The sequence below is a fragment of the Crocuta crocuta genome, unplaced genomic scaffold (assembly GCF_008692635.1).
Source record: "Crocuta crocuta isolate KB4526 unplaced genomic scaffold, BGI_CrCroc_1.0 scaffold255, whole genome shotgun sequence".
Classification (NCBI taxonomy): Eukaryota; Metazoa; Chordata; class Mammalia; order Carnivora; family Hyaenidae; genus Crocuta; species Crocuta crocuta.
In genome coordinates, this window is record NW_027530670.1 from 2,167,767 (window position 1) to 2,220,725 (window position 52,959).

Consider the following 52,959-nt stretch of genomic DNA (forward strand, 5'->3'; position numbering starts at 1 on the left):
TGGTGGACACGCCAGGGCGGCCGGGCTGGGCTGCGGGTGGGGTGCGAGGTGGGTGGCAGATCGTCGGACCCGGTGCCCTCCTCCGGCTCTGCCCCGCAGGTGCAGGGACACCCTCGCTCTGCTCCGGCTTCTGACAGCCGCCGCTCCCGGTACCGGAGACGCGGGCGCTCGAGGGTGTGGGCGCAGCCCGGGGGTCTGGGCGCTGACGGCCGCGCTCCCTGGGAGCTCAGCTCCTCCCCACGGGGTGCGCGCAGGGGAGGGCGCCCACGCAGGGCCACGCGGAGGGCCCGGTGAGCCCACCCTGCAGGCTGCCCCTACCTGTCGTAGCTCCAGCGGCTGTAGGACAGGGTCCGGTGGCTGCTGACTCCCTCCNGCCCGCACGGCTTATTTATTTATTTCCGATGTGTGCTCGCGTCGCCATGGCAACCGCTCCATCTTTTCCGGCGTCACTGGAGCACCGCTGCTTTCAAACCTTCCCGGGACCAGGATTGCTAAGAGGCTCCCTCCTCTCCTGCTCACCATACTCAGGCCCCCTCTGCAGAGCCGCCCCCTCCTTCCTGGCGTGGAGTCTCATCCATTCACTCCCCCCAAACTTCCACTTCACTTGCATCCCTTCTTAGGAATGGGAATACCCGTCCCCTGAATTTCGAGGACTCCAGCCATCTCCCAGCTCCTTTTCCCCTAGTCTTTTAATTACCGGAGTCCCCCTCTCCTAAAAGTGGCGAGACTCAGCCCCCTCCTTACCCGAGGGAAAACCCACTTTTTCCTCCCTCTTCCCCCACTGGATTCCCTTGGCCCCGCTATTCAGCGTACACAGTGGCCCTCTTGGGGTCCGAGGACCAGGCTGTGTAAACACCCATTTCTAAGCCATGTCTGTTTATTTTCCTTGTGTTTTCCTTTCATCACTACTAAAAATACTGTGGAACAAATCCAGCTGTGTTGGCTCAACTAGCGGAGTGTCTTCTTCATCTATACCCGGCAGAGAAAAGCCCAGGGAAGGCTATGGGGAGAGGGGCCTAGACATGGACAGGGAAGACTGCCCCCTCCTTCTCTTCCCTTCCCCCATCCTGGACTGCTGGCTGCGGGGATTTACAGGTATAATCTTCTTGCAGAGGTCGTGGAAGCCTAAGAAGGACCTTTCAGTGCAGCTGTTGTGGCGGCAATAACACGCTGAGACCCGGGTCAGGGTGGAGGTCCCAGCAGTGGGGAGGCGGGAGAGCAGGGCAGGAGCCTTTGAGCTACACTAATCCAGGGATCAGGGGCAACTCTGTGAAACCAGACCTTCTGTGAACCCCGTGGGTTACAGGCTTGCAAGTGGCAGCACACCTGTTGCACCCAGCCCACAAATGTGGTTTTGTTTGTTTTCATTGACTAAGTTGACAACAATTAATGGAGAGATTGAATCTTTTGATCTCTCTTGAAAACGAAGAAAATCTGGCAAGCCTTGGGCCTGCCTTCGGCCAAGAAGGGGAAGTGGCTGCTCTCCCTACAGGGAGAATGTGTTCTCCTATGGGCCTCCGGCCCCAGCCAGCCAGCTTCTTCCACTTATATAACTAGTCCCTGTAGCTTTGGTCCCTGTTGCCACCCTGGGCAACAGTCCTCTCTGTAACCAATGGTTTCCCGTGGCCCTCAGAGTTGTGCAAATGCATCATTAAGCAGTATTTATCAAGGATCAGGTCCTCAGCAAAATGCTGTAAATCGCAAGCAGACACTGTCACTCCCTTGTGGGGTTTATAGACTGACATGCATGGACTGACTCCCAAAGAGAACCACTGTTTCGCAACCACAGCTTGATGGTGAGTCTCTTGGCATACCCATGACCGCAGGCGTGGTGGATTGGGACTCCAGAATCCACTTGTTAGAAGTGCAGGAAGCCTTATTTCATTGTTTCACTGGGACCTCCCACAGACACTGTAGAACCAGAAGCCACCAGCTCCTTCCCCATATGTTATCAGACAAGTGTCCAAGGATGTTCTTTACCCTAAACCTGATGGAATGGCAATAGAACCCAAGAAGGGCACTCCCTCAACAAGAGGAGTCCTGCTCCAGCACCATCACCCCACTCTAATGCATGCTCAGAGACACCGGACACTGGCTACCAGGCCCTTGCAACCTGCCTTGCTGAGGTCACTGGGGCCAGTGGTAATAAGCACATCATTCCCTATTCAACATCACCAGGGAACCAGGTAGTTGGTACAAGACAAGAGTTCTATAGCTATAGGAGTCAACAGCAGGTGTACACGACTCCCAGACCCTCATCTCCAAATCCTGACACCCCTGGGTACAAATAAGAAGCCCAGAGCCAGGTCTCCTGAGCCTGGGCTGAGAGCTGTAGAGAAGCTCCAGCCCAGACATGAGCTCTCAGCTAGGCAGATGGAAGAGCCTGCCAAAGCCCCAGAGAATGGACCTTTGACCCTTACTAATGCCAGAAGCCATGTGTCAGCATTCTGTGGGAGGGAGATAGTGGCAGATTTAAAGAATGGTCACCCAACCTTTGACAGTCCTCCCATCTAGCAGTAAGGTTTATGTTACCATACCATGAATCTCTATGCTATGCGATTTCTGAGGTTAAGTAACAGATGGCCTTCCAGTTTACTGAAAAGGCCACCATGTAAGAAGTCCTATGACCATGTAGCCACTATGCTGTGAGGAAGCCTTATGTACAAAGGAAGGTCACATGTAGATGCTTCAGTTGACAGACCCAGCTAAGCCCAGCCTTCAGGTCACCCAAACACCCGGCATGTAAGCAAAGAAGCCTTCAGCAGATTACAGCCCCTAGCCCTTCGAGTCATTTCCAGCTCCTTGAATCTTCCCAGCTGAGGCCCCAAACATTATGGAGGAGAACGAAGTCACCCTTGAGTGCCCTGCCCTGACCCAGAAAATCTCTGGGGACATAGAAATGGTTGTTGTTTTACATCATAGATAACCAGACAGGCAGAATTCATCTCGGAGGAGCTGGTTCTTTTTCCTTGAAAGCTCATGAATGGGTCTTTTGGTTATGGGAGGAAGGGTCCCAGTTAGTTTACACTAGAGTGGCAACAAGGAAACTTGATTGCTCTGCATAGTAAAGCAATAGGAAGGTAGGAGTTGTCCTCTGGTGGCTAAATGATGGGTGGAAAGGAGGTGCCAGCTGCCTAACCCTTGTGTTCGGACTTGATAGTCCATTAGCGCCCGAGGTCCCTGTTAGACAAGAACACTGTGTGGGGTCTATGGAAAGTCTCCCTATGAGCTCTTTCTGGCTTGAGAGCTAAGCCTTGCCTTCCACAGCACAGAATTATTCATATTTGAAAGAACAGCTCATGGTTTGGTACAGGGCTCAAGCAGAGCCTGTGAATACCTGACAAAGGGGATATCAAGACACTATACGACTAGAAATGCCTGCTGCAATCTGGGGCACCAGTCATAAATTGGGTGATTTATATTGACTAGTTCACCAGTCTTAAGTGGGCATGATGATAATAGTACATTTGGGATTGGATCCAGACAGAACAAGAAGTGGGCTGCATGGAAAGATGACTCCATGTCTATAGCCTTGTTGACCAACCTGCTCCCTCAGTTCACATTCATGCTCGTGGAGGTGTTCCTTACAGCCACTGTTATCAGAGGAAAAAATTTGGAGACAGGAGTATGTTTGGGTTGACTTCATACAATGGTACAAAACAAAAATGAATTGCAGCCATACCACATACCCGCTCAGGACAAGTCCTAAAGGTGAGTGGTGAGGGGAATCCTTCCAGTGAGCAGTACACTTGCCCATCAACTTTTGCATGCAGGGAGGCATCACCTGAGGCAAGAATGTACATGAACTTCTGGACAGTGGAGAATAATAACTCAGTGGGATGAAGCAAGATTGGAATACTGGAGAAGGAAGTCCAGGGAAAAGGTGCATGGATGGACTAACAGGAGAGGTGTCAGATTGTGCAGATCTTTGAGTGTCATGTCAATGCTCATCAGAAAGCTTCTGCTGCAGAGGAATATCGATAACCAGGTACACAGAATGACTTGTCTGGTGATTTGTTTCAACCAACCAAGTGCATGGGCCCATGAATGGAGTGGGGGTGTGGCTGAGATGGAGGTGCTGCATAGGCTCACCACCAGGGGCTCCCTCTCACCAAGGCTGATTTATCTACTACAGCTGCTTAGTGCTCAACCTGCAGTCTCAGTCTCCGAGGCTGGATCCTCATTTTGGTGTCATTTCTTCAGTAGACTGCCCCATCCCTTGGTGGTAGTGGGATTACATCAGACTCCTTCCACCCTGGAGAGGGCAGTAATGTGTTCTTACTGGAACTGAGATCTTTTTGGAATATGAATTTATCTTCTGTGACTGTAGTGCTTCTCCAGTGGCTTATTGAATGCTTAATTATCAATCTGGGATTCTGTATAGTGAAGTCTCAGCTGAAAGGGTACATTTTATGGTAAAGGATGTGTGACAATGGTTTTGTAAAAGAAGGGGTATTGCCATGTACTTCAAAAAATATTTTTTATTTTATTTATTTCTAGGAGAGAGAGAGAGACAGCGTGAGCAGGGGAGGGTCAGAGAGAGAGGGAGATACAGACTCTGAAATAGGCTCCAGGCTCTGAGCTGGCAGTCAGCACAGCCTGACGCGGGGATCGAACCCGTGAATCGCGAGATCATGACCTAAGCGAAAGTCAGACGCTTAACCGACTAAGCCACCCAGGCGCCCCAATTGCCATGTACTTCATGCCTGGAAACAAATGGTAAAAAGTGGGAATGGCCTTGTATTACTTTAATTTTGTGTGTGTGTGTGTGTGTGTGTGTGTGTGTAAGAGAGAGAGAGAGAACACATGCAGTTGGGTGAAGGGCAGAGAAAGAGGGAGAGGGAATCCCAAACAGGCTCTGTGAGGTCAGCACAGAGCCCAGCATGGGGCTTGATCTCATGAACTGTGAGATCATGACCTGAGCCAAAATCAAGAGTCGGACACTTAACCAACTGAACCACCCAGGCACTTCAGGAATGGTCTTTTAAATGAAACGCATAGCTAAAGAGCCAGCTTTGGAGTGGCATCCTGTGGAACAGCTGACATGTAGTGCTATGTCCCCAGTAGTTAGAAGACACAGGGCCAAGTAAACAACTGGTGAAAATAGGATCAGTCCCTTTCATCACCACTCTGGTGAAGTCCTTGCAGAAACTATTTCCCATTTCTGTGTCTGGCTCTGTTGGATTTGAGATCCTGATTCTCAGGGGGACGTCTTCTACTGATTAACACAGGATTTTTCCACTTTGGGCCCCTCAAGGCAGTGGACCATCAGGTAAAAAGAACAATCATTCTGAAGGGAGCAATCATCCCTGACTGTCCAGAGGAGCTAAGGATGCTGCTGCATAATGGCATCAGGGGAGATTCATCTGGAACTTGTGTGGAGTGTCTCTTTGGACTTACAGGCAATTGCAGCCAATAAAGCCTGATAAAAGCAGCCAATAAAGCAGGTGAGGGCTCAGCCCGTCAGGATGAGCAATCCAGACCAGCTTTGATGTTAGGGTTGTGGGGGAAAGAGATGATGAATATTAATTGTGGTTTAGAAGCAGCTGCTGGAGGGGAACTATTGTTTATTCCACTAACCCTCGGGTTGAAAGTCCTTTTTTTTCTTTTTTAAAGAGCTTGCAGTTGACCACTCTCTTAAAAAAAGAGTCAGTGACAGAGTGGATTTACTGTGGGGCAGGAGCAGGTCTTAGCAATGCAAGGGGTGTACCTCTGCAGACACTTTCGGTGCCGTGGGCCATAGCCCAGGGCCTCCCGATTTCTGCACAGTCGTAGTGGACAGTTTCATGCACACTGCTCTTACCTCAAGTTCTCCTAATCGGCTAGGAAAAGACACTTAGTCCATCTGTGGATGCAGCTTACAAGGTGGAGGAAGTTAACATTCTTCTAAGACATTCTTCAACCAGTGGGAAAACTGATTAAATGTCCTCCCAGCTTTCAAGTTTTTCAGTCAAGTCTTTCAGAATTCTGAGAGCTATTTTACACAGTTCCTAGAGGCTTCTCCGTGGAATGGAAATAACCAGTTTAATACCTTAGATTGCATAGATTTTCCTCCCTCCCTTGTCTTCATTCACTTCTGCTTCTTGGATCATATTATGGGTTGACTGTATCCCCCCGAAAGATACACTGAAGTCCTAAGCCCTGCTCCTTGTGAATATGGCCTTACATGGAAACAGGGTCTTTCCAGATGTAGTCAAATCAAGCTGGGCATTAGGGTGGGTCGTATCCAATATGATTGGTGCCCTTACAAGAGCAAAATCTGGACACAGGCACACAAGGAGAGTGCCACATGGTGACAGTGGCCAAGACGAAGCGCTGCAGCTCTAAGCCAAGGAACATCTGGGGCTACCAGCACTTGGGAAAGGCAAGGAAGAATCTTCCTCTAGAGGTTTCAGAGGGAGTACAGCCCCACAAACACCTTGATTTCAGACTTCTAGAGTCCATAAATTGTAAGAGAATAAATTTCTATTGTTATAAGGCACCAAGCTTGTGGTATTTTTTCTAATACACCTTCCACATAAATGACCTTCTTCCCCAAGTCCCTGTCACATGCTCTGCTTACAGGGGACCCAAATTAAGTAGGTCTCCCCCCACCCCAGCTGAAACTTGAGGTCTGGATTTGGGGTTTTCACCCCCAGCCAACCTTCAATCCATCTGTTGTCCCTCAATCAGCTGAGTGGTCTTACCTGGCATGATTTGGACATGCTCCCACCTTGTACCTTCTTCCAGCCTCCAGAGTTGTTGAGGGTTCCACACTCAGCTGCCAAAAACTAGTCAATGCAGAAAGGCCATCTTCTTTTATAGGGGTCCCAGGGCTATGCACCTGGTACCATCCCTTCCCTTCATAGAAAGCCCCAGAAACCCCTTCTTGATCGTTAGGGCCTGGGCCAGGGTTTCTCCTGGGAAGTAGCAGCTCCAGGATTTTTGTATAGAAGGGCTTGTATATTATAATCTGATTAGAAAGGGAGTGGTCCCTAGGAGTTTTACTTAAAACTGTTTCTAAACCATGTTTTGAAAACTGTATGTGTTTATAGTGATTTTGTGGTGGGGACAGAGTAAGATACTTTGGTGTCATCACTCTGTGACCACATCAAAGGTCACCAAAGGTGGTTCTGGAGGTGAAACATCTCTAGGAGCTTTGGTCACTCATTTTGCACCAACCTAGCCTCTCCAAGGCAAGAAGTGCTTTTTCTATACCAGGCCCTTTGAAAGCTGCTCAGGAACTGCCTGGGTGGCTTAGTCAGTTAAGCGTCCGACTTTCGCTTAGGTCATGATCTCGCGGTTCGTGGGTTCGAGCCCCGCGTCGGGCTCTGTGCTGACTGCCAGCTCAGAGCCTGGAGCCAATTTCAGAGTCTGTATCTCCCTCTGTCTCTGACCCTACCCTGCTCATGCTGTCTCTCTCTCTCCTAGAAATAAATAAAAAATATTAAAAAAAAAAAATCACCTTCCTCCTGAAGTGGGAGGTGGTCTGTGAAAAATACCCTGAAGCTTAAAAAAAAAAAAGAAAGCTGCTCAGGAACAAGGAATGCAAGCTGGCAACCAATGGCCTTTAAGTGGTGCAAAGGAGCCCTCTAGTGGCCATGACTCAGAAGGCTTCAGGCATAGAGCTGGGCTCCTTATGGGACTATTGGCCCATCTATGATCATAGACAGAAGGACCAACATGGTAGGAGAGACCATTATAAAACTGATGACCACCAACATGGGACAGAAACATAAGCATGGGACTGGCAACCCCAATGAGGTAGAAGATAGACCTGGACAGATCAGACAGTTCAGTAAACAAATAGACCTAATTACAGACTAGATCATCACCCAACACAATTATCTTCCCATCTGGGAGACACACTGGGGTAGCCAGGGACAACTGGAACTTTGTTACCCCTGTAAAGGGCTGATCATGCACGGATTCCTAGACATTGCAATGAGAAGCAATGCAGTTCCAGGAATTTGGCACTATTTGAACATTCCTGGAAATGCTGACCATGGCTAGCATGAGAGAAATGCTGTTTTTCATCAGATATGCTAGAACCTGATATCATAGTAGTAAGTTGTGAAGTAAACTGGAGTATGAATGGATCCCTTGATTCCTCAAGGAGGACTGAGTGAAGCTTGTTGGGGTTAAGTCTGGCTGTTGTTAGCAATTCTGTGGGTGTTGGAAGGTGAAGTGGTCTCTCCAACCAGGATAAGCCAGGTGGAACCAAGCAAGACACCAATTCTCTGCTGAAGGCCTTGTCTCATACTCCCTGCCTCAGGGAAACAGGAAGACAGTTTACCTTTTCAGCCCTTCTTGGCCAGATCAAGATTCCAGTAAGGGCCCACAACTGCTTTCCTCAAGGGTCCACAGATCACTGGGCCATGTTCTCCACAGGAGCCAGATCCTTGCTAGAGACCCCCCTGTACCAGCCTCCCAGAACTTCCCTGGCTCACCATGGTCAAAGTCCTAAAGCAATCCTCTTGCTCAGGCCTCCAGCAGAGCCCAGGGCCTCTTTTACACCCAAGCAGCCAATAGGCTCAGGAAAACAGATAGGCTGAGGATGATAAAAGCGACTCACATTCAGGTTTCAACATCCCTAGAATCCTTTGCTCTCCAAAGCTACTTTTTCACAAGGGCTCTAGTTGAGGCTGATGGAGGTGGACAGATCTGTGGCACTTACAGACCCACAGAAGGCAGAAGAATCAGGCTTTCTTTGGTTCCCTCTGAGCTTCCGACCCCTCTCCCTCCATGGTAGAAAAAGAGTAAGCAGAAGCTGGAGATGTACTTTCATAGTGGTCTCCTTCACATGCATAGGTTTGAGTGGCACTGTGTGGGGTTCTCAGGTAACAATGTGTGACACAGAATAGGGATTGGAAATTATTCTAAAGAAATAGAAACTCAGACATTTGTGTCTGCACACAGCTGTTCACTATGGAATGATGTATTAGCACAAAACTGGAAACTCATGTGTCCAACACTAAAAAAATAAGTTTAAATAAGTGAGTTTGTCTACATAATAGAAACTTATGAAACTATTCAAAATAAGGTTTTTGAAGATTTAATGACATGGATATCATTTTACAATGTTCTGTTTAAAAATTATTTCATAAAATTCAGTTAAAATTTCAAAATACGAAGTTGACTCTAGGTGCAGAGAACTTCTAAGATACCCCAGACGACTTTTGGGAGGACCTGTAAGCAAGTATGTAGGTGCAGGACAACAATCTTATTTTACCTCTAGGCTGCTATATCCTTGGAAGCACAACACTCCATACATGGGTCATTGTAAAATTAGGGAGTAATATTTTGATCTTCATTCCTTTTCTTTCAAAGCTCTTACTCCTTTTTTGTGCCTAGTCAATTCCCAATGTCTCTTAAGACTGAATTCCCTTCTCTGACTCTCAGGCAGACTTAAGCATGTTCTGTACTGTGTCTTCCCAAGACTTGTTTCTATCTCTTTTATAGCAATTATTCCATTTTGTCAGAATTGTTTATTTCTGCGCATCTCTTCTGTAAGATTGAAACTCATAGAGGGCAGAAAGCATGGTTTACCTTTAAATCCCCAGTGCCCAACACAATGTCTGTTGCATAGCAGGCATTATTAGATATTTGTAGAATAAATTCAAAAAATAACTGAATGTGTGGTGCGCTTTCCTCTCTCCAGGCCCTCTCCAAAGGATCCTGCTTGACTCCTGATGAATTTACTATGTCCAGGGGGTCTGGCCTTGTGGTTAATTATCCAGCAAGTCACCCACTCGTTCATCTATGTCACAAACACTTATTGAGAAGGTATCTGTCTAGGTTGGCTCTAGGATCTAGAAATGTAGCAATTGACAGGAGAGACAATCTTGACTCTCATACAGCCTGTGCTCCTATAGTGTTAAAAAGTGGCCCAAAAATAGACTCCCTTACACCAAGCCCACTTAGCATATGCTCATCAGTCAATTATAGTTTCCACCTCTACCAGAAACAGACTCCAAAATCAGAATCACCTGGTCAGCACTAGCGAGGTAATCTGACAGATCCCTGCCATCCCTAAAGGAAAACTGACCTTGCCACAACCAATCCACTGCTTGCTAATATAACTTCCTTGTTCTCACCTCCTTCTGCCTATAAGTCGTCTTCTATCTGCTAGATGGGATGCTGCCCAATTTCTGAATCACCAAATAAAGTAAACATGATCTTTAAAATTTACTGTTTCAATTTTTTTCCTTCTTCCACCCCTGAATTTTTAAATTTTATTTATTTATTTTTGGTAATCTCTACACCCAACGTGGGGCTTGAACTCACAAGCCCAAAATCAAGAGTTGCATGCTCTTCTGACGGAGTCAGTCAGGCACCCCTTTGAATTTTGCTTTTTAACAAGAGTAAACAGTCAAGGCCAAAATGGTGAGATGAATGCTACGATGCAATCATGATACAGGAGCACCTTCCAAGAGTAGGTTTTTGGTTTAGACTAAAACCTAAAGGAAGAGCAGTAGTGAGCCAGACAATGGGACATATATATAGGCAGAGGGCAGAGGAAATGCAAAAGAAGCCAGTCAAGGTCATGATGAACCTTACAGGCTGTGGTAAGAAGCGTGAACTTTATCCTGGGCTGTGAGGGGAATAGATCAAAGAAAGTGAAGAGGAAAACTGTTTTTCTCTACTCTACACTTACTACTCACATCAGACAATTCTGCTACCAGATGTGCAGGAAATTTTCCCACACCAAGCAATTCCCAGGTATCAGCTGAGTGTCCCACAGTTTAACTCCATTCTGACACTATGACAGGAGAAGATAGGACTCAGTAGGCAGAGAAGGAAAGATGAGGACTTGAGGTCCCTGGGTGGGGAAAAACACCTATTTTGGAACAATGCTGGGCATGTCTGACCACAGGAAGCCCCCTGAGGCATAAGTTTCCTCTTAAGAATGTAACAGACCCCACCTACTCCCCAATCAGGTTTCCCCTCTGGAATCTGACAAAAGACCTAAATATGGCCATAGAGGACCCCTCATACAAGGGACAGGAGCCAATCAGGAATGGACAACCCAACATCTAGAACTATCAAGCGGAATAAGGGTAGAATCCGAGAAGAAACAAGGGGGAAAGGATGGGGGAGGGCTGACCAGAACCTTGTAAAACAAGGACTCTTCTCTATAGTTCTCAGCATTTACCTTTGAATGTCCCCCCTCTGTAAAGAGAGCTTTTCTACTATTCTTCCTTTCTAATATTATACTCGAATAAACTTTTGCCTGCTGCTCATTTTATGCCCACCTCTTCATTCTTCGAAGCCACAAGTCAATGAATCCTGGGTACTGTGGTAAAAATCCCTCCAATAACACTACATATAACTGGAGATACTATCAGATTCCAAGGTTAGGGGCTCAGTCCTACAAGACTGCCTTCCCCTAGCCCCTCCAGACATGTATCACAAGCCCAGATGTCACCTGTGCTTCTGAAATACCAGCAATAAATTGGACCCCCTACTTGGGTTTGAGTAATTTACTACAGTACCTCACAGAATTCAGGAAAACAGTTTACTTACTACTACTGATTTACTAAAGAACATTAAAGGATTCGAATGGACAGCCAGATGAAGAGATGCATAGGATGAGATCTGGAAAGGTCTCAAGGGCAGGAGTTTGTTTCTGGAGACCGGGGTATACCACCTTCCTGGCATGTACATTGTTCCTACATACATTCTTATTCACCAACCCAATTCTCCAAACTCTCTGCTTTTGGATTCTTATGGAAGCTCCACTACATAGGCATGACTGATTAAATCATTGGCCTAGACTTTCCACCCTCTCCTCTCCCCCAAGCTGAAAATTCCAATCTCAAATTACTTCATTAACATAAACGCACCGTGGTTGAAAGGGGCTGGTTAGGGAAGACTCAACATCTTTTATAGCTTTTATCACTTAAATTCTAAAGGGCTTAAAAGCTGTGTGCCAGGAACCTGGATGAAAACCTAAATATGTTATTTCTATATTTTTGGTACAGTATCACAGAAGGCAAGATTGAAGGCTGAGTAATAATGAACTAGTTGAGGCATGATGGTAGAAAGGGAGGGGAGAATCAAGGATTCATCAAGTTTTCTGGTTTTGGCAATAGGATGCCTGGTGTGTCATCACCTAAGAAAGGAAATTCAGGTGTTGTAGAGGAAGAGACAATCAGTTCAATACGGAACACGTTAAATTTAAGACGCTTCTGAGACATCCAGGGGAGATCCAGTGTTCATTTAACTAGCCTGCAATCAGCTCTGCATATGGGCCAGAGCTAGAGCTGAAGACTGGGCATCTTTAACAAGTCGGCAATAATCCCAGCCAAAGGCTTCTATGAGATCTTCCCAACAGTGTGTAGGGTAGACAGTGAGAAGGACCCACGATGGAAGCCTGGGGAATGAAACCTTAAGGGAGGGTCAAAAGAAGGACTAGGCAGAAGCACAGAAAAGGGGGATGGGAGAAAATTCGAGAACTGTGGTCTTAGAACTTAAGCAACACATATGATCTCGCCCAGACACATTCTGAAATGTTTTTAGCATATGCACAACCACATACGAAGAGAATGTATGAACACACATTCACAGTAAAAAACAAACTTGTGCACACATTAGCACAGGCTGTAAGAAAAAAGAAATGCCAGTATCATCCATTTTCTGTAAACCTAGGCATAGGGTATTCTTTCCCTACAAACACCTCTTTAGCCAAGAGTCAGCAACGATAGAGCCACATGGTTGACAGTCTTTGAGTCTTTGCCAGTTTTCTGTGCCTAGAATGCAATTTTCCTCTCTCCATTTTCAGTCTGTTTCTTCTTTCTTCAGGTCCAGCTTGGATTTTACTTCCTAGCTGGAAGCCTTCCATGATTCCCAATGCAATCATCTCTGTCTGCCCCCTCCAAGAGGTTCTAAGCACATTGCTGGCATTTGGTACTACCTGAGTAAATGAGTAACATCATTAACTCCATTAAATAAATTCTCCAATCTTTCCTCAAAAGATTTGGTGAAGCCCTATTGTTGATCAAATAAGTCACAATTACTTAGGTGCATTTAAGACCTCACCATTTGGTCTGCTAAAGAACAAAATTCAACTGAGCAAATATGAAGATCTAATTGGCTTTGTTAAACAATTCATAAATTGGGCAGCATCCCTTCTACCAAGAAGAGATGCTCCTGGGAGTTGTACAAAACGGAAGGTCTCATAGGAAACGGGTGGGGCAAGTTACTGGCAAGGTTATCATGCAGATTGCCTCACTAGTGTTGGTCAGAAAATTTCATATTTGACTGTTAAAAGGTGACATTTCTGGGATAGGCTGAAACTAAGTAAATCTTGAGGGGCAAATGGCTCCAATTTTGGGCTTTTTAAAACAGGTCCCAACCTATCCCTCTAACTTTAATTCTGGACACATCTCTGCACGCTCTATCTAAGCTTCCACCACTCTGGAGTAGCCAGGCTTTTCCTATACCACCACCCCTTCAATCATCTTTATAAAAAACCAGGTAACATCCTAGACTCCATGTCTCACCATCCAAGGTCAACCAGTCTCCAAGCCCTCCTGCCTCTGCATAACATCCTCTTCAATCATACTCGTCGCCATCCTTGCTGCCACTGTCATCATGTCCTCTGAGCAATCACAGTGGCCCTCTGATTCAACTTCTTGTCTTCTGCTTCTCTCCCCTTTCATCTTTCCTTTACATTAGCAGGGGATCTTCCTGAAATGCCTGATTAAATTATCTAGAGCTCCTACCCCAAATTCTAGGATAATATCCAACCTCCATAGTCTTGAGGGCTCTTATGCTCTGCCCCCAGCATATGCCTCCCTTGGGTTCTGAACAGGTTTTTGCACGTTTCCTTTGCCCCATTTCTCCTTTCCTGATTTGCTGGTAAAAATGACAACCCCAGGTATTATGTCCTGGGTAAAATCTTCCCAGACTCCCTAGGACAGAGCCGGTTAATCTTTGTGATATACTCTTGTAATGTTTCATTTTTGCCCTATTATTTCACTGGGCCACTCAACTGTGAAGCCGAGGTATACAGAGAAAAAAAAGAACAATCCAGATATGAATTAAAGTCCTGTTTCTTCACTTCCTAATTGTGTTGCCTACCTAAAGTAATACCCTCAACTCCTGTAAACCCCAGCTCCCTCTGTGATAAGACGACTGACCCAAACAGAACAGGTGCTCATTGAGGGCTAGATCGACACTCATTTTCTATTTTGCCACTACTTACTTACTTTTGTTTTCCCCATCAAAATGTGAACTCCTTACTGCCAGTAGCATGGAGTCCACACTTACTGACCAGTACTAACATACTATTTGGCAAATACTAAACAATTAATGCTAAACAAATAAACAACAGAATATAGAGCAAATGGTGTTAGTGTATATAGGATTACTACCCACTATCAGTGTCGAGATATTTTCAGAGACTCCTTGCCATTTGGCATCAATCTGCCCATTGGATTAGGTGGTCCAGAATCAGAGTTCTTAGAGGGGAAGTCCAGAGGCTCAGTATCACTGAGGACGCATTTCTATGGGATCTATTTGATCCCTTTTGAGTCCATGTGTACTTATACAATCAAGATGCCCATGGGCTCAGGATACTTTATTTAGGGTTAGGCCATCCATTGATAAGGTTTGTCCTAAGGTCAGAATGTTCATTGAAGCCCATCAGGGAAGGTACAGGAATATGCCATTTAGGCCTAAGAAGCTAATGCTACCAAAGCAACCATGAGAATGAAGTCCATGAACACTGGGTAACTGGTGTTGCCCAGCTTTTGCAGGGAAGAGGCAGTGGGTGAGAAATGGAGAGGTAGTGGAGCCATTTCTAAGTAGCCCTTAGTAGGGCTAATTGGTTGGCATGGTTCACTTAATAGACTGAAAGGACTGATTAGTTGGGTGGCTAAGGTCTGTGGAATGCGCAGACAGGATTTGGGGGCTAGAGCATGTGGATTAGTATTTGAAGGGTATAGTCTAGGAAATGCTTGGAACTGGCAGAGGGGTTCTTTGGAAAGCTGTTGGACTAGGGGTGGGGAGACTTGGACTAAAGACTGAAGAGCCCTCAAGAGGGAACCCCATGTGGTAGGATGGCCAGGTAGGGTGGGGGTAATTCACCAGCTTTGCAACATTATCTTCACTGGCACTGGGATAGGCTTGTTCCATTTTTGTTTAGACTATACAAGTCCCATTTTAGCTGTAACTTCCTGTCTCTCACGGATTGGTGCTTCTTCCCCCAAGACCCTCAGAACAGCTGGGAATCACTGTTCCCACTTGCCACTCAGTATGGAATGGCAATGTGTGCAGGGCAGGTGGCAAAAATCCTGTGTGTTTATGTTTGCACGTATAGGAGGATTAGGAGGAACTTAACTGAGGACCATGGGGGAGAAGAAGGGGGGAAATGNGCATGCCAGGCCATTGTCTCTCATGTACTGTGTTTCTTCACTTCCTGGCCTCTTACAGTGCTAATCCAGGTTACCTTCATTTCTCACTTGGACTACTCCAAGCTACCTTTCAGATGACAGATGGCATCATCCTGAAAGGTACTCCTGCTTCTTTCAGAAACTTTTTAGAGGTTTCCCCTAGCTATTCTGATACTGACAAGCCCTCATCAACCATCTCTTGCTAGCTGTCTTATGCAGACCCACCACACAACGTATCTTCACTGTGTCCAGGCCAGTCTATCTCGGCCTTGTTCAGCTTATTCTCACCCCAGGGACATCTGTGGCCAACCTTTAAGCTCCATTCCAGGGGTCTAGGTTTACCTCCTTGGTGAAAATCTTCCCCAATGACTCTTTAGGACTTCTGCAGCAGTTTATACTCAGTTCCATAAGGGATGCTTTTGGCTGCCCTTGGCTTGAAGACAGCAGGCCTCCTGAGATGGCATCTTTGTCTCCTGGCCTATACTTCTCAGGAGGGTCAAAGCTACCGGGCTCTGAGCAGCTTTGAGGAGAGAGGAAGGGTTAGATTTTGCATTCTGACCATATTATATGCATTCTCTTCTGAGACTACTCTTTTTCATTCAACATTTTAAGATGTCCTGCTTACAGTTGGAGGACAGTTTTCTGTGTTGTGCTTTAGGGGTGTCTTACAAATAAAATATGGGTGGGATTTGTTTTAAAATTCAATCATTTTTTCTTTCATTAGTTTAATCCTTTTTACATTTATTGTGGTTACTATATTCGGACTTATTTTTGCCATCTTTATTTGCTTTACCCACTTTTTCCAGGCTTTCTCAATTAAAAAAATTTCCTTTTTCTTATTCTATTATTTCCCATCATTTTCATTCGGAGATTATATTTCCAGTGATTAACCTTGGAATTTTATCATGCATATTTAAAAAAACTGAAGTTGGTATTAACCACCCACCCAAAAAAACAGAACACAACGCTTTGAACTCTGGTCAACCCTCTTCCCATTGTGCATACTGTTTTTAACCTCACAATTTGGTGTAACTATTGTCATTTCACGTGTTTACATTTGCCTAAGCGTAAAAAAGTATCATTACTACTTCACTACTTGTTATCTTATGACCCCCAGAACTTGTTACATGTCTTAGAAAGAGAATTAGGACCCAGGCCTTTTTGATACCCACTTGCCTTCATTTACCTTTCCATTCCAACATGTAACATAACCCTCAGTCCCTGAATAATGACCCATTTCTTTCTCAACCTAAGACATTTCATAGTGGCCAGGCAGAAGACTCTAGCAATCAGATAAAAGGCTGTTTCAAGTCTACTAATTCCCTGGGAAATGTCATCTAGTCTTCGCTTAGAGTCAGCCATTGGCAGAGCTCAACATGGACCGATAATGCTCTCAGCTTACATGTAGTACCCAAGGAGACTGGAGTTCTGGGGAGATCTCTTTAAATGTAAGCTATAGATCCTAATTTTCCCTCCCCAAACCATAGTGGCAAATAACTCCATCCTATTATTTAAGTAGTTGATGACACTGACCACACTCTTTACTTTCAGTTCAGATTAAGCATTCAATTCTCTTAATTATTTTCCCTCCATGGATTCTCATTTTCACTTCCTGTGGAAACCACATGATCCACCAAAAAATGGTTCAGAGTACTGCCAGTGGACACCTTTCCAGACTGAAACTCAGAAGACAAATTTGATAAAGTGCCAATTAATCCTCAGAAGACTTTCTTTCCACTAGCATGTACTCATGGGTCCCAGGACTGAGAATTGTGCCTACTCCCTTTGTTCTTCTCCACTCACTCACCAGCACATGCTCTAGGTCCTCCTAACTGTGCACAGGGCAACGCTTTGAACTGTCATTCATGTGAGGCACTATGGAAGAGAAGTGACAAAAATGTTTCCTTGGAGGTCCGGTTTGCTCTAATCATAGGCAGAAGAGCAGAAAGTGAGTACCTCTGTGAAACCAGTGTGCAAAGAAGGCTGTTTGGTCTGGAGTCGGGTGAACAGTGCCTTGGACTTGGGCTATGGGTGCAACTACTGATGGCGAGTCACCAACACACAACCAACTTCTACCCAAAGTATTCACTTCCTGGTTTTTGCAAGAGCCTTAGAACAGTTTTCTCCCTCCACCCAGCAGTAAATTCATATAATATGGATTCATTTACAAAAGGTAGGCTATGTTTATTTAGAGTCACAAGTAGCTGACTGACTCAGTGTGACTCAAACCACAAGGAAACCATCCTACAACACTCCATTCTGAGTCCTGGGGTGGCCCAGATTGGCAGGAGTACTGCTTGGGGCCCATTCACAGGTTTACAAGTTTCTCATTGAGGGCAATCTGTGACTGCGTGAGATTGGCCAGGTAGGTCACCATCAGCAGGTCCTGGAAGAGGAAGAAGCCACGATAAGAGAGGGGTGGGGTAGAAAGGGAGAAGAAAGTCTGGGCTTGGCCAGCTCCGTGGTGAACACTGGGTATGAGGACAGTCCTAGATAAGTAACAGTTCAGGAAGAGGTTGACTAAGAGTTGAATGTGGAAAATAAGAATAAAATGTTTGAGAACACTTTCTCTTCTTTACTGATACACTTATAAACTTGGGATGGTTTAGCCAAAATCTGTGGGTAGGATATGGAAGGGGGTTGTCTGTGAACCCAGTTGGGGAAAGTAAGAAATTGCACTTTCATTAACCTCTGAATTTAGCATTTCTTTCGACCATACTTGGATATGAAAGTCACAGTACTATCAGTAGTACCTGAGACAACGGAATTAAAGAAGAGAAGGCGGAAGACCTCTCCCAACACACATACTATCTCTTCCTTTCTTCTAACCTGGACTGCAAGGGGCCAAAGGCAAAGCCCTTTCTCCTCTGTTCCCCTCTAGGCCATCTCCCTTCCCAGCTGTGTGCATGAGCTGAGGTCGGGGAGGACACAAGCTCCCAGAAGCCCAGGAATGGCACTTACATTGATGTTGCTGTTGAGCATGGTCTCAAAGTCATCGGGAACAATCTTGGGTACTTGGTTAACCAGACTCATCAAGAAGCGGCCCACAGTATTGTCAGCAGACACCTTTCCAGACTGAACACCAAACAAAGATTCAGTGAGGCAGAGCTAATTCTCACCACTGAGGACTGTCACTTCACCAGTACACCTCTCAGGGATCTCGGAGTGGAGATCTATGCCCTCCTCCTTTCTCGCTTTCCCCCTCCTCACCAGCACATCCTCCGCATACTGCAACACCGTGCTCAGGGCATCTTGGATGCGAGCCGATGCCCCTCCTACTTGCTGCAAGTCGCTTGAGAGTCCGATCACTCGGTTGGGGCTAAAACAGGTCTTCATGATCAGGTCAACTGTAGGAACAGGTTGGGGGAAGAGGCACAGACATTTCAGTCATCTCCTCAGTGAAGAGATTATCTCTAATCATTCTGTTAATTTTCCCACTTCCCTGTGGATACAGCCAACTTCTTTGAACTCCTGCTCTGCTCTTAGCTGATTTTCCTCCTGCTAGAGCTTAACTCCTGCACCCAATATGCTAATCACTGGTTTTGGTCTTATATGAATGGTCACATAGCCTCTGGTCCTGATAACTTCCCACTTCTAAATGCACAAATAATTCCTGGAAGTTCATTTATAAAGGAGAATGACTGTGACTTTAATCATCATAGACTTTAGATCAACAGTTCCTCTTCAGCCCACCCGAGGCCCTCCATTCTTGTTAGAGAGCAGCTACCCCGTCCATCCCCTGAAAAATGTCAGGCCTCAAAAGAGGGTATGGGACGGTTACTTACCTCCAATGCGTTCAGTGTCATAATATGCATATTTCACTGTCAGAGGTGTGAACATCACTCCCATGGTCCTCCCAGGGACACCCATTAAAGTGCTGGGGAAAGAGAAGTCAAGGTAAACAAATGGCCTTGGGAGAGGGCTTCCATGTCTAGTCCAGGCTGGGAAAGCAGTCATACCAAGATTACGGGTTTCAAGATTCTGAGACAAGAAGGCTGAAACCATTTGAACCCGAGGTCTCATGGGAGCAAGTCACAATTTTCCTTTAGCTCACTCTACACACCAAAGCCTGGCCTACGAGAGGGGACTCAGCCTGCAGATCAGACCTGGTCCCTTCAGAGGACTGCTTCATTCACTGCAATCTCAGTGACGACACAGGACACTGTATTTCCCTGTGGAGCTGGCTCCCCACATATCCACTCCCAGGCTTTCTATGAGACTGAGCCCTTCATTAGCACTGAAAAAAGCAAACTGACACCAGCCCACCAAGACTAGATTAGGTGCTTTAAGAAATCTCACTGAAGGTGAATGCCTTTACTATGTCAATTATATATGTTCAACTGGACCATGAGAGTCTGTTATGTTATACACAGAAACAGCACAAAATCAAACAGCATAAAGGACACACTAACACATGCCTTCATTCTAACCAGGAAAGATAATCCTTCTAACTCCTCTAGCAGCCCCTTCTTCAGCATGCCTCCCACGTCAACCGGCATTTTAACTGCCTGCAAGCTCAATGTGTCAATGCTATAATGTGTTGTCACCAAAACTGCGCTTGACCCTGGGGTCATAGATATAGTCAAAGGACAGCCATCCTTTAATCTGTACGACTCTGAGTCCTGTGTATCCAGGGATAATGATAAACGCAAGGGTTACTCAGAAAAGCAGTGAAAATGACCAAAATATTAGTGAGGATCAGCTACAAGAACCATGAAGAGTTAGCTTATAGAAAAGATGACAGGAAAAACCTGATAGTTTGCTCAAATACCTAAAGGGCTGTCATCTGAAATTGGTTAAGAGAAATGAGTAGGAATCTGGGATACAACTGGTATCAGCAAGTGGATATTTGAGGGGTAAATTTTGTTTCACAGTAAAATCCTTCTAATGATAACTGTTGAGAGTGAGGAATGGGCTTCCTTAGGAGGCAATGAGTTATATACTGAAGAATTAAACCTGTTTGGGGTGGAGGTCGGTGTCATCCAGGCAGGGTATGAACCAGAGAGCTTTTTATGCCCTTGTGCCCCAAGACATTGGTCACCTGACATAGGCCTTGATGCTCATACGGCCATTCTGGAGGCTTGTGTCCACGGTGAGGTGAATGGGGTTAGGGGCTTCCCGACTATAGTACTCATGGATCAGCACAGAGTGCTCTGTAATGTCATGGCCCGTAGCATACCTGGAAAAAAGGAACACAGTTGTGGATTCACGTCTACATGTAACATTAATACTAAACACGATGGTGACATAGGTGTCTCTCGGTAGTGCTACCCCCAGTGCACCCTAAATTCAAAATGGATACACTGTAAACTGTTATCAATTCAAATCAAAGGTTGACTTAGAGCTCTTGAAACATTACAAGTCATCAACAAGGCAAAAATACTTGGCTCAGTAAAAGCTACAATTCAAAGTAAATCTCCTTGGCCTCATGAGATCAGAACTGCCAGCAGAACACACTAAATTCACAGATTCTTGAGATAATACACTTTCAATACTCTGTCTCCAAAAGGGAGTATGATACCTAGTCTGGTGGCAATCACCAACACTTTCCATTGCCCCTAATCCAACTTACCAGCCCAGAATGAGCTCATTTGGAGAGACTTTCTTGTGTAATTCATACATGTTCTTAGCGAATTCCATGTCAACAGCCACCTTAGAAGAAAAGCAGAAAAGGAAGCTAAGAAGCTAGAAGTCCATAGAAAAAATGGATGAAAAGCACCAGGGCCCACCCCGCAGACAAAAGAGTCCCAGAAAGTATGTACGCGTAGAAAAAATACTCTTCGCAGAACTTTTAGTTATAGAAGCACAACTATTGTGCAGGAGGGGCCTTAAAGAGAGCCTAGCAAACGAACAGCTATAGACCACACAGTGGCAGCTCAAGCTCCCACTCACCTCATCTTCTGACTCGTTGTGTGGCACTGAAAAGCAATTAGTGACCTCCACTGAGTGCTTGTCAACGGTTCCTATGAGAGAGAATTGTCCATGTGTTATAAAATCCTAGGGCACTCCAGCCTACGACCACTTTCCAAATGCTTTCAAAGGCCTCCTCAAAACCAATGAACAAAGTGAGCTCATAAGTTCTAAGTTAGCCATGTGCATCAGTGGAACCAGGATTCCCCAGAGAGCTGATGCTCGGAAGTGATCTCTCTTTCCTTTAACCATCAACATACGGGGCCTATTCTTCCTTCCTGCTACCAGTCCTACTCCAGGTCTTTTTTTCCTATGACCTTCATTTTTCAGCCTCTAGACTTTCTTCCTATATAATTAAATCTGCAGAACTACCTGGAAAATGCTAATAATGTCTACATAGGGCATCCTTACATTAGCCTAGTCTCAGAGCACAATGTTAGGGATCACCTATATCTCCCTTTAGCCATCTAGTCCCACAGTCATAATGTTAGTCCCATTACCATCCAGAAACCTTCTACCTGTGAACCTTAAACATCAGTGTCAGTCTTTCACACAAACTTCTATTCTAGTGCTGATACCTTTACTCCCATTACGTTTGTTGCTTGACCTAAGACTGCTGGTACCTTGGGGTCTCCATTTTTTCTAATCCACCGGCACTGCCCTCTATACCAGAGCCCACAACGTTGCCCACACCTGTATCTGTTTAATTCCACTCCATTATGGGTTTTGTTCCCTTAGCTGAAACTATGTCCCCAAACCCAGTGGGTAAATACATTTTCTCTTATTTGACTTCATCAGCATTCAATAGATTTGACCATTTCAGACTTCCAGAGCAGTTTTGAGTCTTCTATATTTCCATGCCACTATGATATCCTTCTATTAGAGCATTTATCACATTATATTCTAATTTGCATGAGTAAATCTTCATCTTGAATTTAAGATTAGAGGAGATGTTGTTTTATCAAACTTTGAATTATAAATATCTAACAGTTTTATGGCACTTAAAAGATACCACTGACTTCATTTAAGCAAAGTAAATGTTTCATGAATTAATGTCTGAGAAAATTTTAAGCTCCTAATAAGCAGAATCTATGTCTCATTTTTCGGTAAGTACTGTCTCTTAACACCGAGCATTATACCATGGTCCCAGTCCAGAAGATAATCTGAAGACCTAGATTACAGGTCACTATAGTATCTGGGGCACTTAACACTCTCTCTCAGTGGAGAACTAGATCTTTACTTAAATAGCTCATTCCAGTGCGTTTGGAAAATTTGGCAGTACAGCTGAAAGAGTAGTATTTGTCAAGTACCAAGTTAAGTGATTTGTTCCAGAAGCTCAAAGCAGGACACAGTTACAGAAAGCTATTATACTTTGGGAGGTTAGGTGCGGGTAAGGGTAGCCAAAGGCATGAAAGGCTGATACTTAATTAACACTTTTCCCAGGAACCTGGAAGATGAGCAGAACTGGGAACAAATGAGGGAGAGCAGGGAAGGCACTTGTGGCAAAGAGAATACGAAATCTTGGTTTCAGAAAACCCTTGGCAATGTTTGGAAAATAATGGATAAGCTGAAGTTCCTGTAAAATGCGAAACCTTCAAAAATAAAGGAAAACTATGTGTGTTGCAGGAGTAGAGCCCTGATGTCGAGGATGGCAACTAACGGCTGTTTAGTATCTGATGTGTGCCAGCAGTTAGATGCTCTTGGTAATAATTTAGCTCTTGCAAAACTCAGAACTAGCCTTTAGATAATTTGTTCCAAGACACATAGTTAATATTTGGTGCAATCTACCTACAAATCTTGTCCTCTTTGCAATACACCAATTGTCTTCTACAGTGGAAGGACTATTACATGTCACAAAAGTATCTAAAATTAGTAATAAAGATGGAATGAAAATGAATTTGATGGGATCAGCAGCCCCCAGAGAAAGAGGCACATTATCAGTTAATTCCTCTCTAGTGCTTCTCTGTTTTACAAATTACTTTAACATACTAGGGAGACTAAAGGACAGAAGATCAGGCTTAAACGTTTAGGAAAACAGAGTACTACTGAAGTCCTAAACGAGTTTCTGCCAAACCGGTTTACTTGTTCAAAGGGATGTCTTTTTACAGATGTCCCCACTCCTTTACCAAATGGTTAAAAACGTCTTTGTAAACACCTCGAAAATAAAGACATTTAGTCCGTAAAAAGAGGGGTGGGGAGGGGCGCCTGGGTGGCTCAGTCGGTAGAGCGTCCGACTTCGCCTCAGGTCATGATCTCACGGTTCATGGGTTGGAGTCCCGCGTCGGGCTCTGTGCTGACAGCTAGCTCAGAGCCTGGAGCCTGTTTCAGATTCTGTGTCTCCCTCTCTCTGACCCTCCCCTGCTCATGCTGTCTGTCCATCTCTCTCTCGAAAAAATAAAACATTAAAAAAAAAAAAAAAAAAAAAAGAGGGGTGGAGAACATGGCAATTTGGTTTAGGGAGTCAAACGTTCCTAACTTCTTCTTAAGCATCTCAATTCATTTTTGGTCACACTTGACCTGAAATGCTACTGGGAAGATTAACAATAAAATGTAAATCATTCGGCATACGATATTTATTCAATAGCTAACAACTACTGCTTCCGTATTTGATGACGCCCAAATGACAGCAATGTGGCAGGAAAGCTTAAGCTCCTTAAAGAGATAAGTCGCGCCAGGAAGGTGGGATGGAAAAATAGGTACGAGGTCAATGGGGATGGGAAGAAAGGGGAACAAAACAAAGAGGTGGGAGACTGAAGATTCACTGTTCCGTCTGACCACTCACCCAGCAGGGTCCCGATAACTCGGGCAGCGCCCTCGTTGCGTCGCTCGTAGCTGTCCACGATGGAGGCCAAAATGACCGGGTGCAGCCGGACCACACGGCCCCCGGGGAACGGGCCTGGAAGCGCAGGGGCAGGCAGCGACTGCGCCGGGGTCTGCGCAGGAGCAGGCGTGGAGGCCGGGGTCTGGCCCGGAGCCGCGGTCGTAGCCGCTGCAGCCGCCGCGTCTGAAGATACGGCTNTGGGAGGGAGGGAGTTGAAGAATATTAGGAGCACGATAGGCTGGATACGCACCACGTGAACTAGATCTTTGTGTCTATTGGTCTATGTGTGCTTCTCACGGCACCACAATTTCCTGCTGAGTTCGTGCTGTTTGATTTCTGTCCCATAAGCACTCACTGAGAGCAGAGTTAAATAGTTCCGCGCAAACTTGGGACCGCGCTGAGAGAAAAGAAACAACTCAGCGCAGCTGCCGCCAGATGGACCCAGAGAGCAGAGAATGGGTCGTAATTCCTGCTTTCAGACTTCAAAGGGATGGCGGATTAAAAAAAAATTTATTAATGTTTATTTATTTTTNAGTCATGACCTGAGCAGAAGTTGAAAACTCAACTGACTAAGCCACCCAGGCGCCCCAGGATCGTGAATGGTATAGTGCCTTTTAAAGACACTTCTTGATAGAGTCATAAGAAGTCAGTGCGGTGGCTTATTCATTCAGCAGTTTGAATATGTGCCAGATGCTGTTTTAGGCCCTTGGGATATATCAGTGACTAAAACAAGGATTGTTGTCTTCCAAAAATTCACCATCTAGTGGAGAGAGACAAATAAGTACATTATATAATATGTTCGAAGGTGATGAGTGCTATGAAAAAGGAAAAATTAGCGGGGAATAAGGGAGACTCAGGAGTTAGGGTAGGTCACAATGAGAATGCGAGATTTGAGTTAATCGAAGGAGGTGGCTGTCATTGCGAGGAAGAGCCTTCAAGTCGAGGGAACAGCAATGCAAAGGCTTTAGAGACCGGAGCAGGCCTGGAGTATGTGAGGAGGCTTTTTGGTGGCTGGCATGTTAAGATCATGGCAGGGAATAGCCGGAGATAGAGATTTGAATAGGGGTTGGGGAGCAGACCATTAAGGACCTATTAAGCCATAATAAGGATTTTGACTTTTAGTCTGAGAGAGGTGGGAAGTCATTGCAGGGTTTGGAGCAGGGGAAAGTCATGATCAGTCTTAGCTCTAAAAGGATCATTCTGAATGTTTTAAGAATAGAATGGACCAGGGAGAGGTGGTTGTTGAGCAGAGGAGGGTAAGACAGAAAGAGCAAGAAGACTTTTTAGGAGATTAGCAGGTAACCTAAGTGAGAGGTGATGGTGGTGGGCACTAGGCCAGTAGCAGTGGAAGTGGTGAGAAGTGGGTAGACTAGGGATATATTTTGAGGGTAGAGACAACAGGATTTTCTGAGGAATTGTATGTGAGGTATGAAAGAGAAGAGTCAAGGATGACGCTATTGTGTGTGTGTGTGTGTGCGCGTGCGCGCACACGCGCGCGCGTGCTGAACAACTAGTATGAAGAAGTTGTCATCAGTTGAGACAGTAAAAGCTAGAAGTGGAGCAGTTTTTTGGGAAAAGATCTCAAGTTCAATTTGGGAGGTGTCATCCTTGAGATGTTTATTAGACACCCAGGCAGAATTGTAGAGTGGTCAGGTGGAGATGCTTGGCAGAGGGTTAAATGAGTAACCCTCTGTAAAGCTCTTAGCATATGCCTGATACACAGCAGTTACTATTATTTTTTAAGTTTATTTATTTACTTTGAGAGAGACATAATGTAATCGGGGGAGGGAGGGATAGTGGTGGTGGTGGTGGTGGTGGTGGTGGTGGCAGAGGTGCCAAACCAGGCTCTGCAATGACAGCAAGGAGCCTGATGTGGGTCTCAAATTCATAAACTGTGAGATCATGACCTGAATCTGAAGTCGGATGCTTAGTTGACTGAGCCATCCAGGCTCCCCAGCAGTTATTATTATTAAGTGGTAGCTATTATCACTGCTATGTAACGGAAGGAGCCCTGACTCTAACGTACTATAAAATTTTGGGCAATCTGTAATTTTTTCTGAGTCTTAGTTTCCTTCTCAGTACAATTGGAATGATAATATCTGCCTGTTAGGAAACCAATCAACTCCCTTAATTAGGTCAAGTCCTAGCACCTAGTTGGCAAGGTGGGTGGGTGAGGTTGGACTTCTAAGCCCTTACTCTCATGTCCAAGAGCTGCTTTCTCTCTGGAGCTACCTTCCATAATTAGAATTCATGTGATCCAGTTCGCTGTCAATATTTTGGGCAGACATATGTTCTTTCTTTTAATTCCCCCAAACACAGGTGAATAGCCTATCAGAGGAGATTGAAAAGGGACTTGGATTCTGTAACTGGGCTCTTTAGCAACCCTACCAGAGCAGTGTTCGGGGAATTGACGGTGGGGTGCATACAGAAATCAGAATTCAGGTGTGAGAGAATGGTCAGTGGGAACTGATGGCAGTGAGTGCTGGCTGCTCTCTCAGGAGAATTGGTGGAAAGGAGAGGAGACGTTTAAGGCAGTGGCAGGGGGGAACAATAGGACTGAGAAGGGGACACTTCAGGCTGGAAAAGTTTTAAGTATATTTTAAAGTAAGGGTGAGGATCTAGAGGAAAGAGAGATATTGAATATACATGTGAGAAGGAGAACCATCTAATGAAAGAAGGGAGGAACGAGGACCTGAATGGAGAAGCCTAGATGAAACGGATGGTCTTGCACAGAGTGAAGGACATGCTAGACAGGCTGCCCCAGGCTGTGGCCTCCTTTATGGGTGCCTAGTGGGGGGTCTGCCTTAGCAAGGGCTGATCCCCTGAGATCATCCTATGGAAAGAAGGCCGGAGGAGAGAATCACCTGTGATGAAGAGGTGACCCCTGGGACCTCCTATCCACTTTTCTGAGTAGGTTGTGAACACTTCATCACCAAGAACTTTACCTTGATATAAATGTCCTGAACACCTTTCTCTCTGCAAGGAAAAGAGAAAGAGGTGAATGAAGAATACGAGATGGGGCGTCTGAGGGGCTCAGTTGGTTGAGCATCCAATTTCGGCTCAGGTCATGATCTCATGGTTTGTGAATTCAAGCCTCGCATTGAGCTCTCTGCTGTCAGTGTAGAGCCTGCTTCGGATCCTCTGTTTTCCTCTCTCTCTACCCCTCCCTTGCCTTACACATGCTCTTTCTTTCTCAAAAATAAATACACAGTAAAAAAAAAAAAAAGAATCAGACACTTTGACTTGGGGAATGAAGGGAAGTTGCAGGACCTCCTGTCAAATGATAGTTTTCTCAGGGAAGTGGAGCCATGGTGATCTGTTGAGAATGGAAGCGCAAAGGTGAGGTTCCATCTTTGGGCAGTGGGAGAGGGGCCGAGAGTGAGTCATTAAAGGCACTGATCAATTATGAGAGGGCCCAGCTAAGTCTGGAGACCTCAAGGATCTGGTTAGCTTTTGTGTGTTTCTCCAGCCACATAGCTAAGAGGCAGGCAGGGAGAGATCTTTAGCCTGGTCTTTCTAGGAATGCTGACTAGCTAGGACAAGGAAGTACATACATCCAGGATGCTGACTTTTCAATCACCGACTGCAGGATCCAGGCAGGCTGAACCCTATGAGCAGAAACTCTGAGGCCTAGGTTCATCAGGAAAGGGCAGAAGGCATGGGGAGAGAGAAAAATGAGCTGTCCCCTTAAATATGAGAAGTGTGTTGTGCACATGGTGTATTGGTCAGGATTCTCCAGAAGAACTACACACACACACACACACACACACACACACACACCTTCGATGTGGAGCTTGAACTCATGAACCATGACATGAGATCATGATGGGANAGAATCTGAAGCAGACTCCAAGCTCTGGTCTGTCAGCACAGAGCCTGACGCGGGGCCTGAATCCACAAACCATGATATCATGACCTGACCCAAAGTCAGACACTTAACCAGCTGAGCCACCCAAGCACCCTTAAATGTATATATTTAAATAAGGGATTGGCTCACGTGATTATAGAGGCTGAGAAGTCCCAAGATATTTACTCAGCAAACTGGAGACCCAAGAGAGCCAATATGTAGTTCTAGTCCAAAAGCAGGCAGACTCAAGACCCAAGTAGAGCCTATGTTTCAGCTTGAGTCTGAAGGCTAGAAAAAACCAGTGTCCTGCTCAGGCCATCAGGCAGGTGAAGTGCCGTCTTATGCCAGGTGGGGATCAGCTCTTTTTTCTATGTGGGCCTTCCACTGATTGGACAAGGTCCACCAACATTAGGGATGTCAATCTGTTCTATTCAGTCTACCAACTTAAATGTTCAACCTATCCAAAAGAACCCTCACAGACACACCTACCAAATACCTGGAGATCCTGTGCCCTAGTCAAATTGACACACAAAACTCACCATCCCACCTGGGATCCTGGTCGTCCTGAGGAATATACTTGACAGTCCTTCCCGAAAAGAAGGTCATAGTTAGTTACAGTCTCATGTTAAAATCAGGGACTGTAGCTTGATAAACCCAGTCCGCCTCTTCAGTGACTGGCTGATGTGAAGGGAGGCGGACTACAGCTCCAACCGTGGAAAGGCCGCAAGGGGGAGCCCCAGGCTCGCTCAGCGCTGCAAGTGTGACTTGGGACTTAGGCTTTCTTGCAAGGCAGCGCTGTGCGGGAACCTTGTTGGCCAACCATCTGTCTTTCCGCAGACTGGGCCTGACACAGTAGGCAGTAGGCTGCCTCCCAAAGTTTGTCTCTGCCCACTGCCAGCAGGTTTCGGGAAGTTGTGCACCTTACGCAGGCTCCACTAGTCTCAGGCCGCTCCTCTGCTCTGCTAGACTTCTGCACACTTAAGTCTCTCTGCCTGGAAGCCCTTTTGGACTGAGGTGGTGAGGAGCAGCTGCCACAGCTGAATAGCCACAGTGTCCCAGACCTCAAGTGTCAGATCTGCCTTCCTGCATGGCGAATGTTATCTGTTCTGGAGGGAAGCTGGCCCCAACAACTGGTTACCCACCCTGTCAAAAGCCAGCCCAATCCAAGAGCTAATCACACATGGGACTTGCCTGTCTTCCAGTTCATTCTTGCCTACTTGGCTTGGCATGCTATCTTCTTAGTTCTCTGATTTTCTTATATCCATAGCTTCATTTCTACACTTCCTTCTGGCCTTCCCACCCTCTACCTGATTTTGGTCATTAGAGATTCTTTCTCTGTATTCTCAGCTCATCCCTGATTCTTGCCTCTCCAGATTCTTGAGATTCTAGCAGCAGTAGACCTGGCCAACCCCCCTGACTTTATGCCAAGGTGGGGAGCAGAAAACCACTGGGAGTTGCTGGTGTTTTCTGCACTTTAAAAAAATCTTATTTAAATTATAGTATAATAATGGTTTCAGGAGTAGAATTTAAGTGATTCATCACTTACATATGACACCCAGTCCTCATCCCAAAAAGTGCCCTCTTTAATGCCCATCACCCATTTAAACCCATGCCCCCACCCAACACCCAACACCCAACACCCCTCCAGCAACCCTCAGTTTGTTCTCTGTATAGAAGAGTCTCTTACGGTTTGTCTCTTTCTCTGTTTTTATCTTATTTTTCCTTCCTTTCCCCCATGTTCATCTGTTTTGTTTCTTAAATTCCACATATGAGTGAAATCATATTTATCTTTCTCTGACTGACTTATTTTGCTTAGCATAATTCATTTTAGTTCCATCCACGTCATTGCAAATGGCAAGATTTCATTGTTTTTGATTGCTGAGTAATATCCCAGTGTGTGTGTGTGTGTGTGTGTGTGTGTGTGTGTGTGTGTGTGTGTGTTTATACCACCTCTTCTTTATCCATTCATCATTTGACATGCATTTGGGCTCTTCCCATACTTTGGTTATTGCTGATAGTGCTGCTATAAACATTGGGGGGACATGTACCCCCTTCAAATCAGCATTTTTGTAATACTTAGATAAATTCCTAGCAGAGCAATTGCTGGATCATAGAGTAGTTCTATTTTTAATTTTTTGAGGAACCTCCACACTGTTTTCCAGAGCGCTTGCACCAGTTTGCATTGCTACCAGCAGTGCAAAGGTGTTTCCCTTTCTCCACATCCTCACCAACATCTGTCACTTCCTGAGTTGTTAATGTTAGCCATTCTGACAGGTGTGAGGTGGTATTCATTGTGGTTTGATTTGTATTTCCCTGATGATGAGTGGTGTTGAACATTTTTTTATGTGTCTGTTAGCCATCTGGATGTCTTCTTTGGAAAAGTGTTCATGTCTCACCCATTCCTTCACTGGATTATTTGTTTTTCTTTTGGTGTTGAGTTTGATAACTTTTTTTTTTTAAGTTCATCTATTTTTGAAAGAAAGAGAGAGTGTGCAAGCAGGAGAGGGGCAGAGAAAGGGGACAGAGGATCCAAAGTGGGCTGAGTTGTCAGCACAGAGCCCAATGTGGGGCTGGAATTCATGAACCTTGAGATCATGACCTGAGCTGAAGTCAGAAGCTTAACTTAACTGACTGAGCCGCCCTGGTTCCCTGAGCTTGATAAGTTCTTTATAGATTTTGGATACTAACCCTTTATCTGATATGTCATTTGCAAATATCTTCTCTGATTCCATTGGTTGGCTTTTACTTTTGTTGATCATTTCCTTCATTGTGCAGATGTTTTGTATCTTGATGAAGTCCCAATAGTCCATTTTTGCTTTTGCTTCTCTTGTCTCTGGAGACATGTCTAAAAGAAGTTGCTGCAGCTGAGGTCAAAAAGGTTGCTGCCTATTTTTTCCCCTAGGATTTTGATGGCTTCCTGTCCTACCTTTAGGTCTTTCATCCATTTTGATTTTATTTTTGTGTATGGTGTAAGAAAGTGGTTCAGGTTCATTCTTCTGCTTGTCATTGTCCAATTTTCCCAACATCATTTGCTGAAAAGACTTTTTTTTTTCCCATTGCATATTCTTTCCTGCTTTATCAAAGATTAGTTGGCCATACATTTGTGGGTCCATTTCTGGGTTCTCTATTCTGTTCCTTTGATCTATGTGTTTTTGTGCCAACACCATACTGTCTTGATGATTCAAGCTTTATAATACAGCTTGAAAACTGGAATTGTGATGCCTCCAGCTTTGGTTTTCTTTTTCAGGATTGCTTTAGCTATTTGGGGTCCTTTCTGGTTCCATACAAATTTTAGAATTGTTTGTTTCAGCTCTGTGAAGAATTCTGGTGTTATTTTGATAGGAATTGCATTGAATGTGTAGATTTCTTTGGGTAGTATTGATATTTTAACAGTATTTGTTCTTCTGATCCATAAGCATGGCATATTTTGCATTTCTTTGTGTCTTCTTCAATTTCTTTCATAAGAGTTCTTTAGTTTTCAGAGCACAGATCTTTTACCTCTTTGGTTAGGTTTATTCCTATGTAACTTATGGTTTGTGGTGCATTGTAAATGGGGTTGATTCTTTGCTTTCTCTTCCTACTGCTTCATTATTGGTGTATAGAAATGAAACCAATTTTTGTACATTGAGTTTTATATCCTGTGACTTTGCTGAATTCGTGTATCAGTTCTAGCAGGTTTTGGTGGAGCCCTTTGGGTTTTTCACATCATCTTCGAAGAGTGAGTTTGACTTCTTCCTTGCCAGTTTGGATGACTTTATTTCTTTTTGTTGTCTGGTTGCTGAGACTAGGACTTCCAACACTGTGTTGAACAACAGTGGTGAGAGTGGACATCCCTGTTGTGCTCCTCACCTTGGGGGAAAGCTCTCAGTTTTTCCCCATTGAGGATAATATTACCCATGGGTCTTTTCTGCCCTTCTTGCTTAAGCTATCCTTAGAGATTGGATCTGACCTGGCCAAGGAACCATGACCNTTCTTTGGGTAGTATTGATATTTTAACAGTATTTGTTCTTCTGATCCATAAGCATGGCATGTTTTGCATTTCTTTGTGTCTTCTTCAATTTCTTTCATAAGAGTTCTTTAGTTTTCAGAGCACAGATCTTTTACCTCTTTGGTTAGGTTTATTCCTATGTAACTTATGGTTTGTGGTGCATTGTAAATGGGGTTGATTCTTTGCTTTCTCTTCCTACTGCTTCATTATTGGTGTATAGAAATGAAACCAATTTTTGTACATTGAGTTTTATATCCTGTGACTTTGCTGAATTCGTGTATCAGTTCTAGCAGGTTTTGGTGGAGCCCTTTGGGTTTTTCACATCATCTTCGAAGAGTGAGTTTGACTTCTTCCTTGCCAGTTTGGATGACTTTATTTCTTTTTGTTGTCTGGTTGCTGAGACTAGGACTTCCAACACTGTGTTGAACAACAGTGGTGAGAGTGGACATCCCTGTTGTGTTCCTCACCATGGGGGAAAGCTCTCAGTTTTTCCCCATTGAGGATAATATTACCCATGGGTCTTTTCTGCCCTTCTTGCTTAAGCTATCCTTAGAGATTGGATCTGACCTGGCCAAGGAACCATGACCATACGGCTTTTGCTTATAACTTCAAGAAAGGTGGCTCCAGATCCTTCTGTGCATATCACAGGAGACATAAGTCTACCCTGCCTGGGCCGGTATTGTAGCCCAGAGCTGACCTTTGAGAGGTTCTCCCAGTGAAGGAGCCAAGAAGAATCACCTCCATTGGGCTAGATGTGCCTATCTTCTCATTCCTGCAGTCTAGTGTGTTGCTTTGAGACTGAGATGGTTCTTGGGGCACCTGGGTGGCTCATTTGGGTAAGCGTCCGACTTCAGCTCAGGTCATGATCTCACAGTTTGTGGATTCGAGCCCCACATCAGCCTCTGACAGCTAGCTCAGAGCCTGGAGCCTGTTTCAGATTCTGTGTCTCCCTCTCTCTCTGACCCTCCCCGGATCACGCTGTCTCTCTCAGAAATAAATAAAAAACATTTTTAAAAAATTTTAAAAAGAGAGTGAGGTGGATCTTTTCAGGTGTCCGTGGACCACACTCATTAGCGGAGGTTCTTTTGACACTTGATGTCCTCCAGATGGAAGCAAGTTAGTGCTCTTTTTTTCTATCATAGGTGTACAGAACTGTAATAGTCATACTCTTTGGTTCATGACACTTGGGTTCATTCATGAACTTCTTTTTTAGTTTCATTCATTCATTCATTCATTCATTCATTCACTCATCATTTTTTAAATAATGTAGTGAACCAGGACTTATTATCCAATCCAAAAACTAGAGCATTCATTCATTTTTTTAAATGATGAACAGAACCTATAACCCAAACCAAGGATTAGACCATTATTAACATTATCAGTATATGAATGAATATATTAGAATATGAGTTTATTAAAATGGAATTATATACAATAGAATTTATTACTATGAAAATTAGAATATTATAATAGATAATATTATTATGAGTATTAGAATATTTTCATTCAGTGGTATGCTAGTAAATGTTTAACAACCAGCTCCCTGAAAAAAAGTGCTCCTAGTTTTGTTATCAGCCAATTTCCATAGAATAAATATTTCTATCATCGCTGATTTCAAGCTATTGGCTCTCGAAATTTAACAACTGGTTCTCAAAATTCTTGAAAATTTAACAACTGGTTCTCAAAATTCTTGAAAATTTAACAACCGGCTTTCAAGAGCCAGTATGGGTTGGCTTCAGCACTGCTGCTGTACATATACCCATTACTCGTCTCCAGTATCTCATTGCCTTCCCGCCCCACCCTGATAAGTGACCACTCACCTGAATTTGTGTGTAACATCATTTGCTTAAAAATTATGGTTTGTTTCAAATATATATGGTTGACTAAGTAATATATTCTTTAATTCTTCTAGTTTTTGAACTCTATAAATATAGCTATACCAGATTTCCCTTGATAGGTGTATTCTTACATATCTTTTTTCCATTCCTTTGCTTTCAAAAATTCCATATCTTTATGTTTTAGGAGGATCTCTCATAAATAGCATATACCTAAATATTTAAAAAATCCAGTTGACCACATTTGAATTCTTTGGATTCACAAGGTTAGCCTATTAACATTTTCTGTGTTGACATATTTGGGTTAATTTTATTTTATTTTTAAGATTTTTTTAATGTTTATTTTTGAGGGGAGGGAAGAGAGAGGGAGACACAGAATCTGAAGTAGGCTTCAGGCTCTGAGCTGTCTGCATTCAGCCTGATGTGGGGCTCGAACTCATGAACCATGAGATCATGACCTGAGCCAAAGTTGGGCACTTAACCGACTGAGCCCACTCAGGCACCCTCTAACATTTNTATATGGTTGACTAAGTAATATATTCTTTAATTCTTCTAGTTTTTGAACTCTATAAATATACCTATCCCTTGATAGGTGTATTCTTACGTATCTTTTTTCCATTCCTTTGCTTTCAAAAATTCCATATCTTTATGTTTTAGGAGGATCTCTCATAAATAGCATATACCTAAATATTTAAAAAATCCAGTTGACCACATTTGAATTCTTTGGATTCACAAGGTTAGCCTATTAACATTTTCTGTGTTGACATATTTGGGTTAATTTTATTTTATTTTTAAGATTTTTTTAATGTTTATTTTTGAGGGGAGGGAAGAGAGAGGGAGACACAGAATCTGAAGTAGGCTTCAGGCTCTGAGCTGTCTGCATTCAGCCTGATGTGGGGCTCGAACTCATGAACCATGAGATCATGACCTGAGCCAAAGTTGGGCACTTAACCGACTGAGCCCACTCAGGCACCCTCTAACATTTTATTGTTTTATTTTTATTTGTTACACTTTCCATATTCTTTTTTCACTTATATTTGGCTTTATAATGGGGTTATTTGTCTGATTGTGTGTCTTAAAGTTCTCCTGCTAGTTAGGAAACACATATTCTAATGTTAGCATTTTAATTATTGCTTTTGATTCTGCCATACATTTTCTTATTTGTTAATTATTTATCAAGAGAAGTGATTTCTTAGTATACAATATTCATTTTTCATAGTTGAGGAATACAGGTCAGTGACACACTTCCATGGAACTCAATCCAAATAAATCCTTTATATTCCAATATCATTTCAACCTTCCTCATCTCAAAATCTTTCATGGAATCAAAATTTCTGTAGAAATTCATGTATACTTATTTTCATGGCTCAGGCACAGCAAACTTAAGAAAGAGTGGATCCCCAAAGGGATACAATGAATGCTCCAAAAGTATGGAATTTTGGTCAAGAGGCTTGACCAGAAGGCTATACATCTGAAGATTTGTTAAAGCACTAGAACCCATGATAGATACTCTCCTCAACATCAACTCCCTTCCTGACTGATGGAGAGGTGGTGCTCCAGCAACACACAGGTGCCGAAGTTACCATGCATTTTAACTCATTTGTTTTGAGTTTAAATAGCTCCACCAATGATAACAAGGATTTTGAAATGTTCTAGCTCTGATATTTCCCATTCTGATTTATGCATGTACTTTGCCAGCCTGCCTGTTTTTCTGGCTGCCATCTGCTAGCAGTTGCCAAGTCGCTGGGAACAATGCAGTTCTCCTTCTCCTCCAAGGCCATGTGGGAGTACTCTTGAGAAAAGACAGCTTCTCATAGCAGGGATGGATACTTCCAAATGGCCATGTGGATTCCTGTCTCAAGAGGACCTTTAAACTTACCAACCCTATATACTAACTTTGTTAGAACTGACCAAGGTATAAAGAAGAGTATGGTGACCGCCGTAGAGGCCAAAGGCACCTTTTCAAAATGGCCTTTGCATGCAAGGGATGTTCTGGAGTTGGAGCCCCTGCCTCTATTAGGCAGAAAGAGGCCTGGAAGCAAGGGGGTGAGGATGTATATCAACTTTGCCTTGGCATTTGCCTCCATGGATGAGGAAAGTTTATAATACAGGCAGGGAAGTCTGGTAGCTTCACTCAGAGACTCCAATCCCTCCACACATATTTCTAGTTATTCTTGTTTCTTAAGAGTTTGTTGTTAAGAAAAAGTCTCTTTACAGAAAAAGTGTATAAGTGTGTGTGTGAGAGAGAGCTCTAGAGAGCTCTAGAAACCCATATACATTAGCCAGCTTCATCTCTCTGTCTCTCTGACTTTCTGTTTTCTCTGTCCACTTATTTCTCTCTTCTGTCTTTTGTATCTCTTTTCTGACTGTTTCCACCCTTGGCCTCTGTCTCTTTTGTCTCCACCCCTTCCCTTTTGGAATTCAATTGCTTCAATTTCCGTTCTGCCCACAGTCAAGCCAAAGTTGCCTCATTTCATATCCTGTCTCCACCCCTTAATGAAAACCAGTCTTTTTTCTATTCCTTCAGGTGTGACTCTTAATTCCTGATCCATCATCTCCATACTTGGATCTTTCTAGGGAAGGCCGATCTGAGAGTCTTCTCAGTTAGTGACCTCAGTTAGTGAACTCAGTTTTCTGTGTCACGTGATCTGTGTGGCTACGTTTCATTCCATTTTCCCATTTTATCTCTTGGGTTTGGTTCTTTGCTGTCTTGTTTCTGTCTCTAACCTCAGCTTGGTTAAGGAGAGCCTCAGCTCTCTGGGAGAGACCGATTCCCATTCCTGTCTGTTCTGGACTCTGGCAGAACTCACTGAGCACTGGGCATGAGAGGTCTTGGGGAGGGAGGGGGAAGCTGCAAGAGAGGCCCCACGATGCTCCCTTATGGCTTCTCCGCTCTTCACCAGCCCTCCCACCCTTAGGAGATGCTCTTATTCATCCTTCAAAGAGAATTCAGGGACCACCAGACATGAGTACCCTCACCTGATCGTAAAACCCACAGACTTGCTTTGCTCTGCCAAATGACCCCGTCACTTTCCTCAAGCATGGATGGAGGATGTTTCCTCCATCCTCCTGTCAAAGGCCAATCTTTTGCCTTTGCTTTGAATCCTGCTTCAATCCACAGCTCAATACTGTCCTCTGGTACTTCTCTCTCTTGCCTGCATTTCTAACCTGATTCCTATGTCAGATGATTTTTGTCAGCATTTAAATCCTTCCCACCCTCTCTCATATTAAAACAAACAAGACTTTCTTTTGGCCCCACATTCCGTACATCTTTTCAGGACCTCTCATTCCTTTTGTTGCCAAGCTTGTCTATATACAGTAACTTTTCTTTCTTTCTTTCTTTCTTTCTTTCTTTCTTTCTTTCTTTCTTTCTTTCTTTCTTTCTTTTCTACTGAGGTTTAGTTGACGTACATCATTATATTTATTTCAGGTGTACAACATTATGATTCAATATATGTTTATATTGTGAAATGAACACCACAATAAATCTAGCTAATATCTATCATTATACATAGCTCCAGAATTTTTTTGTGTGATGAGAACTTTCAAGATTGACTCTTACTAACTTCCAAATATGCAATACAGTATTACTATCTTTACTTCTACCTCCTATTCTTATTTTTCTAATTTTTATTTTATCAAATACATGCTCATAGTTTAAAAGGTCAGTTAACATTAAAAAGTTTAGGCTCCAAATCCAGTACTTTCCTGGCCCACTTCTCCACCCCCCTACTCCACTATCTCTCTTTCCTGAGGCAGCTGCTCATATATTCAAATTGTTTCTTCTTGCATCTCTGCACTTTTAAGTAAAAATGTCTACTGCTGCCTTTTGGCTCATCAGTTTTATGAATTATCTCTTGACTTCCTATGCCAGAACATTCTACCACTGTTCTTTCAATATGGTTATATTATACATTTTAGTTAGATCAATATTCAGTGGTTCCATTATTATTTCTATGCAAACATTATTTACACCCGAGTGCTGTAGTTTACTATTATGTAAAATTCTTTCTTATTTTTTGTTCTTCCTAGAGCTAGTAATTTCTTTATTTTATTTATTTGTTTTGTTTTCTTGGCACTGAATGTTAGTTTCTCCATACCTTCTAGTAGCCTCTCAGTAGGGTCTTCTAGAGGACCCAAAAGCATCTGTTACTCTGTCAGTTCTTTTCTTTCCTTGGAGATGGTCTGAGAGCCCTATTCTCCTTAGTCAGGGCTTCTGTCCTGGCCCCATTGTAGGCCCTCTGACCAGCTGCCCTGGGAGGTGGGGGTGGGGGGTCGGGAGGGCTTTGTTTTCCTCCTTGTTTGGATTCCTGTTTCATGGAGCTTCTGTCTTTCTCCCTTTTCACTTTGGTGGAACATATCCTCCAGTGGGTTTAACAATGTGAAGAAATAGTGCAATGCATGGCTGAGGACGTGGTGGTGACAGTTCCTCAATTCCTTCACCTCTCAAGTCAGACTGCCCCATCCTGGCCCTGTGTCAAGTTGTAAGAGAGCACTGGGGTTTCGGAGAGGGAGAGGAAAAGCTGCTGGACACTTTTTTTTTTCTTGGTGACAGAATAGGTCATCCCCTTGGCCGTTTGCTTGTTTCTCAATTTATTATGTGGAGGAAGGAGATCAGGTTTTCCTCTGATGAGCAGTGTTCATCTACTGACCATCAGATGGAATGTGTGGGTGTTTCTGCTGTTCTGAGGCCTGGAGGTGCTTCATCACTTCCAGCCTCATATGGACCCAGGCCTGTTAGGTATTAAAAGGGAGGTGCTGGGATTGTCCCACCTGCCCCCCTTTTTAAAATGTTTTTTTATTATTTCTGAGAGAGTAAGAGAGAGACAGCATAAGCAGGGGAGCGTCAGAGAGAGAGGGAGATACAGAATCTAAAACAGGTTCCAGGCTCTGAGCTGTCAACAGACAGTCCAACGCCGGTGCTCGAACCCACACACCATGAGATCATGATCTGAGCCGAACTTGGACGCTTAACCAACTGAGCCACCCAGATGCCCCCACATGTCCTTTTAATCCCAGCACCACGAAGCAGAAGTGAACTAGTGAGTTTGGGCTACATGGACCCAGGCTTGGCTGGGGTCTGACTAGAAAAGATCTGTTTCTGCTCAGTGCCCAGGACCTGGCTTCTTGGGCTCCTGCATAAGGGAGGTGAGTCATCCCTGCCTCACCTCCTGCTCTTTGAGTCCAAATGGCCTGAAGCCTAGATTGCACATCTCCTTGGCACCCTCTAGTGCTGTCTTTTCTTGCTCTCTCCTGAATTAGCTCTGCCAATAACAGAGGTTTTCAGGGGAGTCTGAGAGTTTATTGTAAATCGCTCCTGTGTGAATAGGCTTGCTTTTCCAAACTACCTCAAGACTTTCGCCCAAAGTCCCTTGTATCCTAATATATTCTGAAATTTTTTTTCTCTTTTTGGTGCATAATTAAAATGCTGGTATTTGAATCTCAGTGGCTTTCTCCATTCCCAAATACCTTTTTGTAGCTCTTAGACATTTTGCTACTGAGATGGATTTCCCATTGGTTATAGATCAAAGGGGTAGTTCTGGACTCTGAAATCTTCTGCTAATTGTTGCTTCTTTTCTTCTGAAGACTGCCACCCTGTCAACATATTAGTTCTATATTTTAGACAAAATTCAAGATCCTGTTCTCTCTAGTGGGGGATAGCAGTTAGTCTAATGATACAGTCTCTGCATCTGTCCTCTATGGCTTGTCTTTTCATCTCTTTCTGTCCCTAATTACCCAGGTCACAAACCATGATTTAAATCTTGCCTCTATGCCCACTGGTCCAGCTCTGGAAAATTCTGGAAAACCACTTTTCTCTCAAATTTCTTATCTGGAGTGATCCCAAAGATAGTTTCTGCGATGATCAAGAGAGATAATACTTAGAAATCATGGAGCACAAATAATCCAGTGAAGAAATGGGCAGAAGGCATGAATAGACACTTTTCCAAAGAAGACATCCAGATGGCCAACAGACACATGAAATGATGCTCAACATCACTCATCATCAGGGAAATACAAATCAAAACCACACTGGGCCACCTGCGTGGCTCAGTCGGTTAAGCATCTGACTCTGGCTCAAGTCATGATCTCACAGTTTGTGAGTTCGAGCTCTGCGTCAGATTCTGTGCTGATAGCTCAGAGCCTGGAGCCTGCTTTGGATTCTATCTCCGTCTCTCTGCCCCTTCCCCATTCGTGTTCTCTCTCTCTCTTTCAAATAAAGATAAAAATACCACATTGAGATATCACCTCACATGGGTCAGAGTGACTAAAATTAACAACTCAGGAAACAATAGATGTTGAAGAGGATATGAGAAACAGGAACCCTCTTGTAGTATTGATGGGAATGCAAACTGGTGCAGCCACTCTGGAAAACAGTGTGGAAGTGCCTCAAAAAAATTAAAAATAGAACTACCCTACAACCCAGTAATAGCACTACTAGGAATCTATCCAAAGGATACAGGAGTGCTGATTCATAGGGGCACATGTACCCCAATGTTTATAGCAATATTTTCAACAACAGCCAGATTATTGAAAGAATCCAATGCCCATCAACTAATGAATGGATAAAGAAGATGTGGTTTATATACAATGGAATACTACTTGGCAATGAGGAAAAAAGAAATCTTGCCATTTGCAACAATGTGGGTAGAACTGGATGGCACTATGCTAAGTGAAATAAGTCAGTCAGAGAAAAACAGATATCTTATGTTTTTACTCATATGTAGAACTTGAGAAACTTAATGGAGGACTATGGCGAAGGGAAGGGGAAAAGATAGTTTCAAACAGATAGGGAGGCAAACCATAAGAGACTCTTGAATATGAAGAATGCACTAAGGGTTGATTGAGGTGGGGTAGGAGGAAGGGGGTAATGGATGATGGGCATTGAGGAGGACATTTGTTGGGATGAACACTGGGTGTTGTATGTAAGCAATGAATCACAGGAATCTATCCTCAAAACCAAGAGCACACTGTATACACTGTATGTTAGCTAACTTGACAATAAGTTAAAAAAAAAAAAAGAAACCATGGGGCACAAAGTGGGCCCTCAAAGTGACTGTTTCTTTCATTATTTGAACTTATCTCCTTATCTGAATTAAAAAAATTCCAGCTTTGAAATCCTGTGAGTGCTTCAGTCCATGAGGCTGATTGTGAAGCCAATGGGCTGACAATATAGAGTTTCTACCCTCTTGCCAGGACTCCTCAGCCATCCTAGCCAATATGTTCCAACTCTGTGTAGGTTTACAATGTCAGGGAGGGCTCACTTTGAAAACTTTGAGAAGTATATCGTTTTAACCCAACCTTCAAGCAGGTATTTAGGGTCTGACGGTGTGTGTGAGAGGGAGCACGGGGAGAGGAGACAGATGGAGAGATAGAAAGAACCTATACACCCACATCCCTTCCTTCCTATTTGCTGGCACAGACACACATCAGCTGACAAACAGGCACAGTGGGAATGAGCAGGAAAATTCCCTGCTGTCCCACCTACTTGCCTTTCTTGGAATTTTGCACACATCTCTCTCATCTCTCCTTGGCCTGGGCTCAACAGCTTGATAAGCACCCAGAAAGGAGAGTGGCTGAGGTACCTGCAGGCTGCTCTTCCCTCAGTGCCCACTTGTCTTTCCCTCTCTCTTGCTTCTCCAGGTCACCGGTCTCAACTCGACCCTTCACCTGAACACCATGGCCCTGGCCTGCAATCCCCGAGAGGCACTGCTCTGGACCCTGAGTGACCTTGAAGAGAAAAGCTTCAAGCTATTCAAGTTCCACTTACGGGACAGAAGCCTGCTTGAGGGGCAGCCGCAGCTGGCTCGGGGGGAGCTGGAGGGCCTGAGCCAGGTGGACCTGGCTTCTTTGCTGATTTCACTGTATGGTGCACAGGGGGCCGTGAAGGTGGTGTTCAGGGTCCTGAGGGTCATGAACCAGTTGGAACTAGCGGACCAGCTCAGCCACATCTGTCTGAATGGTGAGTGCAGGAGGGGATGACAGGAGGTCAGGGTACCCCCAGGACTCCCTACCCCCATGGCATTTCCAGAGACTCCCACAACCTATAATTTATACTGTCTCTCACTCTTGCCCTCTGTCCATGCCTAGGAGCACCAGTGCCCAGGATTCTGGTGGTCTCCAGCCCAAGGCTCTGACCACCTGAGTGGAGGGTGGGGACTTATTTACAGAAAGACTACGATTGTTTTGTAGCCATAATGCCCCACCTCCTATATCCAGTTGCAGTGCCACAGAAGAGAAGAGGAGAGGAGGGAGAAGGGCTTAGAGACTGGGGATGATGTTGATGAAGGGGTTTCTGCTAAGCAGCAGAAATGGCATCAGGTGGTGGGGCTCTGACCTTGCCTTAGCTGCTGTCCCAGCAGGCAGTGCAGGCTATTTCCCACATAAGACTGTCTGCTTCTGCGTCCCGCTCTCTTGAGTAACTGATGGATTGATGCCGTCCTAGAGTGTAGGGTGGGCATGGGGCCCAGAAGATCTCCTGTCCTTCCTTGTGGGGTGCCGGGGGTGCCTGTGCTCTGACCATAGGCCCCTTTCACAGCTGAGACCTCTTCTGACATATAGTTATGGCTTCTGCCCAGAAGTTGGTTTATCTTGAGCACCCAGTTTGATCATTACCAAGAACAGGTTCCTATTACTTCACTATCCTTCTGCTCCCCTTTCCTTGCTCCACTCCCTGTCCTTACCATCTCAATTAAAACATTTTTAAATCTTTTTTTAAAAAAGTTTATTTATTTTGAGATACAGAGAGCACAGGGTGATGCAGAGAGAGAGAGAGAGGGAGAGAACACCAAGCAGGCTCCGCACTGTCAGCACAGAGCCCCACACAGGGCTCAGCCCCACAAACCGTTAGATCATGACCTGAGCCAAAATCAAGAGTCAGGCGCTTAACCAATTGCGCTTCTCAGGCGGCCCTGTCTTCACCATTTGAAATGGGGATGTTTCATAGGAACCCTCAGACAGTCACACACACACAGACTTCTATACATATTCTTACAAACACCTACTTGCTGATGCACACTGACACACCTTTCTTACCCCAAAATACACAAGCTTTTGAAGTGCCTGAGTGGTTCAGTCAGTTGGTTAAGTGTCTGACTTTGACTCAGGTCATGATCTCACAGTTCGTGGGTTTGAGCCTCACATCAGGCTCTGTCCTGACAGCTCAGAGCCTGGAGCCTATTTCAGATTCTGTGTCTCCCTCTCTCTCTGCCCCTCCCCTGCTCTCTCTCTCTCTCTCTCAAAAATCAACATTAAAAAATACAAAAGCTTTCATAGGCATGCTCCCATGAGCATGTGTGAATACAGTTACTCATACCCCACAGATATCCACAAAGCACGCCTTTGCACACTCATACGGATGTACACACACTCATCAGGCGTGTAAATGTGTGCAGGCACACACACACATAGACATCTGTAGCAGTTGCTCCCCTTGTGGCTCGAAGTATTAACTTCTGGAAGATACAAGGAAGAGAGCATACAAACTAAAACTAGAGAGCAGAGTCTAGAGTGTGAACGGCCCTCTTTGTCCTTCTTTATCCCCATCTCATCTGCTAACACATCATGTGTCTGGTTCAGATTACAGAGAAATATACCGAGAGCATGTGCGCTGCCTGGAAGAGAGGCAAGAGGCGGGAACCTGCAGCAGCCACAACCAGCTGCTCCTGGTGGCCAAGCCCCGCCCAGAGAGCTCAGAATCATCTGCCTGCCCCAGCCCGGAGCAACAGCTGGACCCTGTCTCAGTAGGTGCTCTGTTTAATCCAGAAGAAAAGTCTTACCAAGCCCCGCCCACAGTAGTACTAGAGGGGTCTGCTGGCACTGGAAAAACAACACTGGCCAGAAAAATGGTGCTGGACTGGGCTACGGGCATCCTCTACCCAGGCCAGTTTGATTATGTCTTTTATGTCAGCTGCAGAGAGGTGGTCCTGTTGCAGGAGGGCACACTGGACCAGCTCCTCTTCTGGTGTTGTGGGGACAACCAAGCGCCTGTGGCGGAGATATCGAGGGAGCCAGAGCGGCTGCTGTTCATCCTGGACGGCTTTGATGAGCTGCAGAGGCCCTTTGCAAAGGACTTGAAGACGCCGAGTCCGGGCCTCATGCAGAAAAAGCTGCACTGTCTAATTAAGAGAGAGGTGCTTTCCACATCTTCGCTTCTTGTCACCACCCGGCCCCAGGGTTTGTTCAATCTGAGGCCATTGCTGAAACAGTCGCATCATGTTCACATCCTAGGCTTCTCTGAGGATGAGAGGAGGAGGTATTTCAGCTCCTATTTCACAGATGAGGAGCAAGCCAGAAAAGCCTTTGCCATTGTACGAGAGAACGAAGTTCTCTACAAATCATGTCAGATTCCAGGAATTTGCTGGGTGGTCTGCTCCTGGTTGAAGGGGCAGATGGAGAGGGGCAGAGAGATCTCAGAGACTCCCAGTAATAGCACCGACATCTTCATGGCCTATGTCTCCACCTTCCTGCCTCCCAGTGACAACGGAGGTGGCTCTGAGCTTACCCGGCACAGGGTCCTGAGGGGTCTGTGCTCCTTAGCAGCCGAGGGGATCCAGCACCAGAGGTTCATGTTTGAAGAAGCTGACCTCAGGAAGTACAATCTAGATGGGACCAGCCTTGGTGCTTTCTTGACCAGCATGGATTACCAAGAGGGATTTGACATCAAGAAGTTCTATATCTTCTGCCACATTAGCTTCCAAGAATTTTTTCATGCCATGTCCTACCTGGTGAAAGAGGACCAGAGTGAGCTGGGGAAAGAGTCCTGCAGAGAAGTGAACAGGCTTCTGAATGAAGAGGGGCAGGCAGGGAACGAGGAGATGACGCTCAGTGTGTGGTTTTTATTGGACATATTGAAAAAAGAGACATCGTCGAACTTTGAGCTAAAGTTCTCCCTGAAAATTTCTCCCTTGGTAAAGCAGGATCTGAAGCATTTTAAAGAACAAATGGAATCTATAAGGTGTAACAGGACCTGGGATTTGGAATTATCTTTGTATAAGTCTAAAATAAAGAATCTGGTAAAGGGCGTTCAGATGAGCAATGTATCGTTTAAGATGGAACATACAAATGAAAAGAAGTCCCATGGCAAGAAACCATTTTCTCTCAAAACCAGCTTGTGTAGTGGTAAGAAAGAAAAGCAAAAATGTCCTGTGGTGGGCAAAGATCATATAGCAAAGACTCAAAAGGAGGCTTCTAATGGAAAAGGTAGAGAGGCAGAGGAATGAGAGATGTGGAGGGTAGTGGTGGGGGAGAGGGACAGGAGGCTAGGGGGAGACAGAGTGTAAAAAGGAATGGAGAGATGAGAGATTACACTAATGGGTACTAGGAGTGGAAGGGCAGAAGAGCAAAGAGAAAAGAAAATTGGATAATAGGGGACCAGAAAGCTTGGAACATAGGATGTGGGGAAAGGCCGTGTAGAATGAGTTCCCATGAACAACCACATTTACCATCAATGGCTCAAAATCAGTTATTTAAAATTCCTTCCTCCTAGAGGCTGTTTATAACGTCCTATACTGTAGAGTTTCAGCAGCCCCTCTTATATGTCAATGTCAGTGACCAAACATGTGGTTTGACTCTTTGTATAAAATAAACTTCTAAATATAATAAACTATGGATTATGCTCATTCTATAAAATGGGATAATGTGAAGCATATCAATATCAACATTTAAAGGAAATACTGTGCTGTTTTATAATGGAATATCCCTTTGACTTTGTATTTGTGATCAATTGCTGCTTAAATAATAGCTTCCCATCTTTATAGAAACTTCTAGAATTTCCATGTTGGAAATAAGCCATATCTTGTTACAGACCTTTGGTCTTGGAAGGTCTATTGTGACTTGACTTAGCTCTGTACTAATACTTATCCTAAGCGGTACCATTACCTCCCTTTTCTTTTTGTAAAGACCAGTCAGTTCCAAGCGATAACTCATAATCTCTTTTTCTTCTTTGCCTCCTTCTGTATAAGAAAGAAGAATCAAAGGAATTCCAGATGTAGTTCCTGACTCATTTCTTAGATAAGGAAATTGAAGTTCAGTTAGGAGTCCTGTCCATTTCTGGGGTTCCTCGGAGAGATTTCTTAGTTCCCACACCTCAGTCAACAGTGTAGAGGTCCCTGAGGACCTGGTGCAGGTACTGTGAACCTACCCCCACCTCAGCTGTTGCTGCTGGTGCCAACGCAGCCGAGAATGCCAGTGCTGCCTTGGACCCTCAGTGGTCCACAGAAAGGTTACAGATACCCCTGGTTTTGCTTTTCACATATTTGTATTGCTGTCTTGACTCATCACAAATTGACTCCACATATACCAATTCCAGTAATCTGCTGGACATGCCCAGATGAATCCAAGAGAACCCAGCCTTGGATGGTCAACTTGGGACATCATAACACTAATTATTATTAATTCTTTTTCACACAGTGGCTCCATATTTGATAATTAAATACATAGCATATTGAACACATACACTGTATTTATATACAAAGTATGTGTAATAAACAGTGTGTGTATGCACGTACTTATTTAAAGAGTAATTTGTACTACATTCCTACAGAGGCTGGTTGGCATCCAGTGAGCAAGGCTGTGTTGTCCCCTAAGGAGCTTAGATGTTCACAGCAGACTGACTCTTGAATGTCATACAGAATTTGGGCACAATGAAACAGGTGCCTAGCCACACTGTCAGATTTTCATGGGGTCAAGGAGGCCTGTTTCAAAAAAACATGGACCTAATAATCAACTGAGGCTTAGATGTATTAGGATTCACATTCAATTCAAAGTAGCATAAGCAAAAATTAAATGACCCACTGTATTTATTTTTTAAAAATAACTGATTTCTAGTTTTAGGTATGTCAGGCTCTTTTTAAACAATGGCATCAAGATTTCACTCTCTCTCTTTTCTGTTGCTCTTTTTATAGTTGCCCCTTCTTCTTATTTCAGAGTGACTCTTATGTGTCAGAGAAAATGGCCATAAGAGCTATTTCTCTTATGGTCTGCTTAAACCATCCTTACAGTCAATGACCCTAAAGGAAGGGAATTGTCTTTACCAATAGGTCTAGCAGAGAAGTTAGGAGAGGCTTCTGACCTGACCCTAAGTATGTACTAAGCCTTGAACAACCACTGTGGTCTAGAGGATGAACTTCTCTGACTGGATAGCCCTAAGTCTCATGGCCTAGGCCACACCCCCATGGCTAAGTAAGAAAGGACCAGCACCTCCTGCAATGCATGGAATGGGAGAGTGGTTCCCCAAAAGAAGAGGTTCTGAACAGACAGAACAATATGTCACACAGACATTACACAAATACACGTGTGTCTGGTGGTCCGGGGTTCCCTGAGGGGGCTGTGTAAGAGGGGGATGCAATGAGACCCCTGTGCATAGAAGTCTGAAAGAATGGGTCCAGCTGGGCTTCAGGACTTGATGGTCAAAGGGAGAAGTGATTCCAAGTGCACAGAGAGGTTGGTCTTACCTGGTGATTATTTAGCCTCCCTCTGGGGAGTGGGAGGTGCCAACCATAGGAAAGAAAAGGCTGTGGTCAAAGGGAAGAGTTCTGTCTCCAGGGAACAGCCATGGGGATCCCTTCTGAAGGAGTGGGGTTTGGGAGTGGCAGGCGGAGGAAGGCAGTGAGACAAAATACAAGATGCCCAGTTACATTTTAATTTCAGATAAACTGTGTGTGTGTGTGTGTGTGTGTGTGTATTGTTCAATATATACACTAATGGGTACTATGAGTGGAAGGGCAGAAGAGCAAAGAGAAAGAAAATTGGATAATAGGGGATCAGAAAACTTGGAACATAGGATGTGGGGAAAGGTCGTGTAGAATGAGTTCCCATGAACAACCACATTTACCATCAATGTCTTTTTTCCATTGGATATTTTTTCCTTCTTTGTCAAAGATTAATTGGTCATACATTTGTGGGTCCAGTTCTGGGATTTCTATTCTATTCCATTGGTCTATGTGTCTGTTTTTGTGCCAATACCATACTGTCTTGATGATTACAGCTTTGTAGTAGAGGCTAAAGTCTGGGAATGTGATGCCTCCCACTTTGGTTTTCTTTTTCAACATTACTTCGACTATTCAGGATCTTTTGTGGTTCCATACAAATTTTAGGATAGTTTGTTCTGGCTGTTTGTCCATTTCTTCCAGGTTGTCAAGATTGTTGAGAAGAATGCCAGTGCCGTTATGATTGGGATTCTGATTTTGATCGGGATGTGTAGATTTATTTGGGTAGAATTTACATTTTAATAGTATTTGGTCTTCCAATCCATTAGCACGGAATGTTTTTCCATTTCTTTATGTCTTCTTCAATTTCTTTCATAAGTTTTTAATAGTTTTCAGCATACATATCTTTTACCTCTTTGGTTAGGTTTATTCCTAGGTTTTTAATGGTTCTTGTTGCAATTATAAATGGGATCAATTTCTTGCTTTCTATTGTTTTATTATTGGTGTAGAGAAATCCAACCAATTTCTGTACATTGATTTCATATCTTGCAACTTTGCTGAATTCATGTATGAGTTCTAGCAGCTTTTTGGTGGAGTCTTTCAGGTTTTACATGCAGAGTATTATGTCATCTGCGAAGAGTGAAAGTTTGACTTCTTTGCCAATTTGGATGCCTTTTATCTTATTTTGTTGTCTGATTGCTGAGGCTAGGACTTCCAGCACTATGTTAAACAACAGTGGTGAGAGTGGATACCCCTGTCCTATCCCTGATCTCAGGGGGAAAGCTCTCAGTTTTTACGACTGCGGATGATATTAGCTGTGGGCTTTTCATATATGGCTTTTATGATGTTAAGGGATATTCCTTCTATGCTGACTTTTTTGAGTGTTTTTATTAAGAAAGATGCTACATTTTGTCAAATACTTTTTCTGTATCAATTTACAGGATCATATGGTTCTTCTCCTTTCTTCTATTAATGTGATATATCACATTGATTGATTTGTGAATATTGAACCAGCCCTGCAGCTCAGGAATAAATCCCACTTGATAATGGTGAATAATTCTTTTAATATACTGTTGAATTCAATTTGCTAGTATCTTGTTGAGAATTTTGCATCCATGTTCATCAGGGATATTGGCCTGTAATTCTTTTTAGTGGGGCCTCTGTCTAGTTTGGGAATGAAGGTAATGCTGGCTTTATAGAGTGATTCCAGAAGCTTCCCTTCCATTTCTATTTTTTGGAACAGTTTGAGAACAATAGGTATTAATTCTGCTTTAAATGTATGGTAGAATTCCCCTGGGAAGCCATCTGGCCCAGGACTCTTATTTGTTGGGAAATTTTTGATAACTGATTCAATTTCTTCACTTGTTATGTGTCTGTTCAAATTTTTCATTTCTTTCTATTTGAGTTCTGGTAAGTGCATGGATGTCTAGGAATTTGTCCATTTCTTCCAGGTTGCCCAGATTGTTGGCATATAGTTTTTCATAGTTTCATTATTCTCTAATAATTGTTTGTATTTCTGTGGTGTTGGTTGTGATCTTTTTCATTTGTGATTTTTATCTATTTAGTTCTCTATTTTTTCTTTCTGAGAAATCTGGCTAGGAGGTTATTAATTTTGTTTATTCTTTCAAAAAACAAGCTCTTAGATTCATTGAGCTGATTTACTCTTTAGGGTTTAAAAAAGTTTTTTAAATGTTTATTTATTTTTGAGAAATAGAGACAGTATGATCAGGGGAGGGGCTCTGAGCTGTCAGCACAGAGCCCAACGTGGGGCCTGAACCCATGAACTGTGAGATCATGATCTGAGTTTAAGTCAGACGCTTAACTGACTAACTGTGCCACCCAGGCACCTGTTTTGGGTTTTTGTTTTTGTTTTTTGGATTTTTTTTGGACTCTATATTGTTTTTTTCTGTTCCGGTCTTTATTATTTCTCTGCTTCTGCTGGCTTTGGGGTTTCTTTGCTACTCTGCTTCTAGTTCCTTTACGTGTGAAGTTAGGTTTTGTATTTGGAATTTTTCTTGTTTCTTGAGATAGGCCTGGATTGCAATGCATTTGCCTCTTAGGACTGCCTTTGCTGCATCCCAAGTGTTTGGACTGCCATGTTTTCATTTTCATTTCCTTCCATTTATATAGATATTTTTAATTTCTTCTTTAATTGCCTGGTTGACCTATTCCTTCTTTAGTAGGATGTTCTTTAACCTCCATGCCTTTGGAGATTTGCCAAATTTTTTCTTGTGGTTGATTTCAAGTTTTATAGCATTGTGATCTGAAAATATGCATGGTATGATCTCAATTCTTTTATATTTTTTGAGGGCTGTTTTGTGACACAGTATGTGATCTATCTTGGGGAATGTTCCATGAGCACTCGAGAAGAATGTGTATTCTTCCACTTTAGGGTGAAAAGTCCTGATTATATCTGTCAAGTCCATCTGGTCCAGTGTATCATTCAAGGCCTTTGTTTCTTTAGTGATTTTCTGCCTAGATGATCTGTCCATTGCTGTAAGTGGAGTATTATAAAGTCACCTGCAATTACCGTATTCTTATCAGTAAGATTGCTTATGTTTGTGATAACTGATTTATATATTTGGGTGTTTCAAAGTTGGGGGCATAAACATTTACAATCGCTAGCTCTTCTGGATGGATAGACCCTATAATTATGATATAGTGCCCTTCTTCATCTCTTGTTACAGTCTTTAATTTAAAATCAAGTTTGTCTGATATAGAAATGGCTACTCCAGCTTTCTTTGACTTCCAGTAGCATGAAAGATGGTTCTCCATCACCTCACTTTCAATCTGAAGGTGTCCTCGGGTCTAAAATGACTTTTCTGGGGTGCCTGTGTGGCTCAGTCAGTTGAGTATCCATCTGTGGCTTAGGTCATGATCTTGCAGTTCATGAGTTCCAGTCCTGCATTGGGCTCTGTACTGACAGCTTGGAGCCTAGAACGTGATTCAGATCCTGTGTCTCCCTGTCTCTGCCCCTCCCTTGCTTGTGCTCTCTCTCAAAAATAAATAAACATTAAAAATTTTTTAAAATAAAAATAAAATGAGTCTTTTGTAGACAGCATATAGATAGATCTCTCTCTCTCTCTCTCTCTCTCTAATCCATTCTGATACGCTATGTCTTTTGATGGGGGCATTTAGTCCATTTACATTAAGAGTTATTTTTAAAAGATATGAGTTTAGTGTAATTGTGTTATCTTTAGGTTTCATGTTTTAGGTGATGTCTTCGGTCTTTTGTAGTCTTTGCAGCAATCCACTCACAGAGTCCCCTTAAGATGTCTTGCAGGGCTGGTTGCCCTGCAACCATATGCAGCCATGGATGTCATGAACTTCTTCAGTTTTTGTTGTTCTGGGAAAGCCTTTATCTCTCCTTGTATTCTGAATGACAAATTTGCTGGATAAAAGATTCTTGGCTGTATATTGTTTTCTGTATTTAAGAGTCTCTTATGGTTTGCCTCCCTCTTTGTTTTTATCTTATTTTTCCTTCCCTTCCCCTATATTCATCAGTTGAGTTTCTCAAATTCCACATATGAGTCAAATCATATGATATCTGTCTTTCTCTGACTTATTTCACTTAACATAATACCTTCCAGTTCCATCTACATTGTTGCAAATGGCAAGATTTCATTCTTTTCATTGCCTAGTAGAACTCTATTTTATATATATACCACATCTTCTTAATCTGTTCATCAGTTGATGGACATTTGGGTTCTTCCATAATTTATCTATTGTTGACAGTGCTGCTATAAACATTGAGGTGCATGTACCTCTTTGAACCAGCACTTTTGTATCCTTTGGATAAATATCTACTAATACAATTGATGGTTTGTAGTGTAGTTCTATTTTTAATTTTTTGAGGAACCTCCATACTGTTTTCCAGAGTGGCCTTTTGCACTCACTGCTGGTAGGAATGCAAACTGGTGCCACCCATTGGATTTTCTTTACCATGGAGAAGGTGACTGGGCATCCATATTGTGTTCTTAGCAATGCCTTCTACAGTCAGACTCAGTCTGCTGAGTGATGGTTAATCTTAAGAAGGTGCCTTCATTAGTAGGATGTGTAGTTATTTACCCCTTGACTTCTTTTATAATCTTTTCCCCTTCACTCCTAGACCTGGGAACTAGACCACAAAATGTATGAAGTCCTTGAAGTAATTCAGTTATGGACTTCCCTTGCCCTGTTTCTAGTTATTCTCCATCCTTCCTTCATCAAGATTTGAAATCTTGTCTTCTTAACCCACAACATCCATGTCCTTCAGGACAATCAATTCATCCTCTGAAATATTTCTTGTTTTACTCACCCATTCTATCCTATTTATACTTCCTTCTAGTCTGTCCTGCAAAACAAAACACACGCTCACGTGCACACACACACACACCCCAACCACCCCCAACAATAACAACAACAACAACAACAACAATCTAATGAAATTGATTGGATTTCTTGGTATTCATGCAATATTTATAAGGAGACAGTGTGTCTTTGCATATGTATAGGAGCATTTGAGTGTTGGCTCACCATCACTCATTGGCCTTCTTCCTCTACCAACAATACCTTTATTTCTCCTGGGGAATTTTTTCATTAAACTTTTTCAGGTGTGCACAATTGGAATAGATGCTATCCTCAGCTATGGGGTGGATATAAAGTGTGTATATATGGGGGCTATTTAAAGTGTGTATTTGGCATAGTTTTCCATCCTTATTGGTCACATTGTCTGGTTCATGGTTTCTCACGTAATCTTACTACAGTCAATGATATGGGAGGGGTCCTTGGATTGGTTTTTGTGAATGAAAACCTTTTCCCCACAGAATAACTGGTATGTTTCCCATGGGAAACAGAGAAGATGTATCTCTCAGTGTTGGCAACCTTTTGGTCTCTCAGAGGGGAGAGCTTCCTTGAGAATGGAATCTACTCTAGGAAAGCAGAGATAAGAAATAGAGAAAGGGAACCCAGATCCTGTTCGCCTCATCGGAGTTTAGGATAAAGCCAAGCCTGAAGGTTCATTCATCTCTACATTTTGCTGGGACTGAGCCAATAGTCTCATTGATTGTTCAAGTCAGTGTAGGCTGAACTCTGAGTCCCTTGTTTCTTATACATACCTTGTGAAATTAATAACAGTATATTAATTCCAGCAGAAAAGTAATAGAGCCAGAGAAGTTACATATATATGACTGAGCATATATTTGCTCAGTCATACAGCTAGTCCAGATGTTTTCTCTTCAAGTTAAAAATACCAACTATAAAATCACCTGAATGACT

The 52,959-nt window shown here is 43.7% G+C and overlaps 2 protein-coding genes across 2 annotated transcripts; one reads left to right on the forward strand and one right to left on the reverse strand.

Annotated features, from left to right (window-relative positions):
- Positions 1 to 17,536: 17,536 nt before the first annotated feature.
- Positions 17,537 to 28,561, reverse strand: EIF3F (eukaryotic translation initiation factor 3 subunit F). The gene is made up of 10 exons (XM_077769184.1): positions 28,503 to 28,561; positions 27,054 to 27,084; positions 24,070 to 24,346; positions 21,270 to 21,340; positions 20,950 to 21,029; positions 20,419 to 20,556; positions 19,163 to 19,254; positions 18,588 to 18,724; positions 18,339 to 18,452; positions 17,537 to 17,763 (listed from the first exon to the last, which is right to left on the reverse strand). The coding sequence occupies exons 1-10, from the start codon at positions 28,559 to 28,561 to the stop codon at positions 17,686 to 17,688; spliced, it is 1,077 nt and encodes a 358-aa protein (XP_077625310.1). The 3' UTR covers positions 17,537 to 17,685.
- Positions 28,562 to 41,455: 12,894 nt separating this feature from the next.
- Positions 41,456 to 44,997, forward strand: NLRP10 (NLR family pyrin domain containing 10). Its single transcript, XM_077769174.1, has 2 exons — positions 41,456 to 41,738; positions 43,355 to 44,997. Exons 1-2 carry the CDS (start codon positions 41,456 to 41,458, stop codon positions 44,995 to 44,997), a joined length of 1,926 nt encoding a protein of 641 aa, XP_077625300.1.
- The last annotated feature ends 7,962 nt before the right edge of the window (positions 44,998 to 52,959 follow it).

Coding starts and splice junctions, on each gene's coding strand:
- NLRP10 (XM_077769174.1), top strand. CDS start 41,456: ATGGCCCTGGCCTGCAATCCCCGAGAGGCACTGCTCTGGACCCTGAGT. Junction 41,739..43,354: donor CAGCCACATCTGTCTGAATG/GTGAGTGCAGGA, acceptor TGTCTGGTTCAG/ATTACAGAGAAATATACCGA.